This window comes from Carya illinoinensis, chromosome 14, assembly GCF_018687715.1.
Source record: "Carya illinoinensis cultivar Pawnee chromosome 14, C.illinoinensisPawnee_v1, whole genome shotgun sequence".
Taxonomy (NCBI): Eukaryota; Viridiplantae; Streptophyta; class Magnoliopsida; order Fagales; family Juglandaceae; genus Carya; species Carya illinoinensis.
In genome coordinates this window covers 14,758,017-14,830,105 of record NC_056765.1, presented here as the reverse complement: position 1 = coordinate 14,830,105, position 72,089 = coordinate 14,758,017, and the positions used below count along the sequence as shown (strand labels likewise).

The window sequence follows — 72,089 nt, the reverse complement described above, 5'->3', positions numbered from 1 at the left end:
AAGAGTACCAACTCCAACAATCAAGAGTCGAGGGAGAGGAATTGCTAGAACAATTAAGTCAGGTGTCACATGTTCAATTTGGTAAATCTTCTTCAAAGAGGAAACGAACGCCGAATCATCTAAATTGGACAAAAAAATCTGTCTTTTTTTAGCTTCCCTACTAATTATCCTTGGGTTTGAGACATAACCTGGACGTCATGCATATTGAGAAAAACATATGCGATAATGTGTTGGGAACATTGTTGAATATTGAAGGGAAAACTAAGGACTTTGCCAATGCATGTAGGGATTTGGCGAATCTTAGAATAAGGAAAGAATTGCATTTACAACATGATGGCGAGTCTATAAGTATGGGTCTTGGTTACTACATGTTAAATTTAAATGAGCGAACGGCTCTTTCTGCATGGTTGTTAAAAGTTAAATTCCCTGATGGGTTTGTATCGAATATTTCCCGATGTGTCAATGCTAGTGAGGGAAAGATCAGTGGAATGAAGAGCCATGACTGTCATGTCTTTATGCAAGCACTGCTGCCGGTTGTTATTGGTGGGTTCTTACGGGCCGATGTGCGTCAAGCCTTAATAGAGTTGAGTGCGTTCTTCAAAGAATTATGTTCCCAAACTTTGAACTTATCAGTATTGCATCGTCTTCAAGCTACTATTCCCATCATTCTCTGCAAACTAGAAATGATTTTTCCTCCAGTTTTTTTTTTATATCAGATGAGGCTCTACTAGCAGGACCCATGCAATACAGATGGATGTATCCTTTTGAGAGGTATCTAGGAAAGTTCAAGTGGTACATCCAAAACAGAGCTCGTCCTAGAGGCTCAATTGCTGAGGCATATGTGCATCTCGAGTACCTTACATTTTGCTCTATGTACCTTCATGATATAGAAACTAAATATAATCGAGAGGAACGCAATAGTGATGTACCCATTGGGTCGGCTGAGTCAGGAAATGAGGCAAGTTTATTCGTTTTCTCTTAAAAGGTTAGGCCATTGGGGACAGCGTACTCGCACAAATTAGCCGACACACTGATGGTCAAGGCCTGATGGTATATACTTAATAATTGCATGGAATTTGAGCAATACATTTAGTAAGAACATCAATTTTGATTTGGATACTTTCGTAATTGATATATAATGTTACTACTCTCCTTGTAACAATTCAATTGTATTCACAGGGAGCACTATAACAAGATGAAAGAAGAAGACCCTAATAACATCGACTGTAGGCACCAGAGTCAGTTTCCATCGTGGTTTAGAGCACATGTAAGATTTTAAACCTGGAGAACCACGTATAGCTACATTTTTTAATACTATTGATTAAAAAAAAATGTTTAATATTTTTCTGTCCATTTCAATGGTAGATTCGAGAGCAACATGCAGTGTGTCCAACTGAGGTTTCTGATGAGATATATGCATTAGCATGTGGTCTAGAACCATTGGCCGCATCTTATGCCGGATGCATAATGAATGGTGTTCGATTTCATACGAAAGAGCATGAAAGGCATCGCCGCACTTAAAACTGCAGGGTTGTGGTTCATGGCGAGCATCAGGGATCCCCGGTTGACTTCTACGGTGTGTTGCATGATATTATAGAAATACACTACATGGGTTGGCGTAAGGTTTATCTATTTCAATGCACATGGTATGACGTTGGCGACCCGAGAATGGGGATACGTGTCAGGGACCACTTAACCTTAGTGAATATGGATAGGCAATGGTATAAAGATGAGCCTTTCGCCCTTGCGTGCCAAGCAACTCAAGTATTTTATCTATCCGATCTGATTTTGGGAGGAAGTTGTTAGGTCATCCAAAAGGTTACAAGTAAGAATGTTTATAACATTTGCGAAATGACCCAAGTTGAGGAGTCGCTTGATGATGATGAATCATCAGGGGATGACTTCAAAGCTGATGAGGACAGGAATTTAAACAACTATCCCCCTAGTCTTGATGTTGATGAATCCATGCCCGATCCACTGAACTGAGTCGATGAAGAGCATTTGCCCATTGATCCAACTAACATCTCATGTCGTGGCTCGTCCCAACCAGTTGACGATGAAGCAAGAATGGAGGACATAAGTGCCAATGATAACTCTAATAAGGAGTCCAACCATCATCTGACTGGGGAGATAGATGATGATGATGGTAATCCAGATTGTAGTGAGTTTGTAACCTTAAAGTTGAAATGAAAAGATGCATGTCATTCTAATTTGCATGTCAATCTGTTTTCCCAATCCTAACAAACTATATGGGTTACATTTCATAATACATAATAATATTAAGTTGTTGAAATCAACAACTTACTGTATAGTTAACCTAATCTATTCGCTAACTACGTGTACGTGGACACGTAGGGATAATATTGCTTGGCAATTTATACTTAATTAGGTGAAGATATTTGTTTGATTAGAAATGGAGATGTATAGAGTTACTCATTGTGGTTGGTCCAACAACATCGAATGTCGATGGAAGGAGTTTGTTGCAGTGATACGATGTTGGATCTGCTTTGAACTGCCAGCATAGGGGGTTTCTGGGTTGACTGTTACTTATATATTTTATGTAATTAAGGTCCATCTAAAAAATTGACCTTAATGTGTAATTTTGTAACTAGAAAGCTTGTGCTGTTTATTTCCCATGTTGGTTGCTCGTATGGTATGTATCCATTTCAATGCATTCCTTTTATAGGTTGCATACCTCATGGTTGTTTTCTAGATTTTTATTATAGAAATGTATTGTTATCTTTCTTCAATTAAACTTGTTCAATTTTTTCCACTAAGATATAGTGGAAAGTGCAGTTAGTCCAACAAAAAAGGAGGAAAGATACATCAAGGTTAATCTGGTCGACTATGGTAGGGATAGAGCCTTTACTCTCATTAAAACTTTTAGGAATAATATTGAGGTAGTGAAACTGCTTCACATCAGAGAATTTTAACGATCTTGATTTAATTTTTTGGCTAACTTCAATGTGCATGACCTATCTCGCTGTGGAATATCCTTCATCATAACCAAACCTCATCGACCAGATGGAAGCAACAAGGTCTCACTTCAAGCAAGCATAAGTGTTAGAGAAGCAGGTGGATGGGTGTTTTTTCATATTCATTTTCTTCCCTGAAAGAAATAAAAAATAAAAAATTGGAATAACGACGAAATTAGAAATCCATTTTGCCTTAATATCAAGATTTTGGTAGATTTATGGAATTGGCATAATCACTGCTTTTGCCTCGTTTTAGGGATAGAGGGTTAAAAATTGATCTTCTTTGAATATATATATATATATGGCAATGGTATATCTCAGCTCCCCAGATGCTAGGAAGATTTAGACAATAGCTAAATGTTAGTGTCGATTTGTGTAACTGGAAAATATAGGCACATTTTTAGCTCAGCTTTGTACATCCATTTGATTAAAAGTATGGATAGAGTTGCATGCACAAACTGCATATGGATGACATATAAGTTGATGATCAGCACTCTGGGTGGATAACATAGGGTAGAAATGCATACCAATGTAGCTGTATTGTCCAGTGGGAGATAAATGCATTGGGGTTATAACAATTGGGCCATGGTGCAAAGGAGGTTATAAAAAGTTAAAATATATGTACATTGGTGGGTTCTTATAGGTTGCGAAGAATGATGGGGACAATGCATGACTTTATCAAAGAGCTATTGGAAGACAATTTCAAATCATACCACTTTAGGTTAAAAGCAACACATAACAGTTATGATTTATGGATGAATAGGGTAAATAAATGACATGAGTTTTTTCCAGATGAGGCTTTAAGGGTAAAAGCTAAAGAATTAAGGCAACCCATATGTTAAAGTAAAACTGTCAAGTAACTCCTAGGTGGATAAGTCTTTTATATAGGGATTTTGCTACTCATATCTAAGATATTGAAAATGAAAGCATATGATGAGATATGGATCAAGTTGTACATGATCTGATCGTGTCGAGTTGTGGGGAAAAGAATCTTTTTCTTTCTAACATTTTCCTCATTTCATGTTGAGCAATAAGATCATGAAGTTAGATAACAAAAATAGGAAAATCAAACTTATATGTCACTGTTTTCCTTTGTTGCAATATTCCTGCTATACTTGGTCTAGCAAGCAAATTAGAATTAGGAGGAAGGAAAGTACTGAAACTGCATGCAGCTAGGAATGTTCCAAACAATATATAGCTTTGTTCCAACCAACTTATAGACTAATATTGAGGAAGTTGTCTAGGAAAAGAAAGGATTAGAAGTTATGATTAATAAACAATGCGGCCTGTAGATTTTACATGTTTAATGGTTTATCATCTTCTTGACCTTCCTACTTTAATGATGATAGGAAATAAAAGAATATCCCACCAATTAATTCGAAGCATTTCACATAATTGGAATATTCCACCATTTAAATGATAGGATCTGTAAATACGCTATATTCCCAAATTGAAGTATGAGAAATTATAAAGTATGCGAAATAATAAAGCATGAGAAATTTTTTTACCTAAAATAAAGGCAGTAAAATAAACTTGGAAATACGCTACCTTGCCAATTTAAAGCATGATAAATTATAAAGCATGAGCAACTATAAAGAATGAGAAAAAAAATTAACTAACACAAAGGCAGTAAAATAAACTTGGAAATTCCCATAATTCCTCAATTTAAAGCATGAGAAATTATAAAGTTGGAGAAATTTATTTAACTAACACAGAGGTAGGAAAATAAACTTGGAATTAAGTTTTTGCCAATTTAAAGCATGAGAAATTTATAAAGAATGAGAAATAATAAACTATGAGTCTGTTATATTTAACACATAGGCAGTAAAACTATAAACTATGAGAAAAATAAAGAAGTTCAAAATTACCAAAGATGGAGGTGGGAGAAGTTTGTAAAAGGGCAGGATAGGAAATTATGCTGCCTAATTTAGGGTGGGAAATGGTGCCTCTGGTGGGGTCCACAGCAAGGCTAATGAGCAGATGGAATGATAACCAGTTGACAGCTGGCTAGTTGGTATAGATGATCAGAACTTTGGTCAACTTTCAAGCTACACAACGCCTACAAGCTGCCTCAGTTCTTTGTCCAGCACAGAAACATTCGTATTTTAGTTGAAAGAGCTGTGATTTCATGAAAACTTTTCCACTGGAGCTGCTTTAATTCTTCAACACGACAGAGCTGCTCTAAACTCAGGTTTCCTTTGCTCATGGTAAAAAAGGTGTGCAAATCTCTCATCTTCACCTCTACTACCCAACCCAGAGCTACAACTCGGTACACATTGTCTATGACTAGTATTTATGTGCTTCTCCTCCTTCTAAAGGCCTTTTAAGAAGGGCCTTGACCCACCTGTTTCCTTTACGCTTGTTTTACACAGTTCTAATACAACCTGTTCTTGTAAGGCTTTGTATTTTTTCCTTCTTTGGCTTGGATATGGCAAAATGTTGGAGTTAAAATTACCTAAAACAAAAGGTTGAAGTTTTAAGCCGATGAGGTCAAAAGTACATGGTGGAGGAGATGTTTAACCTCCTTATATTTGGGGAAAACATTTTCGAAAATATCACATACATACTATAGTGATAAATGGCTGCTTAAAGTACATTGTAGTCTGAAAAATTGGGTTTCAGATTTGTTCTTATCCTCCTTCTACAGGCTGGTAAAGAAGGCCTTGACTTAGTTCTATTTGGAGTGTTTTATACCTGGGTTTATCTTCTCCTATAAAGCTTTGTCGTTTTTCAATCTTAGGCTGGGATGTTGCAGAATGATGGGGCTAAATATTTGATGAAGTAGAAGTATTAAGGTTTCTATGTCAAAAGTATAGGTAAGAAGAGATGTGCTAGGACCATTACTGAGCAGATGGCAAATTTTTATTCCCATAACAAATATGACCTTCCTACTTGGCTGTTTATTGGCTGTTGTTGGAGATGTATCCCTAGGTTATGACAAAACAGAACATAGGTGTTGGCTAGTTTTAAAGCTCTTTGTGCACATAGATGCTAATGATCTATGTGCACAATGATTGTTCCTCAGTCCAGAATTAGTTTGTTTGTATACTATTAGACATCTAATAGTAATATAGCAATATAACTTTGCTATATTACTATGTTAAAACCTGGAGGAATGCTGGAGCCTCCTACAACACGAATGTCCAAAATTGCCAACTAGGATGAAAATATACCCTAACTCCAAATCCAGTAGCTCAAGATACTATTTAAGCAACCGCTTTGCATCAAAATGAAAACCATAGAGAGTTAATTAATGTGAAGTTCATTAAGCCATTTAGCATAGTTACCCTAGAAATAAATAGAACCATATTCATTAGCTTACAATTTTATTTTCCAAAGAAAAATTCTATTATTATTTTCTGATATAACAAACATAGAATATAAAGAATGAAACATTTCCTACATAAGAATGTCTACTCTTTTAACTTACTATTGAAACATAATGAAAGCTAATCTACATTATGAACCTTGCAAAGTAGCACAATAGTTTTGTTCTCATTGTGGAGCTAAATTCTAGAAGGAGTTTCATGAAATTGCCTATGTTCAAAACCAGTAAAATTGCCATCACATGAAGTACTAGTAAAATTGCCTACTGAATGAAGGGAGCAAGGTATAATAGGTACAGAATATTATACCACAATGGTAAACCAGATTATTAGCTAGTACATCAAAGGGAAGTGTGTATTACTGAGAGCTTAAATGTTTAGAATACTTACACATACATCAGTTATGAAAAAAGTGAAGGCTTTCTTGCCAAGAGTCAGAATCTCAGTATTTCAATACTAGTGTGGGTAATATTCTAGTTACAAATTATACTCTCTAGATCATTTCTAACTTAAAAATTCAAAATACTGACATAAATGTAGTCTCAACTGGTTATATCAATAGGGTATATATATCAGTTATAGATAAATACTCTTAAGTATAATTAAATTGTTTTACCACCTCAGCAGTTAGTATGCATTGTTAAATGAAAATTCAAAGAGTGTTGGTGGATTCACCTAAATAAAAGTAAAGTCAGTTTGGTAAGTCTGCCACCAAACTCCCTTAGATGTGTTCATTCTTTTTTAAGGCTTGGGCATAGGTCTTGGTGGTCCTTATTTACCAAGAAATAGGGGAAGCAATACATCATGGGGTTAAAAACAGGAGCACATTCTTACAAAATCCTGTCGATGAATTTATCTGGCTTTAGTATGCCATATGGTAGTAAATTATAATGCCACCAACCTGTAAAATTAGAGGCTTCCTCATCATTTTACATGATCTTTAGTACGTTAAATAAGCATTTTATTCTTCGGTTACATGTTTTCCTGGTTGCAGGCAAAAGAAGCAGTAGGTATTTCCACCCACCAGCAAAGCCGAGGATGGTGAGAACAATAAAGTTTCAAGGGGGGCGAGTCAGACATGGTAGGGGTGAGATAGGCCGTAGCCCAGTTAGAGAAGCAGAGGGGTTGGATCCGAGAACCATGTTGTAGGATGAGCCGGAACCAGATGCATCAACTCAGGATGTAGGAGGTGGGGGGCAAACAAGAGGAATTGGGTGGAGCACAAGTTGAAGAGGTTGTTATCACTAATACAGGTATGACATCAAACTATCCAGTTGTGTCTCTATGGTCAGAATTACCACTTGGTCAATTCATATACAACTACAAGTACTCTAATATGCACTTGGCTCATGCTATCTATATACCTTGATTGAGTTACACTCAATTGATGTATTGATGTAGATCCACCTACTAAGAAAAGAGGTTGAGGGCCAATGAAGGGCATGCTATTTGAAAGAATGAGGAAAGTGGGTAAGATACCTCTGGTTATACAAGATGGTCATCGAGGGCCATCTTGTGAGAATGCATCCATATTCAATGGCCGACTAACAGAGATAATTAAAGTACATGCTGACATGAGGCATGCTAGTTGGAGTCATGTACCCGAAGACGAGAAGACAGAGCTGATAGACCGTGTTAGGGTAGGGCTTTACCTATTGATAACAAAGTTCATAAGCTGGTATATATATTCAGTTGGCATAATTACACTATGTTTGATGACTCACTCATGTAGGGCTTTGTAGTTTTTGATATTACAAGCAGATTTTGTTCTTAACTGGACAAGAGACAACCATCTCACGATGGTTGCAATGCATTTGGCAGATAAGTATAATGCTTATCATTATGTACTACATAAAGTTTATTTAAAATATGCATCACATCAAGAGGCCCTACATGGTGGGACGGACAAGGTGGAGAAATCTGTATGGGAAAAGCTATGTGAATACTGGGCAAATGCAACATTCAAGGTATTTCCTCTTCTTTAAATTTCAGATTTGAATGAATTGGTCATAAAGTTACTTAAAATTTCTTTTCAGTACATGGTCTTAGGCACCTCAAATAGAAGTAGGGCTGATGGAAAATGGTCTTTGCCTAACTTTAAATTTGAGTAACACACTATTTATAAAGGGGCATTAATTTATTGGAAACAAATGCAGGAGAAATCCAGGATAACTGTTTCAATAGGCAAAAATTAAAGGTCAAGCATACCGGTGCGAAAATCCTTGATACAGATATTATAGGAGAATGTTTGTTATTAAGCAAGGGGTATAACATAATCAGCTAATGAGTAAAAAATTGATAAACTTCTCTATTAATTGTGTGTTTCAGTGGGAGACAGCACCAAATATGTTTGCCTTCTATAAGGAAACACACTGGTCAACACGGAAGGATAAATTCATCATTGCAACAACTGAACACAATTACGTAAGAGTGTGTTTAATTTAATTTTATAATTATATGGGCTGCATAGGTGTTTAACAGTTAGCTGATTTGTGATGTACTGAATTTTTCAGAATCTAATGATGGAGAGGTTAGCTGAAAAAGAGTCCGAAGAGGATGTTGAAGAAGCGGCTGAGACTATGTTCAAATAAGTCTTGGGAAACAGACCCGGGTATGCAGTAGGGAGGGGGCACATGGTGATTCCGGACCCCTCTCCTTCAATGAAGAAGAGTAGGGCATTTATTCGTTTGTTGGAGGAGAATGAACGGAACAAGAGTGATGCAAAAATGTACAAGAGCAAACTAGATGCTATGATGGGTGATATTGCAGAGTTGAGGAAGGATTTTTTTGAGCATGAGAAGCTCTTAATGAGCTATCAGAGCATTGAGTTACCCGACGGTAGTGAGTCTCATAGAGAGACTCAGAGAGATGATTAGTTTTGGCACTTGATGAGAAGTTTTTGTGGAGGGCCTTTTTGTGGGGTATATTTTGTGAAGGGCCTCTTTGTGGGGTATATTTAAAACATATGTATATATCCATCGTTATTTTGGTAACTTATGCAATTATAGTTAGGGTGGATATCTATTAACACACTACAGGAAAAGTAAAATGATGGGTTTATTTTTTTATTAGTTGTTACTAAGTTATGAAAGGGTAAGTTCTGAAATAGTCAAAGTTAAAATTATTAATGTTATTTTAGCTAATTATATTAAAAGGATGCAAAAAATACATGAGTATGCTTATTTTACTGTTTTCGAAAATACAAGTTTGTAGTATGCATGACTGATTTCAGCCATATGGATAGAGCATACACAGAAAAAATATGGTAGAGCAAGAGTTGGTTTCATGATGAAGAGAATACATAGAAAAAAGGTAATTAGTTGGGCTTTATTTCTTCAATAGTATAAAGAATCCAAGTAGTTGCAGCTACTGATTTGCAAGAGAACTACCTATAATATCCAAGTCAACATCTAAATTCACACACACCCTCAATTGCCTTAAAATCTTATTCAGGTTTTAATAAACTAAACAAAGGGTATTAGTTTATATGCACAGTTGATATTCACACTAAGTTGTTAGAAGATAAGGAAACCCACTTCTCTATAACTTTGGATATATAAGGAAACCCGGTCTCTCTAACTTTAATGCACTTAGGTCAGTACTAATTTTTGAGTATAATGAGGATGTTATTTTGCTATATGTTATGCTTAGTGCCTAAAAATGTGTCTCAGCTACAAACATTAGTAGTTGTGTACCACAATTCTAGTATCCAAGAGATAAATGTGGTATCCAAATTTAATTTCAGGACAATCAGCAGATGGAGCTTTGATATATGTAAATACTTAGATTTAAACCCGCAGGAAAACAGAGTGGGTCATGCTAGGATACATATTTTGGTTCCCCATATGTATGAGAGTTTATAATCTCATACTTACGATTGCTATGGTAGATGGTAAGGCTATGACTAGTTGATAATATTGTTTTAAAGAAATAGTATGCTACTGGAATACAAATTGGGCCATTCTCTTTTGGGATATATATAGTATAACTATTTTGCTATAGCATGGCTGAGGCTATAGCAAACTCTATTCCTAGAGAAAGCAACTGCAGGATTTGCAATAGCATAGCTGTAATAGTAGGTATATAGTATTACTTCCATGGGAATATCAACAAAGGGGCTGGCATTTTCCTTCCATACACATCACATAGGTTAATTTTCCCCCCTTTAAATCTGTATATGCTGACAACAATAAATTATGTACAAGAGTGCTGCAATTGATTAGTATAGAAGCTTCCCACCCCATGAATGTCATTCACAAAAGAAGTCTACTCTTTGTTGACATAGTTCTTTGTTGTAATTATCAGGAAATCATTTACCAACTTGCTGTGTGGAATCAGGGACTGAAATCAGATTGTATTGTCAAACAATGTTAGCAAGAAGCCATATTAATTATTTTAGTAAACTGTCATATATGGCCCTGTAAGTTATCATAGATGCTGTTGGAGAGGGAATATATATTTCCTCATGTTTCATTATTTGAGTTGCAAACATCTATAAGGTTCATGGCCTTTAACTAATTGGTTAATATATATGTTGGCAGATTTGTATATATAATGGTGTTTCAGTGAATGTTGGTAGATTATATATATCAGATGGTGGTTATATATGTTGCAAAGGTTATTATGGAAGTCAATTTGAGTGTGATCATATTTTGGGGATTTGATGTTTAGTAGATATTTGGTTGCATTGCTGGGATATATGTATTTTAACAGGTTTAATCACTACCATTCATCATGACAACTAGCTTGTTTTCACCAGTGATCATTGGTGAATACAAACTGTTGTATAGTATCGGTTGGTGATTCAACAAGTTCTATCACAACTCAAGTTGGAAGGATTGATGGGTCGTCATGATATATAATGTACAGTCCATAGAATGAATTGGTGGGAAAAAGCTTATTCCACATAACTATTTTAGAAAGGTGCTGGTGGGAAATTTTTTCTTCCCACCAAGCCACTGATGGTAACAGAACTGGTTGCATGTCATTATATATTCACTAATGGCCACCATACGAAATCATCAAATAAAAGCAATTCTCAACATAATTGCTTGGTTTCTAAACCGATTTATATATGGAGGAAAACAAATATTGCCGCACCAAATTGTCGTGGCAAAAGAAAGTTATTCCCATTAAAAATTATTTTGGCGGGTAAATTATTATTGCTCATGAATTATATGCCACGAGTCTATCACCAACGAAAGTGATGGAAAAAGGTTTGTTGTCACATAACCTGTTCTTTTTTTGAACAATTATTTACATGTAAATGCCTAATTGCCACCACCCGGTATCTAGGTAAGCTACTTTTGTCACGTCCACAACACATGGATAATGAATTTTGGCTACGATATCGGATCATCTATAATACTTATTTCCAACAAAGGAAACTGGTGGAGTATAGATTATTCTGACAAGTACTGAGGTTAATAAAATTAAATTATTACCAAATTAAGTCATCCCCAAAGACTCATAGTCACTACTTATGGAGTGGTAAATGACCTTATACAACTAAACGTGTCACCAAAGGTCTAATGGCTAATACTATTTTCTGAACTATGAGTGTGGTGACAAACCATGTATGTTTCATCACTTAAGTCTAGTTGTGAACGGAATTTGCCGCGGAGGGCCACACAAGTATTGTCACAACTTGTGGTCGTGGCAAAAGAACGTTTTTCCCACCAACTAATAGTATTGGTGGATAAAATATTATTGCCCATGAATTATATGCTACCAATGTGTCACCAAGAAAATTGGTGGGAAAAACTTTATTCTCACATAATACCCACTTATTTCAACCAAAATCCCTCACGGAAAAAGTCAGTATTTGTTGTAGTGAGTGTAATTAAATCTTGTATTCGATCTTTGTGAGAAGATAATTTCTCAATAATTATCAAACATTTATTTATAAATATGTATAAAAAATTTCACCATTATATAAATTTTCAAAAAAATAAATGATTACAAATGTTATAGTATATATATATATATATTAACATACTCTACACCATATTATTTAGTACTACATATAATAATTTCATCATTGCATCTCTCCAAAGGCTATTTAACTCTTACTTTAATAATAAAAACCATATCATCTTAATTTACTTCAAGAATTTTCATAACCTTTTTTTAGCACTATTAATACACAAAAATGAAATATTCAAAAATTTCTTAATGATTTCAATTTTTCTATGATAGTATAAGAAATATTAAAAATTAAAAAAGTAATTGATTTAACATTCTCACACCTGTCTAACTAAAATAATAAAAACCAGATTTTATATGTTTAAAATATAAAGAAGTTAAAATTTATTTTATTATGAAAATTTGTAAATATACTATTCCACTTATTATTCTCTCAAGGAACTCTCTTGGTGGAATTATAAAGGTGGTGTTTTGTCCCTGGGGTGTGGTCTCTTTTCCAGTCTCGGTGGTGTTATTTTCGAATGGAAGGGTTGCAAAATCTATGGAGTAATCTGCGGTTGAGTGAGGAGAAGGATGCATCAATGGTGTTGGAGGAGGTGGATGTTTCAATGGTGAAGAGTAAGGGTGATCTGAGTTTGATAGGGAAAATATGGTGTGATAGACAGCTGGGGAAGCAGGTTGTGGAGTCGACTATGGTAAGAATCTGGAGGCTTAGCAAACCTGCTGTGTTGAAGGAAGTTGGTAGGAATGTGTTTGTGCTGAGTTTTGCAACTCATGCTGATAAGGAAAAAATTGAAGCAGGAAGGCCATGGTTTTTTGATGGCCAATTATTTGTGATTATCCCATTTGATGGCATTGCTCTAGTACAGGCTTTGAAGTTTGATGCTGCACCTTTTTGGGTGCAATTCCATAACCTTCCTTTATTTGGTATGAATAAGGAGTATGGTGTCAAGTTGGGTGGATCTATTGGCAATGTTTTGGATGTGGATGTTGATAATGATGAGGTTGGATGGGGTAACTGCCTCAGAGTCAAGATTATGATTGATCTGAAGAGACCACTGGCTCGAGGAAGGACATGCATGGTGCAAGGAACTAAAGTGTGGTGTCCTATTCAGTATGAGAAGCTGCCTAGATTTTGTTTTACATGTGGTAGAATCATACATGAAAATTCCAATTGTCAACTGGAACCTCAATCAAATCCTCATTTTGGTGCTTGGTTGCATGCAGAGTCAAGTTTCAAGAGGAAATGGGAACCATTGCAGGATTATAACACCAAAGGTGGTGCCGTGAACAATGGGGTGATACGGGAGCAGAATAAGGTGGTGGCCGGTGGTGCAGTGGTGGCTGAGGCCACAAAAGGTAACGGAAGTTCTCATTCATTGCACCATTATGAGGGGAGCATTCATTTAGGTATAATGGTAGGAATAACTCACAACAGTTTCCAAAAGAAATCAGTTACAGACTGTTATAGTCAGCAGGAAGCTTCTAATGTTATAACGACTGTTGAGAATCTTGAAGCTGAAGTAATTACTGAAGACCATATGCACAAAGTAGGTGATCTTGGGCCTACCAATGGGCCTATTATTGAGGCTGAATGTGGGCTGTCTGTTGCAAATGGAGGGGAGGGTGCAAAGCCTGTCCAAGTAACTGAAGACCATTTGAATGAGTCTCAAAGTGATCAAGCTCAACCATTGCAGAGAAGGTGCACCAAAAGCATTTGGAAGAAAAGAGCTAGAGCAGATTCTCATGTTTCAACTGAGCAATTGCCAGGCCAAGTTGAGGAAGAAGCCAAAAGGAAGAGATCATTAGAGGGGAATGCTGATGATGAAGTACTTGGAAGTGGGCATAAAAGAGGTAAGTACACAGTTTTTTCCAATGATGTTGATGTCTATGTTGATAAAGAAATTCTTTCTAGAAGAGGAAATAAACAATTGGGATCGGCAGAGGCTGTTCAACAGCCTTGCCAAGATCAATGAGTTTCATAAGCTGGAATTCCCATGGGCTTGGGAACCCATTGGGAATTCAAATTCTATCTGACTTGGTCAGGAAAGAAGCCCCTGAGATTTTATTTTTACAAGAGACCAGAATGCATTCTCGAGCTATGGAAAGGTTGAAGTTTAAATTGGGTCTTTTTAGCTGTTTAGCTGTGAGTAGTGAAGGGAGAAGTGGAGGAATAGCTCGATATTGGAAGAAGAAATACATTGTTAAATTTCAAAGTTTTTCTAAGTTTCATATTCATGCTGAGGTAACTAAGGAAGGAGTAATTGGTGATTCTTGGTGGCTGACTGGGTTTTATGGTCAACCAAAAGTGAGTAGAAGGCATGAGTCATGGTCTTTGTTGAGGTCTCTAAAAGTTCATCCTGATATAGGTTGGATTATATTGGGAGATTTCAATGAGATCATGAGTAATAATGAGAAAAGTGGTGGTAGAGCCAAACCAGAAAGACAATTGAAGGCCTTTAGAGATGTTGTTGAGGAATGTCAAGTGCATGACATGGGGTTTAGAGGCAGTCCTTTTACTTGGTGTAATGGGAGGGAAGACGGTCAGACAATTAGTGAGAGGCTTGATAGATGTTTTTCGAATTTGAAGTGGCACTCTTGTTATCCAATGGTTGTGCTCATTCATGGGATAGTGGCTTATTCAGACCATAAGCCTATTATTCTAAAACTGTCAGATGAGGTGCAAAATGGACCAAGAAGGAAATTGTTTCATTTTGAGGCATTGAAGATTCTGGATGCAAGCAAGTGGTAGATGGTGCTTGGAAGGTTGTTGAAGGAAGAAGGGAACTTAGTATAGTTATGAAGAAGATTGAGTACTGCAGTGAAAAACTGTCACTTTGGAATAGAGCAAGCTTTGGCAATGTGCAAAGGTGTTTAAGTTTGGCTCAAGAAAAACTCAGAATGGCTCACCAGAATGACCCTTTATCACTGAATAGACAGCAAATTCAACTGGCAAGGAAGGCTGTCCAACAATGGCTGCAAAGAAGTGAGATAATGTGGAAACAGAGATCTAAGGTCCTGTGGTTGGCTGAGGGAGATAGGAACTCTAAATTTTTCCACCATAAAGCATCCCAAAGGAAGAAGAAGAATTGCATTAAAGGGGTTAAAGACTCAACTGGAATGTGGCAAGTCAATGAGGAAAGAGATAGAGTTATTACTGAGTATTTTTAGAATCTTTTTGCAACAGCTGAGGAAATAAGTAACATGGAGTTCTTGCAAGATCTAAATGGTAGAGTTGATGCTCAGATGGCAGAACAACTTGATGCAACTTTCACAGCTGAGGAAGTCAAGAGAGCATTAGATGAAATGCATCTTACAAAAGCACCTAGACCCGATGGAATGGCCTCTATCTTTTATCAGAAATTCTGGTCTATTGTTGGTACTGATGTCACTGATGCAGTGCTTAAAGCTCTTAACAGTGGTTCATTCCCTTTGGAGATTAATCATACTTTTATCACACTGATCCCTAAAAAGAAACTACCAGAGTTTGTTTCTGACTATAGGCCTATCAGTTTGTCTAATGTTATTTATAAGTTAATTTCAAAGGTTTTAGCAAACAGACTTAAGTTAGTTTTGCCTACTGTTATTTCTTCATCACAGAGAGCTTTTGTACTAGGTAGATTAATCACGGATAATGTTCTTGTGGCATATCAAATGGTGCACTTTTTAAGAAGGAAGAGAAGTGGAAAAGATGGTTTCATGTCTCTAAAGCTGGATATGAGCAAGGCTTATGATCGAATTGAATGGAAGTATCTTGAAGAGGTCATGAGACAGATGGGGTTCAGCTCAAGATGGATTCTATTGCTGATGTTTTGTGTCACAACAGTTTCTTTTTCAATTCTTGTGGATGGAGAACCTAAAGGGCCAATTCAACCAACTCGTGGACTAAGACAAGGGGATCCCATCTCTCCATATCTATTCCTACTATGTACTGAGGGTCCGATAACATTGCTGAACAAGGCAAATGTACAACAACAGATTGAAGGAATTCAAGTATGTAGAGGGGCTCCTAGCTGAATCACCTACTGTTTGCAGATGATAGTATTTTATTCTGCAGAGCTAATATGCAATCTTGCTTAGTTTTGCAACATAGACTTGATATCTATGAAAAAGCCTCTGGACAGAAGATCAATAGAGCAAAGACTTCAATGGTTTTCAGTCACAATGTACCTTCAACCCATAGAATGGAGATCATGCAGTTTTAGGGTGTTACTCACTTTCAGCAATATGAGAAATATCTTAGATTGCCACCTATGGTTGGAAGAGGTAAGTACCAAGCTATTTCAATGTTGAAGCATCGGGTATGGTCTAAATTACAAGGTTGGAAAGAAAAACTTCTATCACAAGAAGGGAAAGAAGTGTTGCTGAAAGCTGTAGCTCTATCTATACCTACTTACACTATAAGCTATTTTAAATTGCCTAATTCCCTATGTGCTGAACTTGAAAGCTTAATGGTTGGTGGGGTCAGAAGCAAGAAGAGAGAAAATTAAGTTGGATTAGTTGGAGGAGGATGTGTGAGTCAAAAATGGAAGGAGGTATGGGTTTTAAAAGTATTCAAATTTTTAATAAAGCCCTTCTAGCTAAGCAAGGATGGAGGATAATGCAAGAAGAATCTTCCCTTTTCCATAAGATTTTTAAAGCAAGATACTTCCCAACAACTGGCTTTATTGACTCTAGATTGGGTGTGAATCCTTCTTATGTGTGGAGAGGCATATGGGAAACTAAGAACAGTTTGCTGAAAGGGTGCAGGTAGAGGGTTGGCAATGGTCTATACATAAATATTTGGACTGATTATTGGTTACCAAAACAAAAGTTGCTATCCAAGGTGGTTGATATTCCTCCTGAAGCAGGATTACAGAAAGTGTCCTCTCTGATGATGCTAGAACAGAATAGTTGGGATGTTGAGAAGGTGAGGAGTGTTTTGCCAGCAAGAGAAGCTACTGAAGTTTTAAGTATACGATTGCCTATGGATAACATACCTGACATACTCATATGGGAGCATGAGATAAGTGGGATTTTCAGTGTTAAAACTGCATATGATTTTTTCAAGACTATTGAGCAGAATGGAGATGAGGCTGAAAGTTCCAAAGCAGAAGATGAAAAATTATTATGGAAGCACCTATGGAAGATGCATGTTCCTCAAAGAGTCAAGGTTTTTGCATGGAGAGTGTGTAAAAACATTCTTCCAACTTTTCAGAACTTGACGAATAGAAGAGTAATAGAAGAAGCTACCTGTCACTGCTGCCAAGCAAAAGATGAAGATCTACCTCATGCACTGATTTATTGCCCTGGTGTTGTTGATTGTTGGTTGCGGGTGTTCCCTTCCATAATACAAGCAACAATAAGGATGCAGATCATACAATTAGCTACTGCTGTAATTAAGAGAAGAAGAACAGGAGAGTTAGAGAAGTTTTTCCTACTTGCCTGGGGACATTGGTATAGAAGGAATCAGAGTATATATGAGGGAAACATCCTATCAACTCAGCAAGTGATGGAGCATGCTTTTTGTGACGCCCCCAAATTCCGTTTGGGATTGGACGGACATTTGAAGCGTCGAGACATGCAACACAAGGTTACCTGCCCCCGTTCATGACATATAAGATGCACTATTCCTAACATGCATCTAACATTATGCAATATTCGCAGTGGATAAATTATTTCTTTAGCAATACTATGCACCACATTGAAAATATCCCGAATGCTTAAAACATACTTGATATATAAAGACCCATTGAACAACTAAAATCATAACACTAGTCCAAAATGCTTATGATCCAAAAAGTACTAGAAATGCAACTCCATCGTACAAGTAGTAATTTACGTTAACTACTATATTAACATTGACGTCGCATCGTCGCTCAGTCAACTGTGTCTAGTTGGTCAGCTCCTGATTCTCCTTTAGGTCCTGTAACAAGATCTACCATTCAAGGGGAATGGTAGTTGGGACTACCACAGTGAGATTTGATTACAAATCTCAGCAAGTTAACAAAAACTTCCACATAGGCTAATGATGCATGGATGATAGTAAAAGAATAAATGCATAATCAAATTCATAAGTAATTAAAGCATAACTTGGCGTACAACATAGCATAATTGACATAACTTAAATTGAAACATGAACTGAACTTGACTTGACATGAACTTGATCTGAAACTTGACTTAGCATGAACTTGCTATGAAACTTGACTTATCATGAACGTATTCTGAAACTTGACTTAACATGAAAAATACATACTCCACAGTTGTTGTGGTCCCATGTATTCTACACAAACTTGACTTAACATGAAAAATACATACTCCACAATTGTTATGGCCCCATGTATTCTACGTGTAAATACATACTCCACAGTTGTTGTGGCCCCATGTATTATACGGAAACTTATTCTTTAACTGCTTAAATACATACTCCACAGTTGCTGTGGCCCCATGTATTCTACGTGTCACAATTGTTGTGTCTCACGTAGTGTATGCATCACAATTGTTGTGACCCCATACATAAGTAATCAAGATGAAACGCGACTATAATACGAAAAGACTGAAGCCCTGACGTAACATAACGTGACTTGAACATAACTTGAAATACATGACCAACTTGAGATAGAAACATTTCGTAACATGGCATAATATATAATAGACAACATATTTAACATGACATACTTGCATACTTGCAACAGTGAATATTACATGACCTGACATACATGTAATAGATGGCATACTTAGCATGACGTACTTGTAATGTACAGTAATACATAACAGAATATATTATGTAACAGATAAAAATTGATGACAGAATAAATTCTGTATAATAGACAATTACGTGATAACTTGGCATGGCATGACATATATGATAACACACATACATACACTGTAGTTCCTTTACTTAGCACACATACATAGTAGACTGCTAGTAAGTTAAAAGCTAACTTATCTCAATCTTCGCGTTTCTTATAAAACCTCAAGCGCGATCACGAGGAACTGTAATTAGTGATTCTAAAAGTTAGTACTAAATCACTAATAACTTGAAATATGGAAAATACTAACTTAAAGAGTAAAATTTCCATTTTACTCTCTACATGTAGGAAAATGACCGTTTTACCCATAACTTAAGGATTTTGCATACTAACTCCAAAAGTCACCAAAATTTACATGCCTCATGTAAATTTTATCCTCAACTCAAATATCAATTTAGAGAAATTTAAAACTAATCACAACTATTAAAACTCCATAGGGTCGAAATTCCCATATGCTATTTCTATTCATTTTTGTTTCTAACTTGTTTTGATTAACCTTTTGATCTATGACTTATAAAGATGTGATCTTCAAACCAAACCATCACATGGTTTAAAAAGATGTTCTAAAATATATATAAGCTTCTAATTCAAGATCACATGGTTAAAAATTAACCAAAACATAAATTTAGCCAAGAACATCCATACTTTGGCTTATTTGAATATCTCTTTACATAAAATTTCATATCTTTGAAACTAACATCAAATATATTCAAAATAATAATATAACATGTATATAAGATGCTTAGGATCCTCCAATAAAATTATCAAAGTCATTGGAATAGGTTTAGACCACCAAAGAGTTAAACTTTCTCAAAACAGAAACTGTTTTTCCTCTTCCAGTTTCTAAGTTTCTAAATCTAAGAAAATCTTTCATAAAAAACTTTAATCATGCAAAGATCCTCACCAATAGTCATATATACATGTTAACAATACTCCATAAAAATTTTGGACCAATATCTATCCATTAGCTTGGTCAAAAACTCCAAACTATAACATATTCTCCAGTTTATCTCCCAGAATGACCCTTCTATAGATTACATAATATTTGACTGACCAAATGACCTTCAAATGGGGCAAATAAGATATCCACATAAACTAGACGCAAAAAGGAACAACTTATTTGAAGGAGACTTTATGATAAAAAACTTGAAAAAGCTTCGAAATGGGCGTGCAAAAGAACTCCTAAAAGCTGTCCGAGAGAGAGTGTTTGATATTCTTTTAATAGAAAGTGTAAATGAAGATATTTTTGTGGGTGATGGCTGGAGATACTTATGGATGAGATATGGAAGAGATGAGGCTGAAGTGAGAGTTAAGTGTAGGACTCTCTTACCCGAAGTGAGAGTGGAGTGTAGGACTCTCTTACCTAATAATATCTACAAAAATCAACTCAAGATATTTTTACCCAATAATATCCACGAAATTAGCTTAAAATATTTTTATCCAATAATATCCACAAAATTTAGCTCAAGATATTTTTATCCAATAATATCCACAATTTTCAACAGACGTTTCGTCCGAAAATATGAAAAAGTATTATTGCGCCATAAGACCTTAAATAACCCTTCGAGTCTAATGGCACAAACCATAATACATTTAGACACTTCTAACTATCTCCAATAATTAAAAACACACTTCTGATACCATAATAAGTAATAACACTAACTATGTAGTTAGACTAAAACCTATATGACTAATGGATTCGTGAAAGCTTATAGAGTCTTCACGAGGTTCCTAAAGTCAATAGAAATTCCACAATTGAATTTCTAGCGAACTGTTACACTTTTACCTTATACCAGGAACATAAATCTACATTAGAGGCCACGAAGATGAAACAGAAGTACAAGTGCCAATGGCAGCCTCCTCCAGAAGGTGTTTTGAAGCTGAACATTGATGGTGCTCTTTTCAGTGGTCAATGTAAAGCTGGTGTTGGTGCTGTGCTTTGTGACAAGGAAGGGAAGGTTATATTTGCTGCAAGCAAATCTGAACCTGTTGTAGCTGATCCTTTGGAGATTGAACTCCTTGCAATTTTAAGGGGTTTGCAATTATGTGTGTCCCTTGGAATTACAGCTCTTAAAGTAGAGTCTGATTCTTTGTTAGCAGTTCAAGAGCTGGAGAAGGAAGGGTATTCCACTACATTATGGGGTGGATTGATTAAAGAGATTAAGACTATGCTTCAAAGATATCCAAATTGGTCCATTCATCATAAGGGAAGGGAAGCAAATGGAGTTGCTCATGCTTTGGCTTGTTTTGCATGGAATTTAGATGATATATGTATTTGGTGGAACTCAATTCCAAATTGTATCTCCCAAGCTATTTGGGTGGAGTCAAATTTGTAATGCTTGAGTTTGATGAATAAAATTTATACCTTCTTATCAAAAAAAAAAAATCGAAAGCATATGTTGTATGTTTGTTATTTCCAGAACAAACATATAAGACTTAAATTTTAAAATTAAAAAATATAATGATAAATATTACATAATTTGATCATATAATTATAATAAAAAATCTCATCCTTTAGGTTAAATAGAAAAAAAAACTATACCGCATTTGAAACTGTAAATGCACCTCAAATAACATTATAAATTTGATGTTAGTAAATAAACAATTCAATTCATAGGAAAATAAAACAAATATTAAACTTTCAAAATTATATATCTTAAGAACTCAATAAGAATAAATCATTAATAGATTGGAAAAAAAAAATTATATAAACAAACACAGATTGGATTTATTTGGGAGAATTTTTTTACGTGGCTCATTCCTAAAGTTCTCTCTTTTTCTTTTTCAAATATGAAGATTAAAAATCCAAAATACCCTTAATTTCACACGACATCGTTTGATCACAACACAAATCCTAAAAACTTTTTCCTTCTTCTCTCTCCCCCAATTATAAAAAATAAAAAAATAAAAAAATGTCCTTCCATGTCTCCTTCTCTTCTAACCTAATACCATCACTTTTTCCTTCTTCTCTCTCTCTCTCTCTCTCTCTCTCTCTCTCTCTCTCTCTCTCTCTCTCTCTCTCTCTCTCTGTTTCTATTTTCTCTTCTTCCGTCAGCGATCTCACCCATTTCTCAAAAACCTTACCTAAAACGTCCTTCCATGTCTCCTTCTCTCCCAATACTCTCTCTTCCATGTATCTCTCTTTCTCTCTTCGTTATTGAGTCATGCAGTCTCCATGCTTGTCGCCATCTTGCCAACCTTTGAATTTTTTTTAGATCTAAAATAGTTTGCAGATTGTATTTTTTTAAGATCTGAAAATATATTTTAAAGATTGTTTTTGAGTTTGGTTTAATTTAATGTATATGGGTATGAGTTTTTTACTCTAACTTGTAGATTCTTAGATGTGCCATCTGTTTCTTGATTCATCTAGATTTTTTTTTTTAATCTAAACATATAGTTTGCAGATTTTTTAATTTTTTTGGTTAAATTTAATATATATGGGTGTGATTTCAGATCTACTCTCTGTCTCTCCAGTTCTCTGAGGAGTGTTTTTTTTTTTTGTTTTAAGATCTAAACATATTTTGGGTTTGGTCTCGTCTCATGCAAATGCAAAATAAGTTTCTTTCCCTCATCGAAACTGCCACTGAAAGGTTCTTGAGAAAGGGGAGGAAAATTTTCCTCGGGAGCTTGCTAAATAAGTTCAAATTAAGAAATCAAATGCCATTCTTGTTTGGGTTTTTTTTTGTGTAAAAATACTCATATTAATAGTTTCCAGATTATTCGATCCTCTCTTAGGGTTTCCTTCGTAGAGGTCTTTCTACTGCCCTGGTTCAGTTGGTCTTGTTTTGAGTTTTGAAAGTATGATTACGAAAGATGATCTTCCAATCCTTTATACAAAGCTTTCTTTGACTGAGAAGGAAAGTGAAGATGTGGTTATCGAACCGGAGAATTTGGAGGAAGTGTTGCCTCGGGGAGGGAAGTGTCTATTTATGAAACTCTTTACTGAAAAATATTTCAATAGGGATGCGTTTAAGGGCACGATGCGGAAAATATGGAGGACTATCATGGGAGTTCATTTTCGGGACCTTTCATCAACGTTGTTTCTTGCTGAGTTTGAGGATGTTAGTGACAAAGAGAAGGTTCTAAGAGAGGGGCCATGGACTTTCGATAAACATCTGGTTTTGGTTGCTGAAGCGGATGGTAGACTTCAGGTACAGTAGATTAAATTGGAGACTGCATCATTTTGGGTCAGATTTCATGATCTTCCCATTGTGGCTCGGAATGTACATGTGGGTCAAAAACTTGGGGAGAAGATCGGAGTAGTTGAAGAAGTGGATCTGGAGAAAGGTGAAGTGGAATGGGGAGAGTATTTGAGAGCGAGAGTCAAGCTCAATGTGACTGAACCTCTCTTACGAGGATCTAAGCTGTCTGTTGGAGGTGGTCAGTCGGTTTGGATTCGTTTTTCTTACGAGCGATTGCCAAATTTATGTTACTGGTATGGGCGATTGGGTCACGTTGATAAAGACTGCAACAACAGGGAGGGTATCTCTGGTACGGAAAATGAAAAGGATCTTCAACCATATGGTGTCTGGTTATGGGCGGGAAGCTTCAGTGAGAAGAAGAATTCAGCAAGGGGTCGATTTACAGGGGAAGCGAAGATGGATTCTGTTAAAATGACATCAGGTCCGCCTAGTTCGTTGCAAGATCTTGCCCCTTCGTCGGTGACAGAACCAGGTCTACCAGCTGGTAATTGTTTGGCCGGTGACTCTAGTGATGGTGAAAACATAATGGTTACAATTCCCACGATAGGAAGTGATGCGGAGAAGATGGCTGAATTTCAGGAAGGAGCGTTACCCGGTAACGCCTTTCATGAGATTTTAACGTGCACGACAAATGCGGATGGTGTTAATGGGGTCAGTGAAGAAGGTGTTAAAGGGATCCTGAAGGGTGTGGATGGGCCTTCGGCTGGGGCTTTCGAAGAGGGGCTTTCTGGTGGAACTTTTGAAATTGGGCTTGTTGAGATTCCGGTTGAAGCACGGCCGACTGTTGTGGCGAAGCCCGACTCGTTGAGGAAGACTGACTCAGTATGCAGAATTAGAAGGAATCGCAACACGTCGTTTAATACTGAAATGACTAAACCTAATATCTCGTTTGAAGTTGCGAACCTGGAAAGTAGTAAGAAGCGGAAACAGAGGAGCACCAACAAGGAAGCTGGTCGGCAGGTAAGCACGAAATACGAGCCTGAGAGAAGTAATGAAGCACCCAATCTCAAGGATGTGGAGCTTGCGGGAAGCACTGAGCTATCGGCGGTGGCTGTTGAACAGCACTGCCGACAGCCATGAAACTCTTAGCATGGAATGCCCGTGGGCTTGGGAACCCACGAGGCATTCATCACCTCTGCGATCTGACGAAGAGGAAAGCACCTGGTTTTCTTTTCCTTCAAGAGTCAAGGCTTAGTGTGAGAGATGCTGAAAAATGTAAGTTCAAACTCGGTTTTTCAAATTGTTTAGCCGTTTGTTCAAATGGTAGAAAAGGAGGTCTTGCTTTATATTGGGGAAAAGAAGTTGCACTTTCAATTGTTAATTTTTCTTCACTTCATATAGATGTTGTAATTGGTGATGACAATGTAGTTGGGGGATGTTGGTTTTTAACAGCCATTTACGGGGTTCCTGAAACTCATTTACGGCATAGAACCTGGGCTTTTCTTAGGAGTCTTAAACGTTCACGTGGGGAGGCATGGTTAGTCATGGGTGATTTGAATGAAACGATGTTCCATCATGAAAAACAAGGGGGGAATCCTAAACTAGAAAATCAATTAGCTGCTTTCCAAGATGTTGTTGAGGAGTGTGAATTACGTGATTTGGGGTTTACTGGGTATAAATATACGTGATCAAATAGGAGAGAAGGTCCTTCCTGTGTCAATGAACATTTGGACAGGTTTCTTGCCAACTCAACTTGGTGGAATTCTTATCCGAATGCGAAGGTAGTTCACGGCCTTGTGGCTTATTCCGACCATCTACCAATTTGGTTAGAACTGGAGGGTGAAACTGATATTGCTTATAAAAAGAAAAAACTCTTTCGGTTTGAGGAAATGTGGATTGGAAATCTAGATTGTGAAGCTATCATTAAAGATACATGGAGGATGGGTAATGTTCAATCAAGATTGAAGGATGTGGCGGATATGATTAGGGAGAGTGGTGTCAAGTTGCAGCAATGGAACAAAAATAGCTTTGGGAATGTTCAGAAAAAGCTTCAACAAGCTAATTTGCAACTGAAACAAGTGTATGAGGATCATCGGGGGTTTGATGTATCAACCTTAAATGTTGCAAGAAAGGAGGTTGCAATCTGGTTGGAGAGGGATGAAGTGATGTGGAGACAGCGCTCAAAGGCCTTATGGCTAAAAGAAGGTGATCAAAATTCAAGATATTTTCATATGAAAGCATCTCAACGAAGAAAAAAGAATCGTTTGCAAAGAATTCAGGATGAACGGGGGCAGTGGCATGAGAGGACTAATATGGATAATGTAATTCTGGATTACTTTAGAGAGTTGTTCACTTCTTCAAATCCAAATGCTTCGCTAGATTTTCTGCATGGTTTAAGAGGAAGAGTCACCCCAAATATGAATGAAGATCTGAGTCGAGTGTATTCTGAAGATGAGGTTAAGATTGCATTCAGCAAATGAATCCCTCTAAGGCTCCGGGCCCAGATGGCGTGTCGCCAATTGTTTTCCAAAAATATTGGCAAGTGGTGGGCAGTTCAGTGACTGCGGCAGTGTTGCATGCTCTTAATACAAGTTCATTTCCTTCCTCTCTTAACCATACCTTTATTTCATTGATTCCAAAGAAGAAATCTCCAACTAAAGTTACGGATTATAGACCGATTAGCCTATGCAATGTGGTTTATAAACTGATTGCTAAGGTCATTGCAAATAGGCTGAAACTGGTTTTATCTAATATTATTGGGGAATGTCAAAGTGCATTTGTGCATGGGTGTTTAATTACTAATAATGTTCTTATAGCTTATGAAGTGATTCATTATCTGAGGCTTAAGAGGACAGGGAGGAAGGGATTTATGTCTTTGAAATTGGATATGAGCAAAGTGTATGATCGGGTGGAGTGGGGCTTTTTGAAATCAATTATGGAGGTATTGGGCTTTAGTGAGGAGTTTGTGAAGCTGATTATGCAGTGTGTTAGCTCGGTTTCTTTTTCTGTGCTTATTAATGGAGAACCTAAGGGGCCTATTATTCCTTCTAGAGGGCTTAGACAAGGGGACCCATTGTCTCCCTATCTTTTTCTATTATGTTCTGAAGGGTTAACCTCTTTATTAAAAGAAGCGGGTTTGAGGCGACAACTTTCAGGTATTAAAATATGTAGAGGGGCTTCGAACATCACTCACTTATTATTTGCAGACGATAGCCTGATCTTTTGTAAGGCTGATCTAGAAGAAAACAGACGGACTCAAGAAATTCTGGAAAAGTATGAGGCAGTTTCTGGTCAGCGGATAAACCGAGAAAAAACAGCAATGGTATTCAGTGGCATTGTGTCAAGGAGAACCCAAGAGGATATTAAAAATTTTTGGGGTAATTCTGAAATTCAGCAATACGAGAAGTATCTTGGGTTACCACCTTTAGTTGGAAGATCCAGAGGTAGAGCTTTTCAGTCCATTACAAAAGTTGCTAACTTGGAAAGAAAAATTGCTTTCTCAAGGGGGGAAGGAAATTTTGATAAAGGCAGTAGCACTTTCTATTCCATCTTACTCTATGAGTTGTTTTCTTCTCCCTTCTAATTTATGTGATAATTTGGAGGCTATGATGGCTCATTTTTGGTGGGGTCAAAAAGATAATAAGAGGAAAATACATTGGTTAAGCTGGAATAAAATGTGTACTTCTAAATCTTGGGGAGGTTTGGGTTTTAAAAAGCTGAAAATTCACAATTTGGTTATGTTAGCTAAACAAGGGTGGCGTTTGCTCCAAGATGAGAGTTCTTTACTCCATAGACTTCTAAAGGCTAAATATTTTCCATCTTCAAACTTTTTGACAACCGGGTTGGGTAGATGTCCTTCTTACTCTTGGAGAGGGATTTGGGAGGCTAGAAAGTGGGCAGTGGATGGGTGTAGATGGAGGATTGGAGATGGAAATTCTGTTAATATTTGGCTTGATAAATGGATTACAAGTCATAACTCTTTGGTGAAGGAAGGTTTCGAGATAAGAGGGGGAACTGAATGGGATTGTGTTAATACTCTGTTCTCTGAAAATTCTGCATCATGAGATATAGAAAAACTTAGAGCTCTCTTTAATCCAAGTATAGTTATGGATATTTTGAAAATGCCGTGTGGTGCTGAGAATAATGGAGATAAAAGGATGTGGGCATTTGAAAGAAATGGCTTATTTAGTGTCAGAAGTTGCTACCGGTTTATTATGGATAAACAAGGCTTTCAAGAAGCTGAATCCTCTAATGCTATTAATCACAGAATGCTATGGAAACATCTATGGAAGATGCCGGTTCCAAACAAGATAAAAATTTTTGCTTGGCGTGCTTGCAAAGATGGACTGCCGACAAAGACGAATCTTTTGTTAAAACATGTCCCTATCAATGGGATTTGTAGTTTCTGTAATGAGCAAGAAGAAGGAGTTTTTCATGCTTTGGTGGGATGTAAATTTTTGGAAGGAGCTTGGTTGAAAGTTCTACCTTCTTTGGATGCAGTGTCTGATTCAAATATTTTGGACATTGCCTTTCAGTTTTGTTTGTATAAACATTAGGATAGTCTATCTATTTTCTTCACTATGGCTTGGGGCTTTTGGTATAGACAAAATAAATTTTTTCATGATCAAATTGTTGTTTCTCCCTATCATGCTGCTAATCATGCTTTATCTTTGTTGAAGAGTTATAAATCTGTACAAAAGCAGAATCGACTGCAAGTGCAAGATCTTTATAAATGGAAGGTGCCTCAAGAAGATTTTCTCAAGTTAAATGTAGATGGATCTTTACATGTAGAAGCTGGAAAAGCTGGAACTGGAGCTATTTTGAGAGATAACATGGGAAGAACACTGCTGGCAGCAGCTTTACCAGAAGTGTTTGTTGATGAAGTGGAGCACATTGAACTATTAGCCATTTTCCGTGGATTACAACTCTGTGCAGGTATGGGTATCCATCATATCCAAGTGGAAAGTGATTGCCTCATGGTGATTGAATCTCTAAACAAAGATAGTATGTCCAATTCTCTGTATGGTGGGATTTATTTGGAGATTAAATAGTTATCTTCTTTGTTTGGGGTTTGCTTGTTTACACATGTTTATAGGGAAGTTAATAAGGCTGCCCATTCTCTAGCTCAATATGGTAGACATGTTGACAGTATAACTACTTGGTGGGATTGTATTCCGGATTTTTTATCTCAAACCTTATGGTTTGATTTATGTCTGTAATCTTCTCTTTGATTTAATGAAGTTTGAAGTTTGAGTATCAAAAAAAATAGTTTCCAAATTCTGTTACATGAAAGGAAACCCACAGCACTTCTTGCGAAGTGCGAGCGAGGCAATTACAATACCCACAAAGGGCAAAAAGCGTAAAAGTGCTAACAAATGAAATATACATATAATGTCTTTTTGTTCACAACATTATACATATATAGAGCTGCAGATCTAACTTCTATTCCAAAACTGAAATTAGTGCTGTGCTGACCGATCGAGATGTAGCAACTTATATATTTGACTCAAAATCGTTTTAAGGAACTTTCCTAGCCTTTTCATGGTTCTTTCTAGAATTTGTAGCTTAATAATTAAAATCCAATACTGATTTTCTTTTTGGCATGCATGCATGCATGCACTTCATTCTAAATGTTCTATAATTAACCAGTCATACTTTTTTTTAATCGTTTTTTATTATGTTCCTATATTATAACTAACACCAATATTATTCGTATCGGGATATATGCTAGCTGATAGATTAACATGGTCGGATCATCAAGTAATAGTAGGACTTCTGCAAGTGATCAGAATCAGCAAGCTGGTATATCTCTCTCTCTATCTCAAAATTTGATTGAAATAAGTTTGAAATACATCGATACCTCTATTGTAAAAAAAATTTAGAAAAATGATATTCATCATTTTCTTAATATTTTATGATGTGGTATATTTCAAACTATTAGTAAATAAGTAAAACATAAGAAATAACTTTTCAATCTTTTGTTAATGTTTCTTTTACGAACTATATTTGTTGAATTCAGTTCTTCAACTGGTTTTGGTTCTATGAATAATGTGTGTGATAAAACTATCGAACCGAGAACTAGACCAGATTTTATCCTTTCTACTATTCTTTCTTTACCACGAACCCGACGAACATAATCCTAGAATTCAAATTCTACCATTGCATTTGAAAGCACACTTGAACGAAGCGCGTCAAGTGGAGTGTCTTTAGGATTTGGCATATTCCAAGTTATAGACTGAGGCCATTATCTTCTCTGGGTTGAAAAGATGGTCTCAGACGGCCTAAGAATGGTGGCCTCATTGATTCATCTTCATTTCCATGGCTGTTTTGTCAGTGCAAGTCATATTTTATGCCATATATTCACCATTTTTGTCCTTTTAAGAAGTAGGGTAACACTTAGGGCTATACATTTGGCCCGCTCACCCGACCTGAACTAGAAGTTCCGAATGATATGACCCAGATTACCCGACCCGAAACAGCCACAAACGGAAGCGGAATATTTTCATATTATTTCAATACGGGTCGGTTAATAACTGTTAACCCGATGGAGAAAAACTCCAGTTTCCCGGCGGCGGTTCTGACTTCTCAGCATCGGAACAACTATCCTCCTCATCTTCATTTCTCAGCATCGGAATCACCCCGATGTCTGCCAACTGAAATTTTGAGGACACTAAGAACTGAAATGTAGAAGCTGGTAAGGCTTTAGTGAAAATGTCTGCCAACTGAAATTTTGAGGACACATGCATTGGTGTGATGATACCAGCCAAGACTTTCTCTCTAACAAAATGACAATCTAGTTCTATATGCTTGGTTCTCTCATGAAAAATTGGATTCTTTGTAATGTGTATGGCTGCTTGGTTATCACATAAGAGGGAAGCAGATTGTGCATGGTCAATATTAAATTCCTTTAGCAAACCGAGAAGCCACATGATCTCACAACTTGTAGATGCTAGTGCCCTATATTCTACCTCAGTTGAAGATCTAGAAACTGTTGCTTGCTTCTTAGATTTCCAGCTTATTAGTGAGTTTCCAATGAATATACAGAAACCTGTGACAGATCTTCTTGTCTCGGGGCAGGCAGCCCAATCAGAATCACTATAGGCCTTTAGATGTAAAGCTGATCTGGATGATAAGAAAATGCCTTGACCTATGGATCCTTTGAGGTACTTGAGAATCCTATAGGCTAAGTGGAAATGAGATTGTGAAGGTTTGCCCATGAACTGGCTTAGAACACTTACAACATAGGTGATGTCAGGTCTGGTGATGGTTAAGTAAATTAACCTTCCAATGAATCTGCTATAAGCTGTAGGATCTTGGAGGACTTCTTCTGTGGTGTGGCTCAATTTATGGTTCAGTTCAATAGGTGTAGAAACTGTCTTTGTGCCAAGTAGACCTGAATCTTCTAATATCTCGAGGGTGTACTTCCTTTGGCAAAGGTTAATTCCAAAAGAGGATCTAGCAACTTCCAAACCCATAAAATATTTGAGGGGTCCAAGGTCCTTAATTTTGAACTTGCTATGAAGGTAAGATTTGAGTGAGTCAACTTCTTCTTGAGAGTTACTTCCAACTATGATGTCATCTACATAGACTAAGAGTGCTATAAATCCATTGGGACTGACCTTAGTGAACAAAGAGTAGTCAGATTTTGATTGATGAAATCCAATGGCAGTGAGTGAATTTGAAAACTTTGAAAACCATTGCCTAGATGCTTGCTTAAGTCCATAGAGGGACTTATTTAATTTGCATACCAGTTTCTCCCCCTCAATCTGCTCACTCTTGATGTGATAGCCTGGAGGTAATTGCATATAGATGTCCTCATCAAGGTCTCCATGTAGAAAGGCATTGTGAACATCCATTTGAGTGAGGGACCAATTTTTAATGGCTGCTATGGCAAGGAAAACTCGAACTGTGGTGAGCTTTGCAAGTGGACTGAAGGTTTCTTGGAAGTCAAAGCCCTCTTTTTGAGTGTAGCCTTTTGCCACAAGTCTAGCTTTGTGCCCTTCAAATGATCCATCTGATTTCAGCTTGGTCTTATAAACATATTTGCAACCAATTGCAGTTTTGTTGGGGGTAAGGTGGTGACAGTCCATGTGTTATTCTCTTCTAGAGCATGGAGTTCAGCTTTCATGGCATCCTGCCAATGCTTAAACTTAACAGCTTCATTATAGGACTGGGGTTCATGAAGTAATGAAAGTGAAACAGAAAAAGATTGGTGAGAGGGAGAGAGATTTTTGTAAGTTATGTAATTATGAAGGGGATGAATTGTTGAGGAGGGAAGGAAGGGTTGGAGGCTGCAAGCTGGCAATGATATTGATGAAGATAAGCAGGTTGGTTTCTATTTCTGTACAATGAGATTTATCCTTGTACTTTACATTAGGTACACTGGAATGAATTAAATTCATTCTTTGAGAACATAAATGTCCTAATCTAAAGTGCCATAGGTTGAAATCTTGATGTACAGCAGCTTGGTTGACTCGAGTTATACTAGATGGGCTTGAGGATGGGATGGTGGTGCTGTCAGGTGGTGAAGGCAGTAGGTGATAGAGACCAGCTTGGACTTTAGCAAGTCCAATCGTCATCCATGAAGAGAGGACCTAAATAAAACAAAGATCATTTGAGAAAAACAGACAAATGTCTGGTCTTTGAGTGAGTTTACTGACTGAGATGAGATTGAAAGCAAATGAGGGAACACATAGGACATCAGTAAGAAGGAGAGAATATGAGATTTTAACAGTGCCAATGTGTGTGACTTGAGCCTTTGTGCCATTTGGAAGTTGTACAAAGGCTTGAATGTAGTAGGAAGAATTAGTAAAAAATGAGGTGGAGCACACCATGTGATCAGTGGCTCATGTGTCCATGATCCATGGTGTGTTCTGAATGATATTATGCTGATCTTGTGAAAGAGCAGTGAGTTTGTCATGACTTGTGACATTGAAGAGAGAGGGTTTATGAGAAACTTTAGAACTGAAAAAAGAATGGTGATTACCTGCTAGGTTGGAGTGGGATGTTGTTGAAGGAGCAGGTTCTGAGATAATTGGTGAGGGATGCACAGGTCATGGTAGGAGAGGTTTATTGTGTCCCGAGATTAGCTGAGGGAATTGAGCATTTACAAGTGCCACAAGATGTTGTGCTTGTGCTTGTGCTTGAGAGAGGGTCAACTGAGAAGTACTTGGAGTAGGTGATGCTTGGCCTGAAACAATAGTATGATCCACAATGGAACCATGATGAGTGTGCGAAAGTGCACTCTAAATACCCTATGATTGGACTAAAATGCTAAAATGTGAATAGAAATCATAGGAATTAATGTGTATTCGTAAATTGAATTTCTATTTACGTTGAAATACTCCTAAGCAGTTTTTTTATATCTAATTTCAGATTTTATAAAAGAGCAAGTCAAGCCCAATCAAATTCAAAGGAGGACATTCATGGGGTTTTAGAGCAATTTGGATGAAAAGAAAAAGAAAAGAAAATCACAAAATGAAACCACAAGAAGTCCAAATCCTAAATTTGCTAGGAGACAGTCTGGACATACATTAGTCTTTTGACTGTATCCTTTAACTCATATATTGGATTGATGCGATTCTTGATGCATTAGAAAGCTATCTTAAAGGGCTATAACTTTGTCTCTAATAAGAATTTCCAAATTCGAATTCCTCAAGGGTGTACGTGGCTGCCAAGATAAGTCCTAAAATTTAGGCGATTTGTTTATGCGGAAATTAAGAGGACATTAGGGTTTCTTTCCTACCCTATATAAGCATATCATTAGCACGAAATGGAGGTAGGAAGAGGCACAAGAGGCATATCTGAAGAGAGGAGAAAATCACTTCCATAGCCACCGTTCGCTTCAGTTTTCTCTGGAGATTTTTGTTGTCCATTATATTTATAGGTAACTAAATTCTCAACTAGGATTAGGGATGAACTTGCACATTAGATGGTATTTCTAATTTATTGTTAATTCATGTATTTGATTTTCAATTGCTAAAACTCTTTTGTTTTATCATTCTCAATTCATCATTGATGTTTTATTCTCCGAATAATCATAGAATTTATTCTGTTTATGGATTCAGTCATGCTTTTTCTATTGAATGGATTAGTTCTTTGATTATGTTTGGATCAATTATTTATCTATATTGATTTAGTTTTTTGCTGCAATATCGCTCCCTGAGTATATTGTCGTCATTGGATTTTCTCAATAGGGGTAGTAATTTACGTTTTTTAAAAGTGGTGAATGTTTTTTCAAAGGGTTAAATTTGATTTAATTTTGGTTTATAAAGCTATACCTTCCGATTGGGAATTTCGGGAATTGAGTTTCTAATTGAGTTATCCAATGAATTAAGAATAATTAAAATACCGGATTTGTGCAAGGGATTCCCGACGCTCTACTGTTCGTCAAATTTGAGTACTTTTTCTGTTAATCACTTTGTTTTACTTTAATTTACATTTAAAATTAATCTTTGTTCTCAATTACTGATTTAATATTTTTCTTTAGTTTCTTTGTTCCTCTTGCTATTCTTTTAATTTGTCTCCCTGTGGAATCGACACCCCAAAGCTGTGCTACAACTACCGCGTTATTCTTTGGCCGTAATCAAATTTTGGCGCCGTTGTCGAGGAGACGGTAGAAGAATTGTGAGAGAGTTTTTCTTTTCAACAGTTTGTAAAAGCAGTAACTTCGTTCCCTCTTTTAGCTTGCTGCATTTTTTTTTTCTATTTCTTTTTGTAGTTTTTTTTTAGTGTTGCATTTTTCTCTACCTTGCATGCACAGGTATAGAGACGCATTTGGTCGATTTGCTTGTAGACCTGTGTTAGAGTCTGAGTTTAATTTTTCTAATCATTTGTTTGAAAATTCTTCTAATTCTGAGAAAATGAGTGAACATGAAGATCAACCCACTAGGACCCTTCAGGATTACCTCCACCCTACACGCACAGCCACACCATCATGCATCATATTTCCAGCTAATATTCGCCAAATGGATTTTAAAATAGGGATGATACAGTTACTCCCTACTTTTCATGGCTTGGAAAATGAAAATCCATATGTGCACATTAGGGAGTTTGAGGAAGTAGTTGCGACTTTTCATAGTCAAAATGCAATTGACGACATTGTGAGACTTAAGTTCTTTCCTTTCTCTTTGAAGGATAGAGCTAAGAGTTGGCTACACTCATTGAGACCACGATCTATTCGGTCATGGAATGAGATGACTTAGGTCTTCTTTAATAAATACTTTCCCCAACATAAGACCAATGCTTTAAAAAGGCAAATCTCTACCTTTGTATAAAAGGACAGTGAGACTTTGTATCAGTCTTGGGAGAGATTTAAGGAGCTATTGAGTATGTGTCCTCACCATGGGTATGAGAATTGGCGCTTAGTGAGCTATTTTTATGAGGGACTTACACCTAGAGAGTGTCAATTTGTGGAGATGATGTGTAATAGTGAGTTCTTACAGAAAGATCCTGAACGTTTCATAGAATATCTCAATGAGCTTGCTAAAAAAGCTCACACTTGGACTGGACCTAGTGTTACTGAGAGCACAAATAGGTCACGACCTGCAGGAAACCTAAATGGTGGTGGAATTTACCATCTTAGGGAAGAAGATAACCTAAAGGCTAAGGTTGAGATGCTCACTAGGGAGCTAGAGGTGTTAAAGAATAAAGACTTAAAGCCAACACACGTGGCTAATTATGCAGAGTCTTTTGGACCATGTTTTGTGTGTGGTGGGGTAGATCACCTTGCCCAAGAGTGTCCCACATTTGCTGAGATGAGAGGGATGTATGAGGAATAATGTAATACCTTAGGTATGTACATGAAGTCTGTTGCACCTTTCTCTGATACCTACAATCCTGGGTGGCGTAATCACCCCAAATTTAGTTGGAAATCTGAAAACCAGCCACCTGCACAGCCCCCTAGATCATATCCTGCACCATATCATGCACCTTCATCTTCTAGGAGCCCCTTAGAAGATAATTTACATGCTTTTATTGAGGCACAAAGTAAAACTAATCAAAAGTTTGAATCTTTGATTATGCAGGATGTTGAAGAAAACAAAGAGATAAAGAGTCATATATCCAAGATAATGAGCTCGTTGAGTGTGAATGAGCGTGGCAAGTTTCCTTCGCAAGCTCAATCCGCACCCCAAGGTTAGCATATGGCACAAAAAAATTTGAAAGAAGTCAATGCCATTGTGACAAGAAGTGGTAAGTCCTTACACATCCAAACAACTGATAAACCAAATGATGTTGAAGAGGAACAAAACAATGATAGTACCGAGTTCCCCAAGGATGCCGAGGTAATCAAGGGTCCAGTTAAGGTACCATTTCCTCAAGCTTTAAAATCTAGTATGCGAACTTTGGATCCTAGTAATGAAATCTTGGAGAACCTCAGGCAGGTAAAGATTAACCTTCCTCTTTTATATGTTATTAAACAAGTTCCCACTTATGCAAAAGTTCTTAAAGATTTGTGTACATATAAGAGGAAGCACCATGTTAAGAAGACAGCATTTCTGACAGAGCAAGTTAGTGCTCTAATTGAAAAGTGAATTCCTCCTAAGTACAAGGATCCTGGTTGTCCAACCATTGCATGTGATATTGGGAATCATGAGTTTGGGCAAGCCTTGCTAGATCTAGGAGCTAGTATTAATTTGATGCCTTATTCCATTTATTTGCAGCTTGGTTTGGGTGAAATTAAGCCTACTTCTATTGTGCTTCAGTTGGCTGATCGTTCAGTTAAGAAACCAAGAGGGATAGTTGAGGATGTTTTGATCCAAATTGACAAGTTTTATTATCCTATTGATTTCTTAATTTTGGACACTCAATCAGTTGTTGAGTCTAACTTTAAGGTTCCTCTCATATTAGGTATACCTTTCCTTGCTACGGCTAATGCACTTATAAATTGCAGGAATGGGTTGATGAAGCTATCTTTTGGAAACATGACCATGGAGGTCAACATTTTCCATATTGAGAAACAGCCAACAGATGATAAGTGCCACCAAACGTACATGATTGACGCACTCATAGACAAGGGAGTTCACACAACTCATGATTTTGATCCCCTTGTGAATTCTGAGTTTGATACTATTAGTGATTCATCTGATGTTATTGATATTTGTTCTGTTTTTTATGAAACTCAGGATCATAGCACACAGGCTTGGCAACAGAAATTTGAGGAGTTGCCTAAGAAATGTGAAAAACAGATTCCTGTAAGTTTGAAAGCACCAAGAGTTAAATTGAAACCTTTGCCTAAGTCTAAAGTCTATAAGGTTAAAATGAAAACGTTTCATGATAAAAATATTCTTAGGAAGAGGTTTAAACCTAATAACCGAATATACTTATATGATTTTGGATTTCACAAGTACCAAGAAAAACTTCGGTCTAGGTGGACTGGCCCTTATTTAGTAAGGAATGTTTTTGTAAATGGGGTGGTAGAAATAGAAGATCCTAAGGATGGTCGGATCTTTAAACTAAATGGTCAACGCCTTAAAGTATTAATTGATAGGCAAGTTTCGGAAGTGGAATACATTCCACTTGTGGATCCAGTCTATCAACCTTGACCACACCACCCATGTATGTTTTTCTTTATTTATTTTGTTTTTCTTTTTTTTATTTTTTATTTTTGTTTTTTCTTATTTTCTTTCTTTTCCTTTTTGTTTGCTGTTGTTTTCTTTGTTTTTGATTGCAGGATAGTTTCATTTCATTTCAAGTTACCATCTTTGGTGTTTAACGAGCTACCCACGTCACTTATCAAGTGTATTCTACCATTTTCAGTTAGTCCCCATTCAATTTTGATTCTTAAACATTGAGGACAATGTTTCATTTAAGTTGGGGGGTAGTGGTGCAAATTCAGTATTTAAAATGCTTGTTGGAACTCTGTGGCATATTTTCATGTGTCATTTTTTTTAATTTGCATCACACGTGCATCATTTTCACATGTGTATTCATTCTCATTCATAGCCATCTTCGTGAATTCATCAAACCCACCATAATCATTTTTGCTAAAGCATTCACAGAACCCTTAATGCACTTATCCAAGTTTTGTGGTAAGATGGTGGTTTGACACATGTAGCTAGAGAACTCTTTTGCTTAAGTATTCATGTGAGTTTGGAGAGGATTGAGAGCATACAAATGTAGTAAATTGTGATAAGCGTTTATTGATCTGTTGAATTGGGCACTTCTTTTAAGAATATCATTACATGGATTATGGTACAATGGTGGATATACTTGGGATATGACGAAGGTCAACTTAGGATTAATGTTTGAGCCTTTCAAGCTATCATTTTCCATCATAGACCCCTAGTAGCCAACTTTGAGCCAATAAACACACGTAACTTTTTTCTTTTCATATACCCATATCATCCATGCCTCTCCACATTGGAGTATAACCTATACACTGATTTTTTTACCCTTTTTACTTCCAAGTGTATACTAGGTGTGGAATTTGTATTTTCTTTCTTTTATTCTATCATTTTCAATTAAAAAAGAAGAAGAAGAAGAAGACGACAGGAAAAAAAAAAAAAAAAAGAAGAGTACAAGTTGCAAAGTGTTCAATTGAGTGAGCTTCGAAAAAAAAAAGTTGGTAGAAATGGAAAGAATACAAAAGTGGCATGTGTTTGTCCATCAAATTGTTGAAAAAAAAAAAAAAGAGGAAGAAGAAGGAAAAGCATTATTATTTGATGATTTGAAAAGTTGGAGAGTACATCAAGTGAGAAGTGTGGTCTATTGAGATATTTAATAAAATTCCCTTTGTATGTACTTGGAAGTTTTTGAATCCCTTTCATCCTTTTTTTTTTTCATATAGCCCCGAAACCAAGCCACATTACAACTTTTTGTGTTAACCGTTTTGATCCTAAGTAAACTGTTGGAAAGACTGGTGGAAGTCTCATTTGTTAGTGTTCCTATCATAAGATCAATGTTTGCTTGTTGCTTGTACATAATTGCCTAATTTTTCATGAGAGTGTGTATACACCCATTGTCAACTCCATAGAGAGAGCCCTTACACGAAACACTATTATACCCGTGAGTTATGGAGTTGAACCTTTTGCTTGAGATGTTCTTGATGTTGCATGTGTCTAGCTTAGTGGTACGATGGTTATGGCTTGGAGAACACACATACACTCTGTGGATTGCTATAGGTGGATTGATCTTGATGGGTTATTGGATTCCTTAGATTGTTTTGATATGTGAATCTGGAAAGTGTAACTTGATGGCCTTTATGTGTGATTTTATTTGGTCTCTTTCATTGTTTTGACATGAAAATTGCTAGGGACTAATAATGAGTAAGTTGGGGGGTGTGATGAGTGTGCGAAAGTGCACTCTAAATACCCTATGATTGGACTAAAATGCTAAAATGTTAATAGAAATCATAGGAATTAATGTGTATTCTTAAATTTAATTTCTATTTATGTTGAGATACTCCTAAGCAGTTTTTTTATATCTAATTTCAGAGTTTATAAAAGAGCAAGTCAAGCCCAGTCAAATTCAAAGGAGAACATTCATGGGGTTTGAGAGCAGTTTGGATGAAAAGAAAAAGAAAAGAAAATCACAAAATGAAACCACAAGAAGTCCAAGTCCGAAATTCGCTAGGAGACAGTCTGGACATACTTTAGTCTTTTGACTGTATCCTTTTACTCATATATTGGATTGATGCGATTCTTGATGAATTAGAAAGCTATCTTAAAGGGTTATAACTTTGTCTCTAATAAGGATTTCCAAAATTGAACTCCTCAAGGGCGTACGTGGCTGCCAAGATAAGTCCTAAAATTTAGGCGATTTGTTTATGCGGAAATTAAAAGGACATTAGGGTTTCTTTCCTACCCTATATAAGCGTATCATTAGCATGAAATGGAGGTAGGAAGAGGCACAAGAGGCAGATCTAAAGAGAGGAGAAAATCACTTCCATGGCCACCGTTCGCTTCAGTTTTCTCTTGAGATTTTTGTTGTCCATTATATTTATGGGTAACTAAATTCTCAAGTAGGGTTAGGGATGAACTTGCACATTAGATGGTATTTCTAATTTATTGTTAATTCATGTATTTGATTTTCAATTGCTAAAACTCTTTTGTTTTATCATTCTCAATTCATCATTGATGTTTTATTCTCCGAATAATCATAGAATTTATTCTGTTTATAGATTCAATCATGCTTTTTCTATTGAATGAATTAGTTCTTTGATTATGTTTGAATCAATTATTTATCTATATTGATTTAGTTTTTTGCTGCAATATCGCTCCCTGAGTATATTGCCGTCATTGGATTTTCTCAATAGGGGTAGTAATTTACGTTTTTTAAAAGTGGTGAATGTTTTTTCGAAAGGTTAAATTTGATTTAATTTTGGTTTATAAATCTATACCTTCTGATTGGGAATTTCGGGAATTGAGTTCCTAATTGAGTTATCCAATGAATTGAGAATAATTAAAATACTGGATTTGTGCAAGGGATTCCCGACGCTCTACTGTTCGTCAAATTTGAGTACTGTTTCTGTTAATCACTTTGCTTTACTTTAATTTACATTTAAAATTAATCTTTGTTCTCCATTACTTATTTAATATTTTTCTTTAGTTTCTTTGTTCCTCTTGCTATTCTTTTAATTTGTCTCCCTGTGGAATCAACACCCCAAAGCTGTGCTACAACTACCGCGTTATTCTTTGGGCGTAATCAAACCACCAAGAGCAACCTGATTTGCAGAGTAAGCAACAACAGCAGGTTTTCCAGAACCACCTCGAAACTTAGATTTGGTGAAAAGCTTATTAGTTTATAGCACTTCTCCTTTATGTGTCCTATCTTTCCACAATGATCACAAACCAAATCTATTTTGTCATTTTTCTTTGAGAAGTTTTGATAAGTTAGTAAGGCAGATGGTTCTGTGGCAGGTGCAACCATGTTTCTTGCTTGCCTTTAACTCTCTTCTTGTAAAATAAGTGAGAAGGTTTTATCTAGAGAAGGCAAGGGGCTTAACAAGATAATTTTCCCTCTAACAGCATCATAGCTATCATTTAGACCCATTAGAAATTTAAAAACATGATCCCTTTGCTGAACTTCACCAATATTCTTTAAAGCATCACATGTACATAAACCACAAGAGCAGCAAGGGAGGGGTCTATAACTATGCAGTTCTTCCCAAATGGCATTAAGTTGGGTGAAGTAGTCACTTACAGAAAGATGACCTTGAACTATGCCACTAAGTTTGTGTTGAAGGTGATATATCCTTGCTTCATCAGGCTGTGCAAAGCGCTCTTTGAGTTTATCCCATACCTGTTTAGCTGAGGTCATGAAGAACACATTAGAGGCTATGTCCTTGGAAACAGAATTCAAAATCCAAGCAAGTAGGATATTGTTGCATCGTAACCAAGACACATAAGTGGGATCTGCAAGGTCAGGGGTGGTAATGGTGCCATCAAAGAAACCTGACTTGTTTTTTATTGAAATGGAAAGAAGAAAAGATCGACTCCAAGAAATGTAGTTGGAGCTAGTCAAGGGTGGTGAAACAATGATAGTGTTTGCATTGTCACTGTGATGCAAGAAAAATGGGCTGTTAGGATCTTCTGTAGGAGAAGAAGATGAAGAAGAAGAGGTGGTCATAGCTTAATGAAAGGTGATCAGAAATTGAGAAGGTATTGCAGGAAATTACTCCTGCTCTGATACCATGTTAGAAACTGTTGAAAACAGAAAGTGAAAATGAGAGGAAACAAATGAAAAACAGAGTTTGACAGAGATTTGAGGAAGTTTGATTCTCATTGATCCTTTTGTTAATACAAAGGTCACGTATATATACATTACAAAAAGTAGAAAAGTAAAAGCTACTGAAAATCTAACTTTTGATTATCTACACAAGTACAAGCATTAATTCAGAACTTTTATTCACAGCATGGTAAAGATCAGCTTTATGCATCATGTCCCTCGTACTTCTTTGTGTGCAGCCATGCATTTCCTCAACTGTGCCATCTTCTTTTCTGTGCCATCTCCTGTCTCCTTTTTGCTGCGCTGCCATCTTTTTCTTTCCATGTATTGCAGCTTGCTTTATCAGCTTTATGCATCTCTTGAGTGTTGCAGTGTATTTCAGGCATGCTTTGGCTGCTGTCCTTGTGCATTTCTTGCTTGCATTTTATCTTGTTACATTGCATTCTGTAAGACTTATCATGAAAACAAAGAAAAAATGGCAGGTAATCAATTAATTCAGAATTACATTGGAGCTATGAAAAAGAAAGACTGGACGAATGCAAAAAAAGAAATTGAGCAGCTCTAGCCGAAGGGGGCCACGCAAAACTAAATGATACAATAAATGATATAGGCCAAACGGCTCTTTACATCGCTGTTACTCATGGATGTAATGACATAGTGAAGCTGTTGGCGAAGAACATGTCAGAAGAAGGGTTGAAAACTGCAGATAATGACAAACTTATAGCTGTAATGATGGCTGCTTTGCTTGGAGATGTCGATTTGGCGAAAGGATTGATTGGCAAAAGGAAACATTTGGTAAGCAGTGCACTTTCCAGCGAAAATAAACGTCTTGCCGTTGTTATGGCAATTGACTTCGGGCAAATAGACATGGCGCGGTATTTGTACGCACTCAATCCAGAAGATCCGAAGCTAACAGATGGCATGGACCAGGACCGCAACGATGCTATGCTTCTTACACGTGCCATATATTGCGGAGCTTTGGGTAACAACTCCTTGTTTTACTATCCATCAATATATAATATGTTATTTATTTGAGATAAATATCACAAAAATAAAATTATCTCATTCAATTTAACTGCATCATTAATTTATAAATTTATTTTTTGTGAGATGTCACTTATGTAAGTATGTTGATTTCTTTTTGACCATTCACGATCTGTACGTACGCGGCGGCCCGAAACAACACAACAGATATTGCTTTAGATTTAATCGGCAAATCTCCAAATTTGGCACTAGCTCTTGACGACCAACTTGAATCTCCCATCTTAGCAATGGCCCGATGTACGCGATATTGCTTCCCAGGTAAAAATCAGCTCTGGTTTTGGAAACATTATTAATACATGCATCTACTCCCGAACGTAGTACCTGCACTACTACTCTCCTTTCTCTTGCTTTTCAATTTTAATGTAGTATTCAAGAATAGCTCATTAAAAAGAAAGTGAAAGAATAGAACTACTTTGCCGCACCAAATGCATTGCTCCTGTTGACCGCTCACAAATTTATTCATTTACTTTTTTATTTAATGATTAAGAAAAGTGATTTTTTAATGCAGTATTACTTAATGATTATGACCTTTACCTAATAGTGAAGGAGAAGCAGCCCAAAATTTTGTTTCTTATTAAAACAAAATTAAAAGTTTCCAAATTTAAGAGAACAAGATCAAGGTTGGGGTTCTCAGGCTGTTTTGTGGTTTATCCCATTGGAAGGAAAGGGGGTTTGGCCTTGTTGTGGAAAGAAGAAAGTATAGTGGAAACTCATAGTTTTTCACATAGACACATTCATGCATGGATCAAGGGGTCTGGGCAAGAGAATGGGTGGGAGCTTACGGTTTTTACGGTCACCCTGAATTGTGTAAGAGGAAAGAAGCAAGGGGGATACTTTCAGTATTAAAACCTGTGGAGGATAGAACTTGGTGTAGAATTGAAGATTTTAATGAGATATTGTATCACGATAAGAAATGGGGTGGACAACCACGAGCTAAATCTCATATGAGTATTTTCAGACAGGTACTAGAGGAAAATGATCTATTTGAATTTGGGTGGAGAGGTGATAAATTCATCTGGAGCAATAAACATGAGGATGATACTTTTACCAAGGAGGGATCGGATAGGGCAGTGGCGAATGCAGCTTGGATATCTAAGTTCAAAGAGGTTATAGTTGATGTGCTAGCTGCTAGATACTCTGATCATAGGCCTTTGCTGATGAGGGTGGATAGATCTTGTAAAAGAAGAAGAAGAAGAAGAAGAAGATTTAGAAGGAAAAACTTTAGATATGAGGTTACCTGGGCTAGAGATGAGGACAAGTGTTGCTAGAAGAAATCTGTCATTGAAAAGGTGTTCACACAGAGGGAAGCAGAAGCCATACTTACTATTCCTATAAGTAGAATGGGAGTGGAAGATAAGTTGGTTTGGAGCTTTACTAAAAATGGAATGTTTTCAGTAAAAAGTGCATATCACTTAGCTCACTCAATAAAGAGATCATATGGAGGTGAAACCTCATCTCCTCTAGATGAAGGAAACTGTTGGAAGAAAGTGTAGAGTTTACATGTCCCAGGTAGTGCTAAAATGTTCATATGGAAAGCCTGTCGTGAGATTCTTCCAACCAGATGGAATTTAATGGAGAAACAGATTATCACATCACAGTTATGCCCTATATGTGAGTTGGAGAAAGAGACAATTTGTCATGTGCTATGGAATTGTCCAGCAGCTATTGATGTGTAGTCTGTAAACCAAAGTTCAGTGCATAAGTGGTCTGGGCATTTTAATGTTTTTCTGGAGATATGGAAGAAACTACTAGTTAGTTTACCAGATGAATAAATGGAACTGGTGGTCTCTGTTATGAAGAGAATCTAGAATAGAATGAATGCTTTTCTTTTGGAGAATCAATTTGAAGTACCTCATCAATTGTTCTCTAGTGCTCAACAAGGACTAGAAGAATTTAAGAGTGCACAAGTGAACATTTTAGCGGACCAAAGGGTTCAAGGAGGTGACAGAAGTACTAGAAGTTGGTGTAGACCAGACGAGCGTGTCATCAAGGTGAGTTGGGATGCAGATGTGGACTCAAAAAATAATAGAATTGGGATTGGAGTTATGGCCAGGGATTGTGAAGGGGAAATCCAAATGTGTCTTTATGTAAGGGTGGAGCATGTTGTAGAGGCTATGGCACATAGAAGAGCTATGGAGGCTTATGTTGATAAGTTGGGTTTCAAAAATTTAATTTCTAAAGGAGATGCACAAACTGTAGTTGAAGCTGTTTCTACTTCAGATGAGAGCTAGGCTAGGAAGGGACTGGTTCTTGAAGATATTAGAAGGATTTTTTGCTGCAAGACATAATGAAAAGTCTAATTTGTATATAGAGAAGCTAACATGGTTGCTCACAAATTGGCAAAGCATGCACTGAATGTTGAAGAAGAGAAGATATGGCTAGAGGAAGGTTGTATTGGTACCAAGTTATTAAAGGATAAGTTCTGTATGGATTCTATTTCATGAATGAAATGATATGATTTTGGTTTTTTTTTTTTTTTTTTAAATGACCATTTTTCAAGCTGTCATGCTAATTTTAACTTGGTTAAGCTACTTAATAAACTTGTATTAATATGTAGTATCCAATATCATTAGCTGATCATAACGGGATAGATCACAACGGGAAGACAGTCAATATTTTTGGAAAGTATAATATGGGCCGGTACACATGAGCGAATTAAAGTAATACTAACACACACACGAAGGACGTAGAGCGAAAGCATGGCAGCTGAAGGAAGTGGCTGATAATATTCCAAAGAGGCTAGCTAGGTGCTCAAGAACGAGATTTTTTTAAACTATTTTATTTACCGTTTTACCCTTTTTCTCTCAAAAAACCCTCTTGGGTCATCGGCGCTATCTGGGCGGCAAAGGTCCCTTGCTGAGCTGGTCGCACAGACTCCGCAACCTCTTCCGGAGGTGGACCTTCCTTTCCGTCCGGCTAAGTTGGTAGATGGTGAATATTGTGTGGTTTTCTCTAAGCAGGAGATCGAACGTTCGGCTGCCCCCTTCAGATTCTCCATGGTTCTCAAATTCCTCAAGCAAAGACCTTCTCTTGATATTATTCGGGCTTTCATAAGGAGTAGATGGGGGCTGGACGCTCAGCCTGTGGTTTCGGCAATGCGAAAGCTAAGAAATGTGTTTGTCCAGTTCTCAAACGAAGCTGATTTCGTGAAGGCGCTGTCTAGAGAAGCCAATGACATTGAAGGAGTGCCTTACCGTGGGTTCCATGAATCTTGCTTGAAAAATATTGTTGCTCCCATTGGCCGGTTCTTACGTCGTGATAATGCTACACAGTGTGCTACTAAAATTGATGGGGCCAGATTGTGTTTGGAAGTTGATGCTGGAAAAACACCTATTCGTGGAATCTGGATAGGCACCCCGAATCATGAATGGAGTTGGTATATTGAAATTGTTTATGAAACTCTGTCTGCCTATTGTACTAAATGTAAAATGCAGGGGCACAATTTGCAGTTATGTAAATGGAAGGATGGGGCAAAAACGAAAATGGATCGGAAGTTAAACATGGATGAGAAGCAACTATAGGTCTGGAAGCCGAAGTCTCAAGGTCTTTCAAAAAACCAAATGAAGAACGTAAGGCCGATTGTTGAGGATGTTGAGAAGGCAGGGGAAGATGGTCCAAGTGTTTTGGCAGAGGAGCTTGGGAAAATAGCGACGCCAGATATTGAGCCGATTATGGATGTGGGGATTATTGGGAGTCCTGATATGAAGGACTCGATGAAGTTGGCTAGTGCGCAGGGGCCTGAAGATCAAGCCGTCGGTTTGGAAATTGGAAATACGAATGTGGTTTTGTTCGATGCAGGGACCGTGGGGATGTCTGAAAATCTTGAGCATGTGTCATGGACAGTTGGAAGCAATGGAAATTTTGAGGAGATTTTGCCTGATTCAGGGACCATTGGGATGTCTGGAAACAATGATGTTGGGATGTCTGGAAACAATGATGTTGGGATGTCTGGAGGTGGTCTCACTGATAGTTGCAAATATGGGAGCTGAAAATATGTCAAATGTTCAGGTTTTGAATGGTGATACTGGTGCTACTAAGAGTGTTGATGATGTTGATCTTGGGCTCGGTTTGTCTTTGATGGAGGTTAGTAATCAACAAAGTGACCAATGTAGGTTGTCTATTAATTATGGTAAGGGGATTGAGGAAGGGCTTGATGAGGTGGAGAAGGAAAATGGGTTAGTAGAAAATTCTATGGATGATCAGAATGTTGACATGTCAGTGCAAGAGGCTGTGGGAATGCATAGTAAAGATGATTGTGGGTCTAAACCAGAAAAGGAGGATGGAGAACACCTTGGAAAAAATAAAATCTATCTCTCGGACAGTGATACCAAAAATGGGAAAAATTGCCTAAAGGGGGACGCTTACTTAGAAGTTCGACCCGGGTTCCTAGCAAACCCGTTCGTATGAATCTATGATTTGCAATCCTATGTTCTGGAATATCCGGGGCCTCAGAACGTCTCGGAGAAGGGTGTGTAAGTTGGTAAGGAAATTACAGTTGTATTTTCTAATGTTAGTTGAGCCTTTTGCTGATGATTACAGGATGGTTAGCCTGCAACATTTGTTGAAGTTTGATTGTTGTTTTTCTAATTTTTGTGTTGGTGGAAAGCTTTGGTTACTCTAGAAAGAAGATTTGCAGTTATCGGTTATTAGTTATAGTGCCCAACATGTGACTGTTTCTATGAGCATGGAATCTCGGCAAGTTGTTATTTCTGTGGTGTATGCTAAATGTAATCATGTTGAAAGAAGGGAGCTTTGGAGATTGTTACAACTTGATGCGGTCAAAGATGCACCTTGGTTATGCCTAGGTGATTTTAATATTATTCGTGGGGAGGAGGAACATCGTGGTGGTAGGCCGAGATTGCGGGTTGCCATAGATGAATTTAATGATTTTATTGATAACTGTGGTTTCGCTGACATGAAAGCTGTGGGGAGTAAATTCTCATGGTGTAATGGTCAGAGGGGTCTAGCTCGAAGTTGGTCGAAATTAGATAGATGTTTAATGAATGTTGTGGCTACAGGTGATTTTCCGAACGCTTTATGCAAATATATGGCGCGGACAACTTCTGATCATGCCCCTTTGTCTTTTATGTTTAAGAACTTGGGGAATCGCTATGGTCCTTCCTCCTTCAAATTTCAGCAAATGTGGGTGTCTCATAGTAATTTTTGGGAGGTGGTTAATGATACTTGGAGTGCTTCAATTGAGACTATGGGTCTTCTTGGCCTTGCTACCAAGTTAAAGAAAGTGAAAATAGTCTTAAAGGATTGGAATTGTCGTGTTTTTTGCCATACGGAGACAAAGATCCAGGAATTTGAGAATAAAATTAAACAGTTAGAAAGCCAACTACAGGAGGGTTTCTCAGCAGACACAGAGCAAGCTTTATTGGAGGCTAAGGAAGAACTTGCAGTTTGGATGAAAAGAGAAGAAACAAGGCTTTCACAGCAGGTGAAGCTTAGGTGGATGGAGAAAGGAGAGGCCTCGGCTCAGTTTTTTAAAACTTTTGTTTCTCTTAATAAACCTTTTGTGCAGGAAATGAGGTGTCCAGATGGGACGTGTTTAAATTCTCCGGAAGATATTCATTCAAGTGCTGTGGATTATTTCAGTTCTTTTCTTCAGGCGTGTGCTCCAAGAGATCTTCCTGATTTGTCAAATTTGGTGCAAAATTCTATTTTGGAGGAGGATAATGCTAACCTCCTTCAGCTCCCTTCAATCCAAGAGGTTAAAGAGGCTATGTTTTCCATTCCTGTGGATAGTAGCCCGGGTCCAGATGGCTTTGGCTCTGGTTTCTATAAGACATGTTGCGATATTGTTGAAGCTGGCATGGTGGCAACGGTTCAGGAACTTTTTCTTGGCATTCCAATACCGAGGTTCTACTCAGCGTCATACATTGTTCTCATTCCGAAAATGCAGAGACCTACTGGTTTTGATAAGTTCCGCCCCATCAGTTTATGTTCAGTGGTGTATAAAGCTTTTTCCAAGATTCTGGTTCGAAGATTATCGCCTATCCTTAACAGAATCATCTCTTCAGAACAAGGTGCTTTTCTTCCTGGGTGAAGTATATTTGAAAATATTTCTTTGGCCCAAGAAATGATACACATGATTAATAAGAAGGTTAGGGGTGGTAATACTGTTATTAAAGTGGACATGGCTAAGGCCTATGATAGCATAGACTGGGATTTTTTAATCCATGTTATGGTTTCATTTGGTTTATCTGGGAGGTTCTGCAGTTTGATTAGAAATTGTATTTCGACTCCTTGGTTCTCGGTGGTTATGAATGGGTCGGCTAAAGGATTTTTCTCTAGTGGGCGAGGTTTGCGCCAAGGTGACCCTCTCTCGCCATACTTGTTTATTCTTGTTGAGGAGGTGCTCTCCAGGCTTTTAAAGCATAAGTTTATGAGTGGGCATATTGTTCAGTTCTCTCATCCCCGAGGTACGCCTCTTCTCTCTCATTTATTATATGCTGATGATATTATGTTGTTTGGTAATGCTGGAAGATCTTCTCTTCAAGAAGTTAGAGATACCTTTGAGTTATACGAAGCCTGGTCTGGTCAAGTGGTGAGTAGAGAGAAGTCCTCAATCTTTTTTTCTAAGCATGCTACTAATGCTCGGAAAAGGAGATCTTTACTTTTGACATCGTTCTCAGAAGGTTTTTTCCCGGTCAAGTACTTGGGAGTCCCGCTTATGGTAGGTCGTATGAAAATCTCATATTTTGATGATTTATTATGCTGCATTCGATGGAAATTGGAAGGATGTGAAAAATCAGCATGTGACATTGGTAGATCAACGGAAAGGGACATTATTTTGGAAGCATATTGTGGGTATGATTCCAAAGGTTTTAGGCAATGCTTGGTGGAGGGTGAGGGATGGAAATGTGTCCTTTTGGAGAGATCCTTGGCTTAAATCGGGAGCTCTTGTCAACTCTTGTGATATATCTGATTTTCCTTTATTGAAAGTCTGGGAATGTCGGCTTCAAAATGGTTGGGATGTGGATTTGTTACATTGATTGGTGGGGGCAACTAAAATGGAAGAAATTCTAAATTGTCTCGGTGAACAAAAAGAGGGTGGAGATTTATTGATTTGGAAGCCAACTCTGAATGGGGTTTTCTCCTCAAAATCGGCTTGGGATTGTGTTCATGTTCGTGCACCAAAATCTGAATGGGCTACCTGGATTTGGCATTTAGTTCTTCCAAAAAAATATTCGGTTATCATCTGGAAGGCTTTGCACTATAGTCTTATTGTTGATAATCGGATTAGTTCGTTGGGCATTCCTTTGGTCTCAAGATGTGAATGTTGTACGCAGGGGTGTGTGGAAGATCAAGATCATGTCCTCGTTTATGGGAGGATTGCTGCAGATATTTGGAGGTGGGTATCTCTACAGTTAGGGATGCCTTATGATTCGCAGAGATCTTGGAGAGCAACTATGGAGTTGTGGTTTAGGCGTGCTACTCATTCGACTCAAAAAGGTACTCTGCTTGCTCTTATTCCTATTATTGTGACTTGGTCCCTTTGGGTGTAGAGATGTAAGGCACGTATGGAAGGTAAACACGTTGCTGTGAGCTCTCTCTGGGGTTCAATTAAGGTAGCCATTGCATGGGTGGGTGTCAGGTTACGTGCTAGTAAGAAGATAACTGATGGAGATGAAAGAGAGTTAAATTTTTTCTCTATTCCAGTTAAACATGTGAAGAGGAAAAACTTTCTGTTGGTGAAATGGACGAAACCAAGTCCGGGTTTGTTTAAATTAAATGTGGATGGGAGTTCCTTGGGAAATCCAGGTCGTATGGGTGTAGGGGGCATTATTAGAGATGAGAAGGGGAATCTTATTTGGGCTTTTGCGAAGGAGTTGGGATATGGCTCTAATAATGAAGCTGAGCTCATTGCTCTTTGTTATGGTCTTCAGTATTGTAAGGATTTATACATTGGAAGAGTGGAGATTGAATTAGATTCGCTGTTAGTGGTTCATTGGTTGCAAAAAGGGCGTTGTGGTATATGGTATCTTGAAGATTATTGGGAAAAGATACAAGTTATAATGGTTGCAACCTTGGAGGTTAAGATCCAACATATATACAGAGAAGGCAATGCAGGAGAAGATTTCTTGGCCCGTTTGGCGTCTGATCAGAAGAATGGTACGTGGAGTTCATACAATGACGTGACTCACTTGCTTAAAGGGATTTTGAAAGTGGATAAAATTGGTCTTCAGGCTATTCGGGTATAGGTTTGTTTTTTTAGGTGGTTTTTCATCTTGGTTGTGTTAGTGTTGGTTTTTATGCAGGTTGGTTTTGTTTTTGTTGTCTTGTGTTTTGGTTTGTTGGTTTTGTTTGGGTTTTTTAGCACTTGGTTTGGGCTAGTTTTATAGCGGTTTATTGTATGCCCCCAAGTGTCTTATTATTACCACGATATTCCTCCGCCACAAGTGAGGGTTTCTTAATAAACTTGGGACAGGGCTGCTATGTGGGTGGCTACTGGCTCTTTACAAAAAAAAAAAAAAAAAAAAAAAAAACAGCACACACACACACACACACACACATATATATATATATATACAAACATCCATAAAATTCTAACAATATAATGATCTCAGATTTTATACCTTAAAAAACCAAACTGAGTTGATTCGGATTTCTAATTAGAATTTGTTGTATTAATTCTAAAGTTTAGACTAGAGTGTTAAAGGAAAAGGCACAAGAAGGATATTCACACGTGTGAATATCCTTCTTAGAGACTATATACATGAGCACTTGTTTTATGTCTACTCTCTCTCTCTCTCTCATTTTTTTTTCCTCCTAAATTGTATGGATCACAATCATCACATTGCATTGGTTATTGCTTCTAAAGACAATATTCAATTTGAAGATCATAACGGATCAAGTATGTTTTTGCCTTACTTTGCTTTCCCTAGTTAAGTCTTGGCTTGTAATTTGGCCAACTTCGAATAATTTTCTCTTGTGATGATCTATCTATTAACACTTAGCATATAAAAGATATTATTCCTAGCAAATTAAACCTTAGTCTAAGAGTAAAATAATACACCACCATCATTTTTACAACGATAAAAGATATTTGCAAATGTTTTAACAAATATTTATATTTTAAATAGAGAAGTAAAAATCTAAATAGAGAAGTAGAAATCTAAATTACGAATAATAAAAGAAACACAAATAAGTCATTTTCATGTTATTAATATGATCGATGTTCATTAATCGAAAGCTATGGCGTCCCCATCCCACCTTGACAAGGATCGCGACGTCGTGATAAATATTCACAATGATGGACACACATCCCTTGCATTTGTGATAACAAAGACCAACTGGTAATTGAATTAACATTGTCCATTTCATTGCAGAATTGTGTTGTGTGTTTGTTAAACGTTAACTGAGATAAATAGGTAAAACCCCTTAAACTATCACAATGTTAATATAATTTCCTGTCAGCCATGAAATTATCAATTTTAACAATTGTCCCTTCAAAATTAGAAATTTAAAAACAAATTTTGAAAAATTCAAAGATTTAAAAAATATATATTAAAAAAATTCAAGACTTGAGAAACGTATAATTAGCAATTAGTATTTTAAAAATAGTTTTCTTAAAAAAATTCTATCTTTATTTTTTAAAATGATTATTCTTGTCATAAAAATTCGTATAGTGCAATTAATCAAGAATAAAAATTATAATATGAATATAAATAGCTTCCATAATCAATCATATTATAATCTTTTATAACTTATATAATCGTATGAACGTTACAAACGAAGAATAACGCCTAATCAATCAAGATGATCAAGATAACATATCATGTATGCTAGTTTTGCCTTAGCATACTTTCCCATAATTTTGGCTTGTTATTTGGCCAACATCTTCAAATTTTCATTTGTGATAATCTATGATCTTTTAGTTGGTATATAAAATTTTGATACTAACATAGAATTTTACTCCTTTTACGCCACATCATTTATTCTTATCAAACAATACTTAATTAATTAGTACTCCAAGATCGATACATGCACCAACAATATTTCATTTTTACAATTTTTTTTTTTTTTATAATTGTCTTTTCCAAATAGAGGGCGATTATGTTTTTATTAGAAACTCAAATAAAAAAATAAAAAAATAATTTTTAATGAGGTAGCACCATCACATTGGTTAATTGTAAAATAAGATATAAAATAGTTATAAGAGAAACTACTGCATGGTTGGCTAAACTTCCTCTATCTTGGTTATGACAAGTATGATAGACATAAGAAGACGTATAATCCAATAAAAGATTGAATTCGAGATATTAAAATATGAATAAAGCTGAAAGTTATCGAGTAGATCATGATCGTAATGTCAATGAGCCAAGAAAAAAAAAAAAAAAAAAGGCATCTTACAATAACTTAAGACAGCCGCCATACATGCATAACTTGAAAATATCAAGTACCGTAAGCTGTAAATGGGTTAATTGAACTATGCATAAGGGCTTTGAGGCATGACTAATGCTTATAATATTGAGCTTAAGTTATGTAGAGAAATATGGTATCCAATATATGGAACTACGAATTCTCAAGTAGTTTAACAAAATTACACTAGCCCAAGGACTCACAACCATTAGATAGAAGAACCATCAAACTTAAAAAAAAAAATAATAATAATAATAAATAAAAATAAAATGTACTTATTGATAGAGACAATACATCAATATAGAAAATAACTTGGGTAGGACAACACTTGCACAAGATAGAGGAAAGTTGAGCAACAACTCTCTCTTTTGGGAATATTTGGTGGGATATGAGGGAATGAATTGCTTGGAAGTTAGCCTAGGGTATATATAGGGGTTCGAAGATGGTTCTAGAGCATTCTCACACTTATCCAATTCAAGATAAGCATGACTTTTCATTGAGCCCAGCAAGAAAAGGGGGTATGAATTTGCACGAGAAATAATTGAAAGGATGTATTGGAAGAAGTGGGAGGTATAGAATGATAACAGGTATGTGAATGAAGTGTATGTGGTCAACATAGGAAATTAATTGTGAGATGTAATGGCTAGGAAGGAAAGAGAAACATGTGTCATTCTACAAGTGCAAGTGTGTCCGGCACTCAAAATTACATAAAATACCTTACTACATTTCTAAAAGAAAAATAAATGTAGATTCTAGAAAATTACTTTAACATTTAACATATTATATATTATATATATGAAAAATTCTATCCTCAAATTAACCAGTGTATAAGTACTGCATCTTATAAAGTTTTTATATAACATAATTTGATTTAAAAGATAAATTTTAAAATTAAATATTATCATGATTCAAGTGATGATCCTGTGGATGGTGTACTCTACACATCGCTTGAGAATAGAATAAGTATATATATATATATATTAGATTTATATTATAATAAAGTTCCTCATGACTACTCAGAAACTAATGGGAACATACAAAAATTGCGAATTAGTATGCAGGAAAAGAAATATTCTGCTAGCTTTGATTCGAGTAGAAGTTTTCTAATATCTATTATAAGTAAACAAATTTTATTATTAATTGTTTATAATTTCGTTTAGTTAAACTAATTGACAATGTGATCTCGATAATTATCAAAGGGATATTGAGGAAGTGGCAAGGAAAGAAGATCCATGAACAGTACGATGAACTTCTTTCTCAAATGGGTAAAGTGATATCAGACTCAAACACTCAACAACGTGAGGATGGTCTAGTTTATACTGCCATCGGCTGTGCTGCCAAGAATGGAAATCTCAAGTTCGTTCGTGAGATGATTAAGGTGGATATATGTTTCCAATGGCTCCTTAGTCCTACTGTTGATTCGGAATATAGTGACAAAAACATATTTATGATTGCTGTCTTATATAGTCAAGAAAATATCTTTAACATTCTATACGAGCAGAAGCAAGTGGGGATGAGGAACTACTTGACAGGTTTAATAGATGAAGATCGTAATAACATACTACATCTGGCAGGGATGGTAGAGAATTCCTCAATGCTTAATCGACTCCTAGGGGCAGCTTTACAAATGCAAAGAGAGCTACAATGGTTCAAGGTCATCTCTCTCTCATATTTCCATTATTTATTATTTTTTGGTAATTATGGTTTTTTTTTTTTTTTTTTTGTTTAATATATAGAGGAAATGGGTTACACTACTCCTCAAAGCAAGCAGCACCCTCTTTAAACCTATATACCGGCTGAGATCTTCTAATGATCTAATTCTCTATCTAAATTGATAGTTCAATTTGGAGAAATAAAACTACAATATTTAATAAGAAATCTTGATGGAACACCCCTTGTGCCTAGGCCTCTTTTGACATATCTAGCATCCTATGCATTTTTTTTTAAGCGATAGATAAACCTGTGGTACATGTTAATAATTAGAAGTAGTCTAGGACCCTTTGTTCATTTTTCCGTCCAATATCATTAATAGAAACCGCGTGGACCAACTCCAATGTACCACACATCCAGCTATTTTCCAAGAAACTCAAAAAATAAAAATAAAATACTTTTATTATAATTAAAAGCTGATTTTATATAAGAAGAAATGAAAGTGGAACAGCCACCCAACACGGGGTGGCCAAATCGGGCACCCTACGGTGGCCAAGGCCAACATGTGATGGCCAAATTAGTCTGCTTGGATCCATGATTGCCTGGTGGCCCGATCTCAACCACCAAAGGAGTCACCAAATCTTAGCCACCTCTGATCGAGCACTCTTGCACCAAAGCTGAACAGATCTTAGTGATCTACATAAGCTGTGGGATGTAAAAAGCTGGCATCGATAAATAAGCGTTCCACCTTAGGGGGAACGTCCATTATGCATTTTATCATCAAGTACTTGATGAATTAGTTTCAAGATAGGTCAAAAGGATCCCCCGTTCCTTCGCCAAATATCCTTTTTTTTCCCGGATACTTGGATTCAAATACTCATGGATTTGTTGTTTGCTTATGGGCTTCATATAGTTTAGGAAGCACTAGTTTTCTTGAAGAGAAATGTTACAGCCACAAAGAGAATTCATAAAAGTAAACTCGACAATTGACGAGATTTCATATTATACGTTAGTTCTATTTTATAATAAAAGTAACTTTACAATCTATCATACTAGCCAACATCAATTTGTGAGTTTACTTTCTCGCCATACCTATAGCCTTCTTAAAAGGAGTGACTAAACCATAGATGGGCTTCCATACCACATAGATATATAGATGCAGAGTGAAAAATCATATTTACACCTTATACGACACCAAGAGGATGTGTATATGTGTGCGATACAATCTATGAAATATTCAAGAGTTATTAAGGATTAATTTAATTCAAAAAAGAAAATTTATATATAGAACACTTAAGACTAAATGTCTATTCAGGAATGATCGATAACACGTAGCACCAACAAATTCAAGAAAATAGGGAATAATCAAGAGACACGAATTTGATGATAAAGTCATGAAACCCTACATTCTTTAAAAGTAACATACAATAGGGCAACCGGCCTACGCATAAGAAACCATTTTATTATTTGAAGATTACTTACAAGTATCTCCATTACAAAACCTTTAGCAACTATTAAGATTCCTATGGCATTTTAATCTTAATATAGACGATCATATGAATGAGTGATTGGATGGGTCCCAATTCCATCGTTATGTGAGTCCTAATGGATCAATAGATGGAAGTATATCATGAGATGAAAACTGGCTGCTATTACTTTTGCATGTTATCTCAGGGCAATAATAAGGTCTCACAGAGCATGTTAATGGACATAGCAACAATTGTGGACAAGTGGAACATATTATTAAAGGATTACCACATAACCCATGTGTGTCCACCTGGCCATGAGGAAGTTACTATCAGTTAAATAACTTCCCACCAATTATTTAATTGCACCAGCTAAATAACTCCCATCACAAGCTGTTAATTAACTTCTAGGAAAGTTTATTAACCACCCCATGATAAGGAGACTCTTAAAAATGAGTCTTACATATGTTTGTTTTGAAGGAAGTGAATGTACAAACAAAGTTGAAGGTAGTGAATGTACAAACAAGGAGCTCTCTCTCTCTCTCTCTCTCTCTCTCTCTCTCTCTCTCTCTCTCTCTCTCTCTCTCTCTCTCTCTCTCTCTCTCTCTCTCTCTCATTTCCTAGGTTAACCAAGTCTTAGTGATCTTGAAGTGTGAAAGTATTTAGAAAGCAGTAGTAACCTCATTGACCTAGGTGCAATCACAATAATTTGACATGGGCAATAAGATGACCAAAAATTTGGACTTGTAGAAAATTTTGTTCCACTTGAAATAATTTGAATTAGCCTCGTGCAAAATCCTGTTGCAGTACCTTTCTTCTTGTTCCGCATTGGCGTTGCGATGCTATTGTGTTAAGGATAGTCCCTCTACTATGGAAACCTCTGTTATGGAAACCTGCAGCAAATCATGCACATCATCCTCAAGTCAATGCAGAAAGAATACTCAAGAAGGAAACAAATAAATATCTTTGTATATCCCTTTTTGATTGCTTTAGAATATTCTGTCATTAAGTCTCTTGATTGTAATTCTTACAATTTATAATATAAATAAAGTCTTCATCCTACAGCAAACGTATGCTTAGGAGTTCTCACTTGTGTGTCTCAAAATCTTGTCATGGTACCAGAGAATACCTAGGACTTGCATCCATCTTTTCTTTTCTTTTTCCTATGGAGTCTCAGTCACCCTCCCCTTCTCCCTTTCAATTTAACACGATAGTTCATATGTTAACCATCAAACTCAGCTCCATCAATTATTTTCTTTGGAAGAGCCAATTTTTACCTCTCCTTACCAGCCAAAATTTACTCAGGTATGTTGATGGTTCTAATCCTTCCCCACCACCCACTATTCTAGATGACAATAATAAATCCATCCCAAACCCTCAGTATTCTACTTGGCATCAAACTAATCAACTCATTCTCAGCCTAATTTTTTCTTCACTCACGGAAGAAGCCATGACTGAAGTCTTAGGCTTAACATCTGCCTTTGATGCCTGCAGACACTTAAAGCCTTTTTCTCTCATAAGTTCAAAACTCGAGAGATTCAAATATTGAAGGATGAACTTCAACAGATGAAGAAAGGCACTCATAGCGTTGATGATTATTCCTGAGTTGTCAAAAATTTGTGTGATCAACTTCATGCTATGGGTCATCCTGTTGATGAAACTGACAAGATGCACTGGTTTCAATGTGGCTTAGGGGCTGAATTCTCTTCATTTTCCACCACTATGATGTCTCAAACACCACTGCCCCTATTGAAGGATCTTGTGCCAAAAGCTCAGAGTCATGGTTTATTTGTTAAGTCTCTTGATTCCCAAGTGGAACACCTCACAGGTTTCACTGCTCATCGAGGAGCTAGGCAGCCCTCTCGTGGTGCTCGTCATGGTCGTAGTGATGGTCGCTCTAGACGTGGTTGTGGAACTCCATCCACAAAGTCCCACAGCAACTCTTAGCCTCAACACTCTGCATCTTGCCCACCACCCTCATCTCGACCCACCTGTCAAATTTGTGGCAAACTTGGCCATGTTGCTTTTATTTGTTGGGATCGATATGAGCATTCCCAGATTGCTAATGTAGCTAAAGCCTTCTCCTCTTGTTCACTGCAAGATTCGCTAGATTCTGACTGGTATACTAATAGTGGTGCTTCTTCTCATATGACCAATGATGCAAATCAGTTATCTAGTGTTTCTCCATATTCAGGCTCAGATCAAGTGGTAGTTGGCAATGGTGCTTCTCTTCCTATAACACATACGGGTTCCCTCTCTCATAACTCTCCCTTTGGCTCTCTTATTTTCAAAGATGTTCTTGTTGTTCCCTCTCTCACCAAAACTTGATTTCCATTAGCAAGTTAACTTCTGATAATCATTGCTCAATTACATTTTCTGGTTCTGGATTTATTATATAGGACCTTTGAACGAGAGTGGTGTTGGGAACCGGTAGTCTAAAGCATAGTCTCTATGTTCTTCATCATGCTCATCATGCCCTTCTCACCTATGTGCATGCCACCAGTCTTCATGATTCCTCTGATATTTGACATGCTCGTTTAGGTCATACGGTTACTCGCACTGTTGAAACTCTTAACAAAGATGGTGTCATTTCTGTTTCTTCCTCTATGTTATCTTCCAATTTATGTAATAGTTGCCAATTAGGCAAAAGTCACTGTTTTTCTTTTTCAATTAATGAAAAACGTAGCTCTCTTCCTTTTGAATTACTTCATTGTGAGCTATGGGGACCCTCTCCCACTACTTCTTCTTTTGGTTTTCACTATTATGTTATTTTTGTGGATGATCATTCTTGCTTTACATGGTTCTATCCACTTCAGCAAAAATCTGATTTCTTTCATATCTTTGTTAAATTTCATAATCTTATTCAAAATCAATTTTCTCACAAACTCAAAACCTTCCAAAGTGATGGTGGCACAAAATTTACTAATCATAAGTTTCGGCAATACTTGTCCTCTTTTGGCATTGAGCATCGCCTCAGTTGTCCTTATACTCTAGCTCAAAACGGACTTGTTGAACACAAACATCACCATGTAACTGAGACAAGTCTTACTCTTCATCTCACCCTTCTTTTTTATGCTCATGCACCTACCTCTCTTTGGGTTGAAGCCTTCTCTAGAGCTATGTATACCATCAATCTGCTTCCAACACCAACTCTCCCAGGTCAATCACCCTTTGCTATGTTATATGGTATGTCACCCTCTTACACTCATTTTCACACATTTGGTTGCTTGTGTTATCCTTATCTTCGTCATTATGCTCCACACAAGCTTGCTCCTAGGTCCACTCCATGTGTCTTTGTAGGGTACAATTCCATCCATAAAGGTTTTTGCTATTTGGATCGTCAAACTCAATGTGTTTTTGTTTCTCGTCATGTTGTATTTGATGAAACTATCTTCCCTTTTGTAAGAGCTAGTTCGGTCTCTCCCAGTTCCTTAAATGATTTTTCTAATTTTTCCTAATACTTCTCACTCTCTGCCATCATATTCTTCCAGTAGTTCTTCTTTTTCTTCTATAGGTTTACAATCATCACCTGCTAGTTTCCCATATGCTGCTGATTATGCACTTATCCTGCCTTCTACATCAGTTTCTTCACCACAAAATGCTCCTGACACTTCTGTACCTGCCGCTAGTTCTGTACCTACTGCAATTTCAGCTCCACCGCCACTCTCTCATGCACCTAATTTCTCTTCTTCTTGCAATACGTATCCCATGACCACTCAGTCAAAGTCTGGAATTTCCAAGCCCAAAGCATATCACAGCATCACCAGTTTGCCTCAAACATCCTTCTTTCAATCCTTAATTGCATTGAAGGAACCTCGTGGCTTCAAATTTGCTTCTAAACATTCTGAGTGGGTTTTGACTGTGGATGAAAAAATTCAAGCCTTGCACTCTAATCATACTTGGTCCTTGGTTCCTCGCCAACATAACAAAAATGTTGTTGGCTGTCATTGGGTCTTTCATACCAAGCTTCTTCCAGATGGCTCTGTTGAGCACTATAAAGTGCGATTTGTTGCTAAAGGCTACACCCAACTTCCTAGTTTTGATTATGATCAAACCTTTATCCCTGTTGTGAAAGCTACCACTGTGCGTCTAATTCTTTCCCTTGCCATCTCTGCAGGTTGGCCATTGTATCAACTAGATGTTAAGAACGCTTTTCTTCATTGCACTCTTAGCATGGAAGTTTATATGGATCAACCTCCTGGATATATTGATCCACGCTTTCCTCATCATGTTTGTCATCTTCAACGTGCTCTCTATGGTCTTAAATAAGCATCCGTGCTTGGTTCCATCAGTTCAGTACTTTTTTTATTAAATCTGGTTCTAGCCCAGTTGACTCCTTATTTGTGTATCACACATCTGTTTTTTTTTTTAAGTGAAACATTGTTCCATTCATCATTAAAGCAGACAATTACAACTTTTAACCTGCAAGATACAAGTCAAATTCTAACATTTTCACGTTCTTCAATCCACAAATTTCTTTGCGGTTGACAGGGTCTTGTCCAACGACTCCAGACTAAACGTCTGAGAGATAGGCCTCCAGACTAACTGTCTGAGAGACTTAACTCTGTCTTAGACCACCGTCTAAGATAGCCCACACAACTCCCCCTCCCAAGGAGTGGAGTACTAAACTTTACGGACCCTTGGTCCTAGAGACAAAGTTTCCTACCGCTATCTAAAACAAACTAAAAGAACAAAATACAACAAAAAACACCACTTCAAAAAGCAAAAACCACCTTGGGCCCAGCCCAAAACAAAAAAAAAAATAGCCCAGCCCAAAACAAAACTCAGCCCATTGGGAGAGCCACTTAGGTTTTCATCGCTTCCTGCTGCTGCTGCTCCCTCTCCATGCGGCGCCCTCCCTCCAACCAGGTGCAGAGACCACCAATTGCAGAGACAGCACTTCTCCTCCAAGCTCACGGCTCCAAGCTCCTTCACGGACTACTCACGACTCCAAAATACAAGGACTGCTCACGGCTCCAAGCTCCTCCCCGTTGTCTGAAAACTTTCAGATACATGCATGCTCTCTAGCGGTCCTCCGCAGGCCATATAGAAAGCTCTGCTCTCTGGTATCATATGTCAACTGAGAAAAGTACAGGGTAACTTCCTCTTCATTCCATCTCCATGCACTCCTCTGGCGATTCATCTACTTTTGACCAACCCCAACTTGGACACCGTGGGCCACCTCGTCTTCATTCCATCTCCACCAGTTCAGGACCGAGCAGATCGTGCCTTAATTCCCCACTCTATGGCCTCGAGAAACAGGCGCCTCTCCCTTAAAAAAAACTAGACCTCAACCCCTAACACCTTGCGCCACACCATTTGGACCATCTCATCTTATTCGCCAAACCAGATTTAAACTAAAACGGACTGGAAAACATAAGGAAAAGGAACAGGAGGGAGGGAGGAGCCGAAGCTCCCACCTCCCTCTAGGGGGAGCTTTTCTTTTTGAGGTTCTAGAGAGATGGGAGAGTTTCTCTCTCTAACCTCGCACAATTTGGGTCTTGTATATATTGTATCACACATCTGTTGGCACCATTGATCTTCTCCTTTGTGTTTATGACATAGTTGTTACCTACAGCAACTCTTAGCTTCTTACCAATTTTCTTGCTAGTCTTAGTAATCAATTTGCTATGAAGGATCCAGGGGCTCTTCATTATTTCTTAGGCATTGAGGTTCAATCTACTTCCTCTGGTTTATTCCTTAGTCAAACAAAATATGCAGTTGACATCCTTCACCGAGTGGCTATGACAGATTGCAAGCCCGTTGCTACTCCTATGGTAGTTGGTCAAAAACTCACTCAAGCTGGCTCCCCCTTCTCTAATCAAACTCTTTATCGATCCGTTGTTGGGGCTCTTCAATATTTGGTCATCACACATCCTGAGCTTGCTTATAGTGTTAACACAGTTTGTCAACATATGCATGCCCCTACAAATGAACTCTTTCGTGCAGTTAAGAGTATTCTACGCTATATAAAGGGCACTCTTCATTTTGGTTTGAATCTCTACTCTTATCCCTCTCGGCAACTTCTAGCCTATTCCGATGCCGATTGGGCTGGCTACCCCGACACTCGCCGCTTTACATATGGTTATACCATATATCTTGGTCGAAATTTAGTCTCTTAGAGTGCTAAGAAACAGCCAACTTTTTCCCGCAGTAGTGCAGAATCCGAGTATCGCTCACTTGCTTTAGCTGCAACCGAAGTCACTTGGCTCACTCATTTGCCTCATGATCTTCATATTTCTCTCTTAGCTGCTCCTACTATTTTCTGTGATAATCGAAGTGCCATTTCCATGTCTGCTAACCCAGTCTCTCATGCTCGCTCCAAGCATATTGATCTCGATTATCACTTTGTGCACGAGAAAGTAACTACTGGACTGCTTTGTGTTAACTTTATTCTCTCTAATCTTCAGATTGCAGATTTCTTCACCAAAAGTGTCTCTTGGCCTCAATTTCTTTTCTTCCAATCCAAGCTTTCCGTCTCATCTTGCCCCACAGTCAGCTTGCGGAGGGTGTTAAGGATAGTCCCTCTGCTATGGAAACCTCTGTTATGGAAACTTGCAGCAAATCATGCACGTCATCCTCAAGTCAATGCAGCAAGAATACTCAAGAAGGAAACAAATAAATATCTTTGTATATCCCTTTTTGATTGCTTTAGAATATTCTGTCATTAAGTCTCTTGATTGTAATTCTTACAATTTATAATATAAAGAAAGCCTTCATCCTACAGCAAACGTATGCTGAGGAGTTCTCACTTGTGTGTCTCTAAATCTTGTCATGTTGCATTTACGGATCTTGAAAGATATTATATCAGGTAAAAAGCATGAAAAAAATGTTGCGAGACCATTTCTTTCTTTGGATCTTGATCAGGTCGTGGGAGGCTGAGTCGGGATAAGGGCTGATCTTGTAGATCAGTTGCAGTCTTTTTCTCTATCCTCGTACATATCTGAAATATATATCTAGCACTATATAATATTCAATATTGGAGCTGACGATTTTAACATGGACGTGGTAGATTAATCACAACTTGGAAGCATTGACCTTATTATGTTAACTCTTTCTTCTAAGGTTAGATTTGAAGTCTTCTAGAATACTTTATATCCAAGTGAATGGTTTTGGTTGCATTCTTGATCTAACATTTTGTCACACGGCTGGGCAAGTTAAGAGCAGAAGGGAGGTCGGCGGCTTGAGACATGGCACACGAAAACAGACAGAACTTAGGGCACACGAAGAACTGAAGACTTGAGTTCAGTTGATGTCGTGGGCTGCTGGTGGAGAGGCCTGCTGGTGGGCCGAACCAAATAATAAAGAAGCTGGGCCGTATGGGCCATGAGCTGCAGAAGAGTTGGTCCTTTAAGTAAACTGTAAGGGCCTTTAGCCCAGTTAGATTAAGGACTTTTTAGTAAAATGCATATTATAGTACATAAGGTCTCTGTAGGAGATTTAACCTATCATCTGGAATATTCTACTATTCATCGCTACTGTGGAGGTCCTTTCCCTCGAAGAAAGTGTTGCTACTGCCGTGAGGCTTTTTATCAATATTACAGTCCCTTATACATTCCATTATATTCACTACTACTATTAGTTTATTACAAGTGGTATCCAAGAGCCCAGATCCTGCTATCCTGAAACTCCAATGGCCGAAGGCACTAGATTGAAGGACCTGCATGAAGGGTTTTCATCATTCAAGAAATCAACTGAAGCATACATAAAAAATTCTGAATCACAATTTACCAACATTAGTATTGAGCTGCAAGCAGTCCGAATGCAAATGGAAACCATGATGCACCAGTTTCAAGCGTTCGCTTCTGAGATGCAAAAATCACATGCAAAAAGCAGCAACCATGGAGAAAACAGTGGACAACACATGCTGCCTCAAGCGGGTGACATACAACCTCGATCCGTACGAATTGACTTTCCAACCTTTGATGGGGATGATCCACAAGGCTGGCTGTACAAGGTAAAACAGTTCTTTGCATTTCACAATACTTTACCTCACCACCGTTTACGTTTGGTATCATTTCACATGGTGGGAAGGGCTTTGGTTTGGTTTCAAGGCCTTGATGAGTCTGGTTTGTTAACTGAATGGGATGATTTTGTGAATGCTTTACTGACCGTTTTGGCCCTAGTAGCTATGATGATCCGGTGGAACAAATTACTAGACTGAGGCAGATGGGTTTGGTTGAGGAGTATAAGACTGCCTTTGAGCTGATTGCCAATAGGCTAAGGCGTTTGGATGAAAGTGACAAACTAAGTTGCTTTATCAGTGGATTAAAAGACGATATCCGTTTGACGGTTAAAATGTTTAACCCTCACACCCTACTCACAGCTTATAGGCTGGCTAGAATTCAAGAAGAAAAACTATCCCTCCATAAACAGCCAAACCCACGACCAAACCTGTCCCAAAATGTTGAACCAGCCTCATTCAAATACCAACCACCACAGAACCCCAACCCTTCAGAAAATCACCAACCATATAACAAGGTAATAGTACCAGTGCAGAAAATCAGTCCAAATCAAATGAAAATAAGAAGAGAAAAAGGCTTGTGTTACCATTGCGACTCGAAATGGCACCCAGGGCACCGATGCAATAGCCCAAAACTTTATTTAATTGAAGAAGTTGTAGAGGAGGAGGAGGAGACAGTGGAAGACACGGGTCAGTGTTCTGTCCAGATTGACAAAGAAGGTGTGTGTGAGGTCAGACAGGACATGCAAAAGACTCCAGAGATTTCCTTACAGGCTATTATTGGCTCATTGGGCCCAAAGATTATGCGGGTGAAGGGGAAGATTGGCCCTAAGTGGGTCGTTATTCTCATTGATTCGGGAAGTACCCATAATTTCCTGGATCCAGCAGTGCTTTCAAGGGTTTCCATACCCATAGTAGCAGAGGATAAGGTCAGGGTTAAGGTGGCTAATGGGGAGTTAGTAGACAGTGAAGGTAAGGTGAAGGGAGTACAAGTTGGGATTCAAGGAGTTGAGTTTTTACTTGATATGTATGTTTTAGTGTTGGCAGGTTGTGACATGGTTTTAGGTGTCCAATGGTTACAAGGATTGGGGCCAATTCTTTGGAATTTCAAGGAGTTAACTATGCAGTTTACTTACCAACAGGCTGTTGTGATTCTTAAGGGGCTCACGGGGCACAAATGGATTGAAGAAGGCTCCATTCAAGACTGTAACAGCATGGAGAAAAAAGGGGTCATGTTACAGCTCATCGACAACTCCAACCAAGTCACACCAACTCAAATCCCATGCAATATACAGAACCTACTCAACCTATACACTGACATTTTTGCTACCCCAAAAGGCCTACCCCCCAACCGTTCCCATGACCACTCCATAACTTTACAACCAGGTACAACACCCATTTCTGTCCGCCCATATCGCTACCCATATTTTCAGAAAGATGAGATTGAGAAGATTGTTAAGGAGTTGTTGAGCTCAGGGGTGATTCGTCCTAGCCAAAGTCCTTATTCATCTCCTGTTTTGTTGGTAAGGAAGGCTGACGGTACGTGGCGGCTATGTGTGGATTACAGGGCGTTAAACAGTGCTACGGTTAAGGATAGATATCCGATTCCATTGGTGGAGGAACTGTTTGATGAGTTACATGGAGCCAGAATTTTCTCTAAACTTGACTTAAGGTCAGGTTATCATCAAATCAGAGTTAAACCAGAAGATGTTCCGAAGACTGCCTTCCGCACTCATGAGGGTCACTACGAGTTCTTGGTTACGCCCTTCAGGTTAACTAATGCCCCCTCAACGTTTCAGAGTTTAATGAACCAGGTTTTTAAACCTTTCCTCAAAAAATTCATTTTAGTTTTTTTTGATGATATATTGGTTTACAGTCCAGATGCAGCAACCCACCTGGGCCATTTAAGGGTCACTTTTGACATGTTACGACAATACCAGTTGTTTGCTAAACTCAGCAAGTGCAGTTTTGGGTGCGAAGAAGTTTCTTACTTGGGCCATTTAATTTATGGTTATGGTGTAAGAGCTGATCCGGAAAAGATCAAGGCTATGCTAGAATGGCCTAATCCACGATCTGTTAAACAGCTAAGAGGTTTTTTAGGCCTCACGGGATATTACCGAAGATTCATCAAAGGCTATGGAGCTATAGCGGCCAGGTTGACTGACCTTTTAAAAAAGGAGAAATTCCATTGGAATGAAGGAGCCCAAGAGGCCTTTGAAAGGCTCAAAACAGCAGTAACCCAACCCCCTGTATTGGCCCTACCAGATTTTCAGTTTCCCTTTGTGATCGAGTGTGATGCCTCGGGTGAGGCGATTGGGGCTGTGTTAATGCAGAAGGGTAGACCCTTGGCTTATTTCAGCAAAGCCTTAAAGGGAAGAGCTATGGGAATGTCTACGTATGAGAAGGAATTTTTAGCACTAGTTTCAGCAGTGCAGAGATGGAGGCCCTACTTATTGGGACAGGCTTTTGTGATTAAGACTGACCATCAAAGTCTTAAATTCCTACTCGATCAACGAATAGGAACCCCCATGCAGCAAAAATGGATATCTAAGCTATTGGGCTATGACTTTGTCGTGGAGTTCGAAAAAGGAAAGGAGAATGTAGTAGCCGATGCCTTGTCTAGGCAAGGAGAGGAAGCTGAGATCACCTTGTCACTCATTTCATTACCAACTTGGGACTGGATAGAGGACATCAAGGGGCATTATGGAGAAGACTCAAAAGTGCAAGAATTATGGCAAAGGCACCAAAAAGGGGAACTCACTAGTCCCTATACTGTCAAGAATGGTATGATGCTGTACAAAAATAGGTTGTACATTCCAGCTAATCAGGGGTTAATTCAGAAACTACTGGAGTTAATTCATCGCAGCCCTATGGGTGGTCACATGGGATTTGATAAAACCTTACACAGGCTAAAAAGAGATTTTTATTGGCCTGGACAGAAAGCGGATGTGAAGGCTTTCTTAAAGAATTGCGACACATGTCAAGTGGTGAAGGTAGATAATACTCTACCTAGTGGACTCTTACAGCCCCTACCCATTCCCTCAAAACCATGGACCGATATCACAATGGATTTTGTCGATGGGTTGCCTAGGTCTGAGAGGTTCAACTCCTTATGGGTCATTGTGGATAGATTTACAAAATATGCTCACTTTGTACCACTCTGTCACCCCTACACAGCTAAGGATGTAGCGAAGCTGTTTATGAAACATGTATTCAAGCTACATGGTATGCCAAGCTCAATTGTTTCCGACCGAGACTCCACTTTCACAAGTAGATTTTGGAAGGAATTATTTTCTTTGCAGGGAGTGCAGCTGGCTTTTAGCACAACTTACCACCCTCAAACAGACGGGCAAACAGAGGCTGTTAACAAGTGGGTTGAGAACTACCTAAGGTCTTATGTCGGGGACAAACCTAAGAATTGGTCTCACTGGATTGAATTAGCCGAGTGGTGTTACAACTCAAGCATGCATGCATCTATCAAACTTACGCCATTTGAAGCATTGTATGGCTACAAACCTCCAAAACTAACATGCTATGTACCAGGAACCTCAAGGTTAGAAGAAGTAGAGGTTACCTTGCGTGACCGTGAGCAGCTGTGGGTCCTGTTAAAGCAAAATCTCATTAAGGCACAAGATAGAATGAGTAAATATGCTAATCTGAAAAGGAAGGAACAAACGTACCAAGTGGGAGATTGGGTATTTTTGAAGCTCCAACCGTATCGGCAATCGTCCCTCACTACTCGGCAGAACCTCAAACTCAATCCAAGGTTTTATGGACCGTTCGAGGTAGAGCAGCGAATCGGAGAGGTGGCATACCGTTTGAAGCTTCCGGCCACTGCACAGATCCATAACGTGTTTCACGTTTCCCAGCTGAAACCGAGACTCAATCAAGGGGCTTTACCCATAGCAACCATTCCTCCTGTAGACAAACAAGGAGTCATTAAAGTGGAACCGGCTGAAGCATTAAACCGGAGGTTGAAGAAGGTGAAAAACAAACCGGTAGTGGAGGTTTTGGTCCGTTGGCATGGGCAATCTGCAGAGGAAGCTTCCTGGGAGATGTACCATCAGCTTTGTGAAGATTTTCCCCACCTTGTGGGCAAGGTTTTCTGAAGGAAAGGGGAGTTGTCACACGGCTGGGCAAGTTAAGAGCAGAAGGGAGGTCGGCGGCTTGAGACATGGCACACGAAAACAGACAGAACTTAGGGCACACGAAGAACTGAAGACTTGAGTTCAGTTGATGTCGTGGGCTGCTGGTGGAGAGGCCTGCTGGTGGGCCGAACCAAATAATAAAGAAGCTGGGCCGTATGGGCCATGAGCTGCAGAAGAGTTGGTCCTTTAAGTAAACTGTAAGGGCCTTTAGCCCAGTTAGATTAAGGACTTTTTAGTAAAATGCATATTATAGTACATAAGGTCTCTGTAGGAGATTTAACCTATCATCTGGAATATTCTACTGTTCATTGCTACTGTGGAGGTCCTTTCCCTCGAAGAAAGTGTTGCTACTGCCGTGAGGCTTTTTATCAATATTACAATCCCTTATACATTCCATTATATTCACTACTACTATTAGTTTATTACACATTTTCTTTCTATCTAACAAATGCAGGAGGTAAAGAAAATGGTCCATCCCAAGGCTAAGGAAAGTACCAACAAAGAAGGTTTAACTCCCCGACAATTGTTTACGAAGGACCATAAGAACTTGATGGAAAAGGGAGAGAAATGGATGAAGGATACAACAGCTTCATGCACTGTGGTGGCTGCTTTCGTTGTTACCATTATATTTGCAGCGGCCTTTACCATTCCAGGTTGTGACGACGATAAAAAGGCTTGCCAATTTTCATAAAAACAGAGTCGGTTGACTTCTTTATAATAAGTGATGCCCTATCCCTCTGTTTTTCCACAGTTTCAGTGTTGATGTTTTTGGGAATCCTCACATCACGCTATTCAGAAGATGATTTTCTTGAGAAATTGCCGAGGCAGATGATAATAGGCCTCATCAGCCTCTTCTGCGCTATTACGACCATGCTGGCAGTCTTTCTAATTGTTATTTTAATGGAGCTACATAAGCGATCATGGATTGTATTAGCTTTCGGTTGTTTGGCCTTCGCTATACCCACCCTCTTCATTCTGCTGATGTTTCGCCTTCTTGTAGGCATGATCAGTTCAACCTACTGCCGAGGCATCTTTGATAGGAATCGAAGGTTAATATAACTGACTCCACTGTGCAATATGTGGTATATAACAAAAGATGTTTTATGTGTGCTGGACTCCCTTGGATGATTGACATATCAGCCAGAATCGAGTGTTTGTTCCCTTTCTGTTGAACCAATAACTGATGAATCTGTATGAAGTTTAATTTGTGTACTTTCAGTGCTTTCAGTGACAATGTTGTTGGAATTAGTGTAGTCACCAAGACTCTATTTTCTACTTGTAGTTTATATTTCTTTCAATTGCTCGGGTAGTTTAGTTTGAACTAAGTAAAAAAATGAAAAAATAAATACTTTTTATTTTTTTACTTAATTTTTTTAATGTTTTTGAGATTTTTTTTATTTATAAAAAATATTTAAAAAAATACATTAAAAAAATTTGTACTTGTCGGCATACACTCTCTTTTTTCTTTTTTTTCTTTTTTTTTTTTATTAATTTATTATCCCTTCACTTCCTCTGCTCCCCAATCTCTCCCCTTCCTTTTCCAGAGCACCCAAAACAGAGCAGTGCCAACAACCACCACCATGGTTGAAAACCGAATTTCTCTCCCAAATATTCAACCTCTCTTTCTTCTTTCTCTCTCTCTAAATCTTTGTTAATTTTAGAGAATCCAAGAGAACTTGAAAAGGAAGAGGGAGATATGAAGTTACTGGTACATAAGAAATTTTTATCTCACGAATAGAAACTGAAAAATTATCCCATAATGGGGAACCATAGTGTGTTTAGTTATTTTGGGAGAATTAAGTCAAATAAAACCCAGGATGGCATAATTCAACAAAACAGTGTTCGTAAAGAAGTATGTATGCTCAGTAAATTACTAAGAGGCTCTTTGCAATAGTCTTTTGCATCTTGAATTACTCCCAAAAAAGGTGGACAACTAAAGTATAACTTTTACAAGCAAAGAATCCACAAGTTTAGTCCAAGCTGCAACGTGCCAACATACCAGTAATAGTTTCTTTGTTTTTACAGGGGCTGTTTCACTTGTTTTTGAAGAATCTGACCGATCCATAGGACTCCGTAAATTTCCTGGAGAATAAAGCCTGTTCACTCTACAGCGGAAGATTATTGCAGTGGCCAACTTCAAATAAAATCTGAATGACAACTTATCCTTATACCTACTTGCTGGAATAGCATGTTTAGGAATAAAGTCTTGAGGTCCATCACCAACTTCTCACTATCTTCATAACTACTTCCATCTCTCTCTGTCTGTCTGTCTCTCTCTAGATACAATACCTTAAACAACGCTGAATTACTTTCCATTATATAGAGCTCACGGTTCATGACTACGGTGAACCTTCCCTATATAATGGAATGTTTAATTTGCCAGCTACTCTGTAACAGCCTGGCCCTTTGGAATATTTTCTTTTCCCTTCTCTTTGTTTCCCCTGCTTTCACACAACCATAACACTGAGTAACCTTCCCTACCCCCACGACGTCGTTTGGGGTGAGCTTCATCTTTCCACAAACATTTTATCTTTCCAACGGTTTTTCAATTCAGTTTCTGCACTTCCGAAGATTCCTCCACCAAATCTCGTTTATCTCCACGTCTTGGCAGTTTGAAGTTTCAACTTCCTTTCCGTTTTTGAGTTCTCTCCTTTATTTCATTCCCCGTCCATCACTTAGATCACTTTTCTCTATCCATATCTCTCTTGCTCTCGATCTTCACACACTCTCTCTGAGTTTCTCCTGTTCACTGCAACCACTAGTTAGTCTTCATGATCTATAAGAACCTGCTTCACCACCCTAAACCAAACCATTCACACTGCCACCGTCCCTACCCCTTCACGTCACAGCCATGCACCATGGTGGGAAACTTGTACCCCCCACTGCCCAGCCCCTCGAGAAAATTTCTACCACCTTGTCCCTTGCCATAACGACAACGCCGCCCCCATCTCGCAGCACAACAACTCCGAAGGGAAACCAACTTGCCGAGTTGTCTCCTGCACGACAGAAGATGCAAGCCTACAATCCATAATCCTCCACCGTGCTGCCCCTGCACCTCTAGCCTCACCACTAACTGAGCATTAGCACCCCAAAGCCGAGCCAACAACCTCTGTTTTTTTTATGCAAGAAAAACAGAGCACATGTTGTGCTTTCAGCCCCTTGCATGTCGGAAGCCTAACCTCGTCGTCATCACCTTGACGTCGTCTCCTTTTGCATGGAAGGTTCCATCCAGCACTACGCATTTCCCCTGTTGCTTTTCCTCTCGGAAAGCGCACAGCCTTTTCTCCGTTTCTCTTCCGCACGCCGTGTTCTCTCTATTTCATCTCTCTCTGTTTTCCTCTCTTTCTCAGCTCCACCACAACGCAAGTAAGGGCTGCCGTCGCTGACCTTGTGTCCGCCTGGAACTGTAGCAGCACCACCACCGCCGGCCCTTTCCAAAACACCAACAACCTCTGTTTCTTAACAAGAAAACAGAGCACCTGCTTTCCCCACCGTTGGTCACAAACTAACTGTGGATCTCAAACCTGTTAGCCGCCATTCTTATCCGAGATTGGAAGCCCCATAAACTCAACCTCCATCGATTAGTGCCGCTGCTTCTTCTTCTTTCATTGGGTATGTTTCGGCACCCAAAGTATTCTTCTCTCTCTTCGTGCTCTCTCACTCATCACTCTTTTTCTCTCTGTTGTTCAGCCGTTTGTCACTATCGACCCACCCACTGCCAGTTTTCAGTTGCTATCCTTCTTCATCTCTGTAAGCTGCTGCTCAACTCTCTAGTTTTAGAAATGTTTTTATTACGTTGAGTTGCTTTTAACGTTTGGTTTTCATGCAAGAGTTGTTAATGTTTTAGTTTCACTATTATAATACTTAAAGTGGTTTGGGCTTAACGTTGTCTTTAAGTGGACTGAGTTTTAATTCATGTTAGCGCTGAAATTTTATTCTTTTTACTGAAAATATTTAAAGATTTTAAATTATGTTATTAAGTATAGATTTTTATTATTTTGGTTTCAAGAGTAAATTTTAACCGTATAATTCTTTTGCTCGAAGGGCAGTGCTACTCTCGAAAAAGAATAGTGGTAAAAAGTTTCTCTCTTAACCGTCTGAAGGCGATTGGAGGAGAAGGTTGTTAGTCAGTTTTTTCCCGCGTTCGTGGGAGGAAAACAGAGAAGTTTCTGTTCACGGTGGTGAGCAGAGTGGATCGATGGAGGAGATTGAGAAGGTATGGAGTAGACTGCGGCTCAGTGAGGAAGAAAACACTCCGATTGTAGCGATTGAAGGACAGAAGGATAGTGATCGACGAAGGGGGGAACGGAGTTTAGTAGGGAAGATATGTACGACAAGGAGAATCGGGAAGCAGACAGTGAAAGGATTAATGGAGAAGATCTGGAAGGTTAGTTTACCTTTGGACTTTGAAGAAATTAGCCTGAATTGTTTTGTTATTACATTTGCAAGCTCAAGGGATAAAACGAGAGTTTTAGAGGGCTGTCCTTGGCTCTTTGAAAACTATTTGTTTGTGTTAAGAGATTATGATGGTGAGATCCAGCCAAATTCAATGAACTTTGACTATGAGAAGTTGTGGATTCAAATGCACAATTTACCACTCGGTTATATGAATAAAAGGATG

At 37.8% G+C, this 72,089-nt stretch overlaps 3 protein-coding genes, 1 long non-coding RNA gene and 1 other non-coding gene across 5 annotated transcripts; 3 read left to right on the top strand and 2 right to left on the bottom strand.

Annotated features, from left to right (window-relative positions):
- Positions 1 to 15,025: 15,025 nt before the first annotated feature.
- LOC122293610 lies at positions 15,026 to 15,397 on the top strand. Its single transcript, XM_043102146.1, has one exon. It carries the CDS (start codon positions 15,026 to 15,028, stop codon positions 15,395 to 15,397), a length of 372 nt encoding a protein of 123 aa, XP_042958080.1.
- Positions 15,398 to 34,401: 19,004 nt separating this feature from the next.
- LOC122295225 lies at positions 34,402 to 34,509 on the bottom strand. The gene has a single exon (XR_006237889.1). It is a non-coding gene; the product is annotated as a small nucleolar RNA R71 (small nucleolar RNA).
- An 11,354-nt stretch (positions 34,510 to 45,863) lies between these two features.
- LOC122293609 lies at positions 45,864 to 47,922 on the top strand. The gene is made up of 2 exons (XM_043102145.1): positions 45,864 to 46,271; positions 46,492 to 47,922. Exons 1-2 carry the CDS (start codon positions 45,864 to 45,866, stop codon positions 47,920 to 47,922), a joined length of 1,839 nt encoding a protein of 612 aa, XP_042958079.1.
- Positions 47,923 to 60,987: 13,065 nt separating this feature from the next.
- Positions 60,988 to 61,479, top strand: LOC122293608 (uncharacterized mitochondrial protein AtMg00810-like). Its single transcript, XM_043102144.1, has one exon. It carries the CDS (start codon positions 60,988 to 60,990, stop codon positions 61,477 to 61,479), a length of 492 nt encoding a protein of 163 aa, XP_042958078.1.
- Positions 61,480 to 62,817: 1,338 nt separating this feature from the next.
- LOC122294921 lies at positions 62,818 to 67,135 on the bottom strand. Its single transcript, XR_006237797.1, has 3 exons — positions 67,001 to 67,135; positions 66,895 to 66,922; positions 62,818 to 63,017 (listed from the first exon to the last, which is right to left on the bottom strand). It is a non-coding gene; the product is annotated as an uncharacterized LOC122294921 (long non-coding RNA).
- Between the last annotated feature and the right edge of the window lie 4,954 nt (positions 67,136 to 72,089).

Coding starts and splice junctions, on each gene's coding strand:
- LOC122293608 (XM_043102144.1), top strand. CDS start 60,988: ATGAAGGATCCAGGGGCTCTTCATTATTTCTTAGGCATTGAGGTTCAA.
- LOC122293610 (XM_043102146.1), top strand. CDS start 15,026: ATGAAGAAGATTGAGTACTGCAGTGAAAAACTGTCACTTTGGAATAGA.
- LOC122293609 (XM_043102145.1), top strand. CDS start 45,864: ATGTCAAATGTTCAGGTTTTGAATGGTGATACTGGTGCTACTAAGAGT. Junction 46,272..46,491: donor GGTTCCTAGCAAACCCGTTC/GTATGAATCTAT, acceptor TGGTTACTCTAG/AAAGAAGATTTGCAGTTATC.